This window comes from Microcaecilia unicolor, chromosome 3 (genome assembly GCF_901765095.1).
Source record: "Microcaecilia unicolor chromosome 3, aMicUni1.1, whole genome shotgun sequence".
Classification (NCBI taxonomy): domain Eukaryota; kingdom Metazoa; phylum Chordata; class Amphibia; order Gymnophiona; family Siphonopidae; genus Microcaecilia; species Microcaecilia unicolor.
In genome coordinates, this window is record NC_044033.1 from 420,938,010 (window position 1) to 421,010,098 (window position 72,089).

Genomic DNA, 72,089 nt, shown 5'->3' on the forward strand with positions numbered 1-72,089 from the left:
TAATCCCAATTTCGGTTAATCTGTTTAACAAAATTGTATGGTATAAAGGATCAAAAGCAAGCGATATGTCTAACATCACAAGTATATATGAAGTACCACACTCAAATACACAAAAGAGTTCTTCAAAACTGGACAAAAGCAGCCTTTCAATGCTATAAGTCATATTGATACCTACCTATCAAGTAACTCATCTCTCGCTTCAAACTCTTGTAACTGAAAGACTTCTTTTTCTAAAATCTTACTTGAAAATGGTAAAGAGGATATGGGTTTATAATTCTTAAGATCCTCTGCATGACCATCCTTTTTTTTTAGAATAGATCATATAACTAGCTTTATTTTAAAAGGAAGTACTGATCCAGTAGACAAGGTTTAATAGTTCAGGAGATGGACTTTGCTAGATCAAAACAGAAGTCAGACATGGATTAAGAGGGCTAGAATAATTGCATAATCTAGCAATGATTTATGTAACCATATTTTCAGATACCTAATCAAATTCATTCCATTTTGGTTCATGTTATATTGTTACAATTTTTCTCAGCATTTGTCTCATTAATCCTTTGATGGATTAAACGATTCCCTTCAATTGCTTGATTTAATCCCCAGTAGGTCACCATATCAGATGTGTATATCTACTTCTGTTTTTTATATAACAACAATTTTGACAGATTACTTCCCCAAGACAAATGGACACACTCCAAAATTGAAAAATGTGACTCAGTCAACTCATGGCATAAATCAATCCAATGTTGAACTAAATGAGAAGTCAGAGTTCTAGTTGTAATATGACTGAGATGTTACATTATCAGAGTCAAACCCCCCAACTCTCAAAGAAAATTCATCCATCTAAGGCTTTCTTGTATGATATAGTAATAGAAAATATTTTTTAAATGATTTACCTGTAGATTTGGAGGTCAGTCTTCAGACAGTGTACTTTGGGACAAGTCCAAAGAGAACCATTCCTGTGAGCAGGAACTAAGACAACATATCTATAAAACTTCAGGGTACTTAAAAGATATGATAAATAGCATGTGCATGAGTACAAAGATGTTATTTGCAATAAATTATACATACAAATATGTTTAAAATGCTGCAAGATTAATCTGCTCTGCTTTTATATAGAAGCATTTTCTGTTTCTCGTTCAGTCTCCAATTCAGTTTCAGATTAGAATGTGGAAATATGACATGCATCTCATATTTTTCACCCACAATCATGGAATGCTCTCTCCCAAGAGCTAAGAAAAGAAATAAACCATTCTATATTCAAGACCCTTTTAAAGACCAATCTTTTAATTTTGGGTGATACCTGATGCCTTGGGCCTACATGAGAACATCACCTCTTAGTGGAACACTCCTAAAGTGGTACATCTTTCTCACCCCCTCCACACACACACACTTCCTTAACCTCCCATCTTTCCTTCAACAGAATTATCCTTTCTATTCATATGTTTGTAAAAACTTTGTACTCCCTCTAATCATTTTGTACACCATTATTCTATTCTCTCCCAATACAAGCATCCCCCTGATCTGATCCCTCCCTTTGACAATCCACAAATCAAGCCCCATATCTAATCCTCTTGATCAAGGCCTCCCCAACCAAGACCTCCATCCAATCCCCCCAATTAAGGCCCCCCAGCCTAACCTTCTATCTGATCCACCAATCAAGGCCCTCTTTAATAAAACCCCCTACCCCAATAAGCACCCACAAACAGCAAATCCCAGCAACAACCCCCCCCCCCTCCCCAGTGCAACTCAACCACCCAACAGATACTCTCAGCAATATGTTGTGAGTCCCTCTACCCCATGACCACTCAGACTTAGCTGGGAGTTGCCCTGCTAGTCTAATGGGTCAGGATTGGAGCAGTCTTCCTCCTCTCCTGTCCCAAAGCTTCTCTGGGTTCAAAATGGTGCCAATGACCCTTAACAGTATTACTATTAGGGGTCAATCTTCCATATAAGGAGTGATTCTCTTCTATAGCATATTGACCCATATTGCAAGTTTACAGCTAGAGGTAATTGGAACCATTTTGAACCCAGAGCATTCTAGAATGGGAGCAGAGGAGAACCACTCCCACCTGGCCTCATAAACCACCAGGAGACCCCGAGGAGGAGTTGAGGGGACAGTGAGAGGGTCAGAATATGAAGTTGGGGTGCCTGTTTGGGAGCAGGGTTGCTCTGGGGGTTCTTATTGGGGGGGGGGGGTTCTGTAGTATGATTTCTGGTTTGAGGGCTTAATTTAGGATGGCCTTGATTGGGAGGACCAGAGGGGGGCTTGATTGGGGGTAATTGATTGGAGGGATCAGATAGGAGGCTTGTGTGTGGGAGACTAGATCGGGGAGGGGGGGTTTGGGTTACATCACCATGGCTTCTTCATGTCAGTTTCTTTTTGCATTGGTCTCACATTACATGCATTGGTACATAGTGCAGGTGCATCCATACTATTTGCAAGCGCATGTCTGTGTGATAGGTGTCTGTCCTGTGGAGTAAAGGTGTCATTTTTTAAATAAGGGTGTTATAATTTATGTGCCAAGAAAGTGCATAAATGATCAGAATGCAGGCATATATATGCATATGTATGCATATATATGCATAAATACCAATATTCCAGCTAAGGGACATTCTATAAAATGGTACCTAAATGTGAATGCAATGCATTTGATGGTGGGCATATCCGTGAGTGTAGTCAGTGGATTATGGGTGGGGCACACAGCTGCATGCATAAATTATAGAATACTATGGGGGATCATTTTCAAAGCACGTGGACTTACAAAGTTCCAAAGGTTACTATACAACTGTGTAACTCTTAGTGCTTTGAAACTATGCCTCTATATCATTCATGTGCATTTTTTAGCAATCAGAAGTAGCATTTACACTAGCTTTGTGATTGGTGTAAGTGTTGTGCCTAAATTATACACATAGATTGGCACTGCTATACTAGTAGTCTATAAAGGAAAGTAAGCATCTACTTTTCCCTTTATAGAATAGGCCCCAGATAGGTGCCTTTTTGATGCCTAAACTTAAGGTTCTCCTTTGTAAAACTGTCCTCTAAACACAAGAGTATGCCCTCAATATTTATTGCACAGGCATTGCACTTACTGCACACTAAAAGGTACTTTTACTAATGTGTGCTAGCATTTTTAGTGAGTGCTAAAATAAGCATATGCTAAATGCTAGAGATGCCCATATATTCCTATAGGTGTCTCTAGCAGGCCTTTGTAAAAGACCCCCTAAGTTTTGCAGTTAGGCTATGGTAAGTGCAAAAACTTACCATACCTTAGTACACAGGCCCCATAGTATCCATTACTCTAATCTCTAGTCTGCAACTCCAGCAGGCTGACTCCTCATGTCCTGCCTCTGCAATCACTCTACTACTTTCTACAGCACTGCCTTCATATATATTGGTTGGAACAGTGCCTTTTAGATCAGTGCTCTCTGCAAGCCAAAAATCCTGCTAATACTGCTTTGAAATTACATTTGTGCTCATGGAAGGATTCATGTCATACATTAACCACACATGGAGGTCGCAGGTGATTCTAACCATTCATTTTTCTTACTCTCTTCTAAAAACTTGATATTTAAAGCCACCAAAGAGCATAATATGCCTTTCAGCTATGTCTAGGCAAGAGCAATAGCCTTTGGTCCTTTGAAATACAGGCAATATGAAAATATACCTTTGGTGCTACGCATGGAGACTACACCAAATTAGAAATGTTTTTGATTTTATTAATTCTCGGCTATTGAGTCAGCTGTTTTATTATCTCAAACTGATTATTGCAATGTAATATATCTAAATTGCTCTAGATTAAATTTTTTTTTAAATGTCAAATGATTCAAATTGTGGCAGTACAGATAATGTAGGTCCCAAAAAACAGCAAGGCAAGCGATCTGGAAACTTCAACGTGGAAAACAAAACAGCAGATCAGTTCGAGATATTACAACTTTATTAATAGTACAATGTACATTCTGGTAGATGGTACTATTAATAAAGTTTTAATATCTCTCACTGATCTGCTGTTTTGTTTTCCACAGTACAGATAATGTATTCACTATCTAAATCTGATCATGTTCCGAGTTTTTATCTGAGTCTCCACTAGCTTCCGGTGGAGGCTAGGATAATATTTAAATGTAATGATTTCCTCTTGACGATCTTACAAGGAAATGTTCCATCTTATATGTGTTTGAATTTCTGTCTGTAATAAGATTATTGAGAGATAATAATCAGTGTGAATTTTCATCTCCTAGAAGGATAAAATCCTGTTTTGTGTACAAATCTAGCAAACACCACAGAAGGTGATCTCTCCACAGGAGAAACAAAGACGAACACATGAACGTGTCAGATTGTTTTTATTGATTTGAATAAAGACCTTGTTTAGGAAGATACCAACTGTGAGAGGACTCTTTTTGGATCCACTGTTTGTGTGTTTGTGTGTACAAATCTGCCTTTTCTTTTCAGGCAGTAAAACTTTGGAGAACCCTTCCAGATGATTTTTTTTTTATTTTGTTACATTTGTACCCTGCGCTTTCCCACTCATGGCAGGCTCAATGCGCAGGGGCAATGGAGGGTTAAGTGACTTGCCCAGAGTCACAAGGAGCTGCCTGTGCCTGAAGTGGGAATCAAAATCAGTTCCTCAGGACCAAAGTCCACCACCCTAACCACTAGGCCACTCCTCTACTCTATTCATTCACTCTAATTCTATTCAGAATTACAAACAATTTAGAAAGTTTTTAAAGACATTTTTATTTAAGAAATTTGTAACATGTTAAAGCTTGTATCTTCTTAATTGTAACTTTCTTGAATCCTGGATTGTATCTGGTTGATGTTGAAATTGTGATCTGCGTTCAACCAGTTGTCAGATATATGCAGAATACAAGAGTAAACATTAATGCTACATACCCAAATTCGAGAGCCGTTAGATATAGCACCTCAGTCGACCACTAGTCAACCCATTGACCTTCATGTATCTTGTATTCTGTGATCAATATAAGAATGAAGAGGAAAATAATTACTGGGTCCATGTTCCAACTCCAGTAAGTCTAGCACTTGCTGTCTCCTATTTTATGATATGTGATAGTGTGATTGTGAAGAAAAAAAATATGAATGGTGAAAGGTAGGAAACCAGTCTATGGAAGTCATGTGTGAATAGCATGAGGACACAGTCAATGGTATAGCACCAGCAAAAGGGTCTCTCTTTCTCATGAGCCCCTTCTAGGCTTCTATTCCAATGATGTCACATACAGTAAAAGAAAATGGCCTTGCATAGGTTGACCCTCATGAATTTTCATAGGAGAAAATTAAAGTAAAGAAAACATATTTCTCCTCTAATATGACATAATGCAAGCTATTTTGAAAAAAAAAGGAAAATATCTTGACTTAATCCTTCTCAGAGCTCCAGTACATATATGTGGAGTAGAAGATTCTTATTTCACTAGACTAACTGATTGGGGGAAAGAGTAGATATTGAGAGGAGTCTGATCATAGAACGTACAAGTGGAATCTCCCTCCTGATCACTCATATTTACTTGAGTCCTTGTGAATAACTTATGGAGTTGGACAACACACTGAATTGCAGCCAGTTATTTTCCCTTTACCCAATCAATATCCATCTGTTATTTGCTTCCTAGAAGCCAAATGCACAAGGAATGACTCTATCCTTTAAATATTTATTTTAACAAAGCAGATCTCTCTGATTCAGAGCACCGAACAGTCGCCACTTCGTTTTTCTTCTTTGTTTTGCAACACTGACTTGGTTTTTGTAAGGAATGCATCCAATACTCTTCCATAATGAAGATTTGTTTTCATGTTCACCATGGACATTATCATCAACGAGTACACTTTAATCCTGTCTTTGAAGGAAAAGGAACAGCTGTGCGGCTCAGAGAATTATATTTTCACATTTCTCCAAGTGTCCCAGAATGTGTGTTTGCCAGGTAATTTTACTCACATAACCTCACTGGCTTTTCAGACTTCATTTCTTTCTGTGATGTTTATTTTAGAATAGAAATACAATATTTTTATTATCTTGCAATGCATGAATGCCATAATGAAAAGAATACCAAAAGGAAGAATAGGGGAAGTTTAGAAGACAAAAGAGAAGCTCCTGGAATGAAATCATAATTTATTCTCAAGGGATGTTTTTTTTATTTTTTAATATTTTTTTAAGAGAAAGAATGTATCAAACATAAATGGCAAGAGGCGTACTCACTCGCAAATGAGCAGTAGAGACCCTCTCTGTCGCGCCCCCATCATCACGCGGGGGTGGGACAGAGAGAGAACCTGCGCACCTGCAAGTGAGGGAACCACCGTCGCCACTGCTCCCTCCCAGGGTTATCGCTACTGCTCCCCCCACCCACCCGGAGTCGCCGCCGCCACCCACCCTCCACCCGGCCCGGGTACCTGGCTTCACTATTCAAACCGCCGGAACGCAGCACACATCTCATCTGAGCTGCCGTTGGCCTTCCTTACCTGCCTGTGTCCCGCCCTCGCCGACGTTATGTCACACGAGGGCGGAACACATGCAGAGAAGAAGGAAGGCCGACGGCAGCTCAGATGAGCTGTGTGCTGCGTTCCGGCGGTTTGAATAGTGAAGCCAGGTACCCGGCCTGGGTGGAGGGGTGGCGGAGGGGACTCCGGGGGGGGGGTGGCGGAGGGGACTCCGGGGTGGGGCGGGGCGGTGGCGGCAATTCCGGGGGGGAGAGGGGTGGCGGTGACCTATCCGGGGGGGGGGGGCTTTCAACCCCTCCCCTTCCTTTACTAGCCCGTTTTTATGGGCTCAACGGCTAGTATGACAATAAATTATAGGTAGTGTACCATTTTTGCTGAATTGCTTTGGGATATAGGTAGAAGCCCTATTTGTGATCCGGATATACACAAACTGGCATTTAAATGTATATAATGCATAGAGGTCTAAATCCCAATTTTAGAAAACTGAAATATACACATACTGGTACTAATACTAATACAGTACTTATATTCCACTCATTACTATATTAGTCCCTGGTGATCAATAAAAATGGGGAAAATTGATTAATGACATAAGAAAAACTTCTTAAGCAAAAAACACCTTTAAATCTTTACAAAATGAAAGGTATTTAGTTGAAGTTCTCAAAACAAAACAAATAGAAAAAGGAAAGAACATCCAAATTGTGAATAAGTACATATTGCAAGGGGATTCTGATCTGAGTTTATTTTGGGTGGGACTACCGTGGGGATGAAATATACGCATGTATTTCCTATTTCTGAAAGGAAATGCATGCTTATTCCCCCAAAATCAACATTGGGATTTACACTTGCTCCCTTGGACATCTAAGTTATATGAAGAGACACGTGTTATGCAGGCACTCCCTTAATCCCAGAGTTTTAGTCCCCATTTCCAAAAGCAATATGACCGCCAGCATGGTGAAAAGGTAAAGTGAAAGAGGCTATTAGAGTAAAACAACATCCTTCAAAGAATGGAAAAAAAGACCAAAATTAAGAAAATAAAAAGCAACATATGCACTGGCAAGTTAGATGCAAAGCATGAATAAAGGCTATGGGTCCCTTTACTACAGTGCGCTGAAAATGGCCTGTGCTGTTATAGATGCATGTATTGGATGCACACAGGTCCATTTTTCAGCACGCTTGCAAAAACAGCCTTTTTTGGATAAAAATGGGCGTGTTGCAAAATGAAAATTGGTGCATGTCCATTTTGGGCCTGAGATCTTACTGCCACCCATTCACTTAGCAGTAAGGTCTCACGCATTAACTGGGCAATAATCATCAGCATACATAAAATGACGGTTACCGTCCGGTTAGCGCCGCACACTACAAAATAAAATAATTTTCTGATGCGTGTACTGGATGCCTGTAAAAAATTAATTTACCACCCAGGCATGTTGGGCTCACGTAGGTGTCTACATGGCTTAGTAAAGGGGCCCCTAAAAGAGAATATGAGGAGAAACTTTCCACAGAGACAAAAACTCATAGTAACAACTTTTTCAGGTACATCGGAAGCAGAAAGCCTGTGGGAGAATCTGTGGAACCTTAGATTATGAAGGAGCAAAAGGGGTACTCAGGGATGATAAGGCCATAGCATAGAGACTGAATGAATTCCTTTCTTTGGTCTTTATGGAAGAAGATGTAAGATATCTACCTGTACCAGAAATGGTTTTCTAAAGTGATGATGTGGAGGAACTGAAAAATATATCTTGGTGAACCTGGAAGAAGTACTAAGCCAAATCAACAAACTCTAAAGAGTAGTAAATCACCTGGACTGGATGGCATGCACCCTAGCATGCACCTGGACCAGATGGCATTCGCTGAAACAAGTCAAACATAAAATTGCTAATCTGCTGTTAGTGATTGGTAACCTGTCATTAAAACAGTCTATAGTACCTGAAGAATGGAGGCTGCCTATGTAAGAAGGGCTCGAGGGGAGATCAAGGAAACTACACATCGATATGCCAGTCGTCTGTTCCAGGCAATATATTGGAAATTACTATAAAGAATAAAATTAAGGAACACATATATAAACATGGTTTAATAGGACAAAGTCAGCATGGTTTCAGGCAAGGGAAGTCTTGCCTCACCAATCTGATTAATTTCTATGAAGGAATGAATAAACATGTAGGTAAAGGTGAGCCAACTGATGTAGTGTATCTAGATTTTCAAAAATCCTTTGACAAAGTTCCCCATGAGAGACGACTGAGAAAACTGAAGAGTCATGGGATAGGAGGCAATTTTCTATTGTGGATTATGAATTGGTTATTAGGCAGAAAACAGAGGGTAGGTTTAATTGGTTGTTTTTCTCAAAGAAGAAGGATGAATAGTGGAGTGCACCAGGGATTAATACTAGGACAGTACTATTTAACATATTTATAAATGACCTGGAAATCAAAACAATAAGTGAGGTGATTACATTTGCAAATGACACAAAACTATTCAAGGTTGTTAAAACACATGTAGACTGAAAAATTGCAGCAAAACCTTAGGAAACTGGAAGACTGGACATCCAAATGGCAGATGGAATTTAATGTGGACAAAAACAAAGTGATGCACATTGGGAAGAATAATCCGAATCATAGTTACCTGATGCTAGGGTCCACCTTGGGGGTCAGCACCCAAGAAAAAGATCTAGGCGTCATTGTAGACAATATGCTGAAATCTTATGCCCATTGTGTAGTGGCGACCAAAAAAAGCAAATAGGATGATAGGAATTTTTAGGAAAGGGATGGGAAATAAGACCCAGAATATTATAATGTTTCTGTATCTCTCCATGGTGCGACCTCACCTTGTATACTGTGTTCAATTGTGGTCCTCGTATCTCAAAAAATATATAGAGGAATTATAAAAGGTTCAAAGAAGAGTGAACAAAATGATAAGGGGGATGGAATCCTTCCCATATGAGGAAAAGCTAAAGTGTTTAGGGCTCTTCAGCTTGGAAATCTGGGATCCAAATGGTGAAACTCAACACCCAAGATCACAAGAAGCTTTACAAACTACATCCAAATCAGAAAAAGATCTGAAGACCTATCTTTTTAGAAAATTCTATGGCTAATCACATGGCACCGAAGGCCTACACTACTTTGTAGCTATAACACACCAACTGTAACACAGTCTAATTGACAATTGTAATATCACATACATCACTGTAATTTCCACAATTGTAAATTGTAAGCCACTTTGAACTGAAAATTGCTTTTAGGGGTTCTTTTACAAACGCACGCTGAAAAATGTGTTGTGGTAGTGTAGGCGTGGGTTTGCGCCAGTCCATTTTTCAGTGCACCTGTAGAAAAGGCCTCATTTTTTGCCAAAAATGGACATGCAGCAAAATCAAAATTGCCACGCGTCCATTTTGGGTCTGAGATATTACTACCACCATAGACCGAGCGGTAAAGAATCTGGGTGGTAATGACCTACGCTCATCAAATGCCACTTTACGCACAACAAATGCCACTTGGCGCACATACGTTACACACATACAAAAATAAAAAATATTTTTCAGATGCATGTATCGGACGCACACCAAAAATGAAATTACCGCAACAGCCATGCGGTAGTCGGGCGGTAACTTCATTTTGGTGCATATTGGGTGCATGTAGACACTTATGCGGCTTAGTAAAAGGGGCCCTTAGATAATAGTGGGATACAAGAACAAATAAATAAATAAATAAAGAGACGACTGAGGGAGATATGATTGAGGGGGAAATGATTGAGGTCTACAAAATCTTGAGTGGTGTAGAACAAGTAGAAGTGAACCGATTTTTTACTCTTTCAAAAAGTATAAAGACTAAGGGATACTCAATGAAGTTACAAGTAATATTTTTAAAACAAATAGGAGGAAATATTTTTTTCACTTAATGAATAGTTAGGCTCTGGAACTCATTACCAGAGGATGTGGTATCAGCGGTTAGCGAATCTGGTTTCTAAAAGAGGTTTGGACAAGTTCCTGGAGGAAAAGTCCATAGTCTGCAATTGAGATAGACATGGGGAAGCCACTGCTTACTCTGGGATAGGTAGCATGGAATGTTGATACTATTTGGGTTTCTGTGAGGTACTTATGACCTGAAAAGCGGATACTGGGTTAGATGGATCATTGGTCTGACCCAGTATGGCTATTCTTACGTCATTATATTCTTATATCTGTGACAGTTTGAAGAAATATAGATGTCTAGGCTTCTAAAGCGACAGGCATACACATGTATGTGCCAGCATATATACCTGTATGTGCTGACATAACATAGTAACATAGTAGATGACGGCAGAAAAAGACATGCACAGTCCATCCAGTCTGCCCAACAAGATAAACTCATATGTACTACTTTTTGTGTATACCCTACTTTGATTTGTACCTGTCCTCTTCAGGGCACAGACCATATAAGTCTGGCCAGCACTATCCCCGCCTCCCAACCACCAGTCCCACCTTCCACCACAGGCTCTGGCACAGACTGTATAAGTCTGCCCAGTACTATCCTCGCCTCCCAACCACCAGCCTCACCTCCCACCACTGGCTCTGGCACAGACCGTATAAGTCTGCCCAGCACTATCCCATCTGTGTATTGCCATGTTGCCCTGTGATATTTAACATGTTGCTTGTTGTACCAAAAAAATGAAGAGTCTGAAGAAACTGTTCAAATAATCAATAATGACTCTCTCAAGTATCTGGAATATGTAGTTTAAATAGTTATCAATACCTACAAGTGGAGTACAATCTATCTGGAGGGGTAAAAGCCTCAGAATCCTACTTCTACCCTTGTTTATATCCTAGGTGGCAGGACGTATTAGGGTCAGTTCACTTCCTAGGCATAAAAAACTCTCCAATATTAATTGTTAAAACTATAATTGTTTTCAATTTTTATTGATCCCAAATCAAAACATGACTTAATTAGAAGAAAAAACTTAGCTTCCATTTAAAAGTGCTCTTAAACTTCCAGCTGTCAATCCCACCTAGTGTTGCCAGAGTTTCATCAAAAAAGCTGTCTCAAGGTGTACTGGATCATTCAGAGTTTTCATGCACTAATTTCGCTGCATCACTGGGTCATAAACACATTTTGTTCTTTATAACAGTCTCTACTATTTTGCCCAGCACTGACATCAGGCTCACTGGTCTATAATTTCCCGGATCACCTCTGGAACCTTTTTAAAAAATCGGCATTGCATTGGTCACCATCCAATCTTCCAGTACCATGCTTGATTTTAAAGATGAATTACACATTACTAACAATAGTTCTGCAAGTTGATTTTTCAATTCTGTCAGTACTCTGGGATGAATACTATCCGGTGCAGTGTTCGGGGCAGGTGAAAAAAAAATTATATATATATATATATATATGCATTGGTTAGTGTCATTTATAGACCACAATATGAGGAAAATCAAGGCTTATAACAGATAGTCCAGCTCCTGTGCAGGGTGAATATCTTTTGTCAGACCACTGTAAATATCATTTCAGAAGTTTGCAAACACTTTAAAAGCAGATACATATTTCTTTTTATAGCAGCACAAATTCAGTAAAACTGAAAATTTGGATGCAATTCTGATTCACAAGCCCCAAACCAGCAATGACGATTTCAACCTAGTGGGAACAGCTGCTTGATTGTCTACTGTATTAAAAATAAAGGGCCTTTTTCTCCTTACTACAAATATTCTTTAATATTTTTAAAAACATGAAAGAGATATGAAAGAGGTTAAACTGGAGTATGCCTTTAAGCTTTGTATCCATTATCTCCTTACCAGCAAACTAGTTTTCAGATCAATAATGTTTAATCCACATGTAGCAATCATTTATAACAGACAATATTTGTATGGGATCTAAATTCAGTTGGTAAAAGAAAATAACTTTCATACCATGTAATGTAATTAGTAGATAACTAACTTCAAGATTACTACTACTACTCATAATAATAATAAGATTTCCCTGCACTAGCATGTGTTATGATTCCATGAAAATACATTTCAACACATACCAATTAAAAGAAATAGTACTGACTGATTAATCTCTGTTTATAACAGTATGGTGTTAGTATAAACAGCAAAGGGGCCATACTTACCCTTTTAAATGGTTCCAAATGTTCCTACCATATAAAACTGTAACCAAACAGAATTCAACCAAAACAAAATGTCATGTTAATGTAATCTACAATGTGATTAGGGCAGGACAAATTATTTTCATTGAGAAACACTATATGGGCTATTTTTGTTTTGCTAAATAAAATATTAAAGTATTAGATTTGCAATTTTATTTTGCAAAAATACACATACGAGTAGAGCTACAAAGCCCCTTTTATAAAGCTGTGCAGCCCATTCAAAGTGAGGCTTTGCCGGTATTACCGCAGCGACATCCGCTAGCGCAGCTTTATAAAAGGGTGCCTAAACTAGCTCATAATATTTCAAAACAAAAATGTTATTATTGTGACAATTAATAGGTGAGTTATGCAAAGGGTTGTGGTCAGAGCTTCAGCGGTTGTAGATGTTGGGGACTGCCAGCCCCTCTAAGGTAGTGTTTCCCAAGCCTGGTTCTGGATGCACGCCAGCCAGTCAGGTTTTCAGGATATCCACAATGAATATTTATGAGAGAGATGTGCATGCACTGCCTCCAATGAATGCAAATCTCTTGCATGAATATTCATTGTGGATATCCTGAAAACTTGACTGGCTGGGATGTCTCCAGGACCAGGTTTGGGAAATGCAGCTCTAAGGGCAAGCAATGGGGGAGGGAAGGAGAGGGGTCCGTTGGCAGGATATTAACTTCCTTATCTTACTTTACAGGTTGGACAAATTATATAAAATTATAAACTTTAAAAATATATGTGTGACAATTTGGTCAGGGGGGTTTAAAAATACACACAAAAAATGAACTAATAACAAAAATGTACTATATGTAAAATGGTGATGCAATAATGTATTTCGAAAGCAAAAACACCATATATATATTATATAAATAAAAACATATATGCACACATAGATTTGAGCAATAATAACAAAAGAATGTAAAACGCACATATGTATTGATTGGGGGAAAACTGAATTGTCACACATATTTTTAAAGTTTATAAGTTTATATAATTTGTAAATTCATTGTTTTAACTTATTTGTGCGCACTATATTTTGTCTTTTCTATTTTTATATATAAATGTATGTTTTTATAGACTCCTGATGCAGGCCTGACGGCCGAAACACGACGTTGTGTCGAGTCTTCAAATTATTAATAAAGTTGTTTACTAACGAACATCCTCCAGTTTCTGGTATCCTTGGTCGCTCTCCCACTTTTTTACACTATTGTTTTTAACGTGGGGCGTTTTAGTTCTCCGCTTTTTTGGCGGATTTCTTCTCACACTTACTGCGAGTACCAGTGGGAGCAGTGAGAGCAGCCAGAGAGGAGCAGTGGTTGTCTCAGCCTGAGGGGAGAAGTAGCAGCAGAGCCTGGGAACAGCCCTGGTGGAGCAACCTGTAGAAGAAAAGTCTCTAAGTCTAGTAGGCTTTTTAAAACTTTCAAAATGCCTCTGGTTGTGGGGGGGGGGGGGATCATGAGAGAGATCACCATGGAGAGGGGGTAGGGGAATCATGAGACTGTTGCGTGGGTTGTGGGAGGGGGTGTCATGAAAAACTACTGTGTGGGATATAGGATGTATGGAGGGGGACATGAGAGAGACTACTGCATGTTTTGTTTTGTTTTTGTTTGTAACTGGGAACATGGAGGACGAAAGTGCACTAACCATTAGCCCATTCCTCTACTCTGTCTCTTCACCTCCTTCTCACTCACTTTCTGTGGATCTAGCATTTTTCTCTCTCACTATGACCCCCCTCCCTCCCACTCACCTTCTATGACTCCATCATGTATTTGTCTCTTTGCCTTTCTCCCTCCATCCAAACCACAAACTCTTGGCGGGTCTGGCATTTCTTTCTAACCCCCTTCCCCAGTCCAGCAAACTTGCAGGCCACCTCCCATCCCTCAGGCTTTCCTTTACACTAGTTTTCAGTTTCAATCATGAGCTAAATCTCGTAGCATTCATTGCCTGCAAGAGCTTTTGCTATATCTCGGCGCACAGAGTTCATGAATTGTTTGTTTTTGCTATTTTATGATGACGACAAATACTTTGAGTGGATGCTTTTATTTAATACAAGAGACTCCTGATGCAGGTCTAGTTGTCTGAAACACAGTTGTGTTGAGTCTAGATTTAATAAACAGTTTTAATCATCTGGAGCGTTGTCCACTGATTTTTGAGTCATCTTCTCTGTTCTTCCATATATTAAATACCTAAGCAGCATAAATACACAGAAGGTGAGTCTCTTTCAATTGAAAGAAAGCTCTGCAACGACGAGGCATAGGATGAGGTTGAAAGAGGATAGACTCAGAAGTAACCGAGGAAATACTTCTTCACAGAAAGGGTGGTGAATTCATGGAACGGCCTCCCAATGGAAGTGGTGGAGACAAAAACAATATCTGAATTCAAGAGAGTTTGGGACAAGTGCATAGGATCTCTAAGGGAGTGATAGGGAGAGTAGATAGCATGGAAGGGCAGACTGAATAGTCCATATCATCTTTATCTGCCTACATTTTTCTATGTTTCTATAGGCTTGGCATATGCACTGATTGTGAGCCCCCATGGGACAGATGACTATAGAGATGATACATGACATTGGTGACCATTCTTTTGTAACCCACATCTTAGCAGATAATTGGTCATTTTCAGTGTTTATCCCCACTGAAAATGCCCAGTTAGCGTCAAAAATAAAACTGGATATGTTGGGGGCATGATTGGTTAAGTCCTGATATTCAGAACTAAACCAACCAGTCTTAGAAGCCAAATAAGGCTGCATAAAAAGGCTTATCTTTGCCTGTTAAGCTAATGCTGGTTAAGAGTGACTATCAAATTAACCAATCATGCGCTAGCTGGTGTTGGAAAAACCCAGATATTCAATACTGGACATCGGAAATGACCCAGCAATGACTATCAGGGTTGAATATTGGCAGAGGGTAGTCAAAGTGCTGCCCACTGCCAGCTGAATACCGAGGGTATAGTGCCTTAATAACTGATACTTTCTATGGCGTAGTCCATTTTCAGTTTGATTCTGAGATGTAATGTATTTGGGATAGGAGGTAGTGTTCTATTGTAGATTAAAAACTGGTTAAAAGATAGAAAACAGAGAGTAGAGTTAAATGGTCAGCCTTTGTACTTACTGTTAAAATGCAGTAAGTGCGTAAATTTACCAAACTTTAGTAGAAGGGGCCCTAAATAAATTATCTGGTTCAGTCCTTACTCAGGAGGTTGTTGAAGAGATACCCATATCAGAATAATATTTATATTTATGTTTATGTATATCTTACCCTTTATCCAAGGCAACATATATAAAATACAATAGGATGATTAGGAGGAACTGTTAGTCATCATAATGAGCCCAGATGTAATAGGGCAAATTGGCAAACTAAACTGTGGCAAATTACCTGGTCTGGATACACAATATTGAAATAATTCAAACAAAAAATAACGACATCCAGTTACAAATTATGGGACCCTCTATGGGCGCTAGAATGGTACCAGCATATGCCAAGCTTATGTCAGAACTGGTGGAGATATTCCTAAATAGTTAGCACAACAAAACTTTCAAACATTACTGGGACATAAATATATTCATAATTTGGGATGAAGGAGAAGAGAACCTTAAACATTTCTATGACTCCTTTACATAAGTACATAAGTATTGCCATACTGGGAAAGACCAAAGGTCCATCAAGCCCAGCATCCTGTTTCCAACAGTGGCCAATCCAGGTCACAAATACCTGGCAAGATCCCAAAAAAGTACAAAACATTCTATACTGCTTATCCCAGAAATAGTGGATTTTCCCCAAGTCCATTTAATAATGGTCTATGGACTTTTCCTTTAGGAAGCCATCCAAACCTTTTTAAAACTCCGCTAAGCTAACCGCCTTTACCACATTCTCTGGCAACAAATTCCAGAGTTTAATTACACGTTGAGTGAAGGAAATTTTTCTCCGATTCATTTTAAATTTACATTGTAGCTTCATCACATGCCCCCTAGACCTAATATTTTTGGAAAGCGTAAACAAACGATTCACATCTACCTGTTCCACTCCACTCATTATTTTATAGACCTCTATCATATCTCCCCTCAGCTGCCTTTTCTCCAAGCTGAAGAGCCCTAGCTGCTTTAGCATTTCCTCATAGGGAAGTCGTCCCATCCCCTTTATCATTTTTGTCACTCTTATCTGCGCCTTTTCTAATTCCACTATATCTTTTTTGAGATACGGCGACCAGAATTGAACACAATATTCGAGGTGTGGTCGCACATGGTGCAATACAAAGGCATTATAACATCCTCATTTTTGTTTTCCATTCCTTTCCTATTAATACCTAACATCCTATTTGCTTTCTTAGCCGCAGCAGCACACTGAGCAGAAGGTTTCAACGTATCATCAACGACGACACCTAGATCCCTTTCTTGGTCTGTGACTCATAACGTGGAACCTTGCATGACGTAGCTATAATTCGTGTTCCTTTTTACCACATGCATCACTTTGCACTGGCTCACATTAAATGTCATCTGCCATTTAGACGCCCAGTCTCCCAGTGTCGTAAGGTCCTCTTGTAATTTTTCACAAGCCTCCAGCAATTTAACAAATTTGCATAACGTTGTGTTATCAGCAAATTTAATTAACTCACTAGTTAGTTCCATCTCCAGATCATTTATAAATATGTTAAAGAAGTAGCAGTCCCAGCACAGACCCCTGGGGAACTCCACTGTCTACCCTTCTCCATTGAGAATATTGACCACGTAAACACTACTCTCTGTTTTCTATCTTTTAACTAGTTCTTAATTCACAATATAACACTATCTCCTATCCCATGACTCTCCAGTTTCCTCTGGAGTCTTTCATGATGCACTTTGTCAAATGCCTTTTGAAAATCCAGATACACAATACCAACTGGCTTACCTTTATCCACATGTTTGTTCACTCCTTCAAAGAAATATAGTAGATTGGTGAGGCAAGATTTCCCTTCACTAAATTCATGTTGGCTTTGTCTCATTAATTCATACTTTTGAACATACTCTGTAATTTTGATCTTCTTAATAGTCTCTACCATTTTGCCTGGCACCAATATCAGGTTCATCGGTCTATAATTTCCTGGATGCTTGATTTTAAAGATTAATTACATATTACTAACATTTTTCTATTCTATCAGTACTCTGGAATGAATACCATCCTGTCTGGGTGATTTGCTACTCTTCAATTTGTCAAATTGTGCCATTATTTCTTCCAGGTTTACAGAGATTTCCTTCAGTTTCTCTGACTCATCAGCTTTAAATACCATTTCTGGCACTAGTATCTCTCCCAAATTTTTCTTGGTGAAGACCAAAACAAAGAATTTATTTAACCTCTCTGCTATGGCTTTGTCTTCCATGAGTGCCCCTTTTACCCCTCGGTCATCTAGTGGTCCAACTGGTTCTTTTGTCGGCTTTTTGCTTTTAATATACCTAAAAAAGGTTTTACTGTATGTTTTTTTTGTCTCCAACACAATCTTTTTTTTCAGTCTCTCTTTGCCTTCCTTATTAGCACTTCACATTTGACAAGCCATTCCTTAGGCTATTGGATCCTTCTTCCATTTTCTGAAGGATTTTCTTTTAGCTCCAATAGCTTCCTTCACCTCACTTTTTAACCATGCCAACTGTTGTTTGGCCTTCTTTCATCCTTTTTTAATACATGGAATATAACTGGCCTGGGCTTCCAGGATGGTATTTTTGAACAGCATCCATGCGTGATCTAAATTTTTGACATTTGCAGCTGCTCCTCTAATTTTGTTTTCATCATTCTTCTCATTTTATCATAGTCTTCTTGAAAGTTAAATGCTAATGTATTGGATTTCCTGTGTGCACTTATTCCAGAGCTGATATGAAATCTGATCATATTATGATCACTGCTATCAAACGGTACCAGATTTTGCTCTTCACTAAGGACTAGGTCTAGAATTTTCCCTCCTCTTGTCGGCTTCTGTATTCGCTGCTCCATAATGCAGTCCTTGATTTCGTCAAGGAATTTTACCTCTCTAGCATGTCCTGATGTTACATTTACCCAGTCAATATCAGGGTAATTGAAATCACACATTATTATTGTATTCCCCAGTTTCCTCCCAATAACATTTCTACATCAGTCTGTTCATCCTGGCTAGGTGGATGGTAGTACAATCCTATTACTATCCTTTTCCTCTTAATTTCAATCCATGGAGATCCCAAGATGTGTTTTGTGTCCTGCAAAATTTTTAGTCTGTTTTATTCAAGACCCTCCTTAGCCACCTCTACACTAATTCAATCCACCCTATCACTATGATATAATTTGTACCCTGATATGATAGTGTACTACTGGTTATCCTTCTTCAACCAGGTCTCAGAGATGCCTATTATATTAATTTTTTATTTAGTGCAATATATTCTAACTCTCCCATCTTATTTCTTAGGCTTTGGGCATTTGCATATAGACATTTCAAATTGTTTGTTGTTCCTATTTATATCTTGCTCAGCAGCTAGTGATAATTTGCAATCCTGAAAATCTGTCTGCTTTTTATTTAAAGACACCTGAGGCTTATTTTCAAAGCACTTAGACTTACAAAGTTCTATAGGTTACTATAGAACTTTGCAAGTCCAATTGCCTTGAAAATGAGCCTTCACTGGTCTACTATGGTCTCTATTGCAACCTCTCTATTGGGATGCTCTATCGTCCCTGTTTTGGTGATATCTTTGAAAGATACCTTGTTCCGAACCATGAACTTTTGAATAACTGTTGGCCTTACCCCAGTTTCTAGTTTAAATCTGCTCTGTCTCTTTTTTAAATGCTGATGCCAGCAGCCTGGTCCCACCTGGTTTTGATTTATTTATTACCTGCAGGACAGGAAATTTTGTGTTTCACATGACGCGACATGCATGGTGTAAATAAATCAGACGAATTGAATTGCATCACTGGAATCCCTCTTAGGTGTATTGTTTAATATTTTCTTGTTCCCGTGATGTAGTTTCCTAATAGGTCTTGATAGTAGTTTTCATATCTATGCAGATGATACTCAATTTCTGTTGCAAATTGATAAGATAGCTGCTGCTTTTTATAGATTGTGCTTTTACTTGAATGTGATTAGTCAATGGCTTAAGGGCAATCACCCAAAGCTTAGTATATCAAAGACTCAAATGTTGAACTTATCTGATTATTCTTCCACTGATGTTCCACAATTTTTCACTATTGAAAATGTAAAAATACCAATTGTTGATAAGATGTGTAATTTAGGAATGATACTTGATTCAGGTACAACAATGAAACATCAAGTAGTCAAGACAATTGGCTTTGTGTTTTCAAGCTTGTGAGATGTTTCTGAGATTTTTTTTAATCCGTCCAACTTTTGGTTAGTCATTCAATTTGTTCTTTTTCTCTGTTTAGACTATTATAATAGCCTATTAATAGGGTTACCTAAACATTACCTTAAAGCTTTAAAATCTGCTCAAAATGCTGCTGCAAAGATTTTAACAGGAATTTCTTAGTATACTCACATCACCCCTATTCTGAAATCTCTTCATTGTCTGCCAGTTGAGCAAAGAATTAAATTTAATGTACTTTGCTTCATTTTCAAAACACTAAACTATGCAATTTCTCCAATAATTGCTGATAACTTAGGGGATCTCTTACTAAGTCGCGGTAGCATTCTTAGCTCATGGTAGAAATCAACTGGCGGTAAATGCCGAGATGCCCATAGGAATATAATGGGTGTCTTCGCATTTACTTTCAGCTAATTTCTACTGCGAGCTAAAAACGCTACTGTAGCTTAGTAAAATCACTTTAATAGATGCTCTATACACTTCCAATTTAATAGTATGAAAGGAAGGAATTTCCAGCAAACTACTATCAGCAAAGCGGAAGGCTCTTGCAGGCTGCTAGATCCACAAGGGGCTCTTTTATTATTATTATTTATAGAATTTATAGCCCACATTTTCCCACCCGCGGGCAGGCCCAATGTGGCTTACATCAGTTTAAAAAGGCATACATCAATCTGGCAGAAACAATCAAGTACATGGAAGTAGGAGTGTTCAGTCAGTAATTACAGAGAAGGGGAAGGGGTAAGAAAGTGGAGGATGTGTGGGATATAAATGCTATAAATAATAAAAATAATAATAAAAGAGCCCCTTATGGATCTATCAGCATGCAAGAGCCTTCTGCTTTGCTGATAGCAGTTTGCTGGAAGTTCCTTCCTTTCATACTATTAAATTGGAAGTGTATAGAGCATCTATTAAAGTGATTGGTCCTAAGTTATGGAATGCTTTACCAATGAACATCCATACAATGACAACCTTGAAATCATTTAAGAAAGAACTTAAAACCATCTTGTTTATGCAATCGTATGGTATGGTGGAACGATGCTCAGATTTGTGGAGCAACTGCTGATTGGGGAGAGAGAATAAGCTTACAGCTTTTGTTTTAATATGTTATTTTTATTTTAGTTCAGATGTTTTTAATTTTATTGAAAGTTGTTTGTGAAAGTATTATAGGTAAATTATGTTTATGCATGTTTTATTATAACCCGACAAGGATTTTAGAGTCAGCAGGATATAAATCTGGAAAATAAATAAATGACTGTACGCTAACTGATTAGTGCATGAGCGCTCATCACCTGTTACTGTTACATGGATCTTATATTCCGCAAATACCATATACTGGTTCATTGCAAATAACAATAAAAAAGAAGACTGGAAATTACAAAAACTACAATAAATAGTTTAACAGCATAATATAACTCTATAAAATCCATAAAATTAGAGGCCTAATTATCAACAGCTACATATTTAGACAAAAGAAAGTTTTCAATGATTTTCAAAATAACCCATAGTGAGTAAGTGTACAGATTTCTAATGGTGAAGAATTCCATATCAATGCCGCTTGATATTGAATAGAAGAATCAAAAACTCTTTTTATCTGACTCACAGAAGGAAAGCATAGCATAAACTGGTTTCGAGTTCTACTTGCAACAGGATCATGTAACAGAATAGCCAAATTACAAAGGTATAGTGGTGACATTCCATATATGACCTTAAAAATCATTGTGCACAATTTAAATTTCGCTCTAGCCACCTCCAAAATGGATTGTGGAAAGTGCTCATGTGCTAAGGGGTCCTTTTAAAAAGCTGTGGTAAAAAGCGGCCTGCGGTAGTATGGATGCGTGAAATTGGCGCACACTGGGACATTTACCACGGCTGGGAAAAAGGGCTTTTTTAAATGGGGGCAGTAAATGGCTGTGTGGTAAAATCAAAAGTAGCACACAGCTATTCACTGCCTGAGCCCTTACCGCCACCCATTGACCTAGCGGTACTCGCTACTCTTGCGATAATCAGGCAGCATGTACCAATGTGGTCACACTGCCAATTACAGCCGGGAATGTCCCGTGGTAGAAAATAGAAAATTATTTTCTACGTGGGAAACAGCATGCTCCAACTTCAGAATTAACGCTGGGCACTCGTGCTACCAGGGCCGGTCTTAAGGCGAGGCGACCGAGGCGGCCGCATAGGGCCTTGCACTCAGGGGGGCCCCGCGTGGCGTGCCTGAGGTCGCCCCGCCCCAACCGCCCGAGCTCCAGTCCTCCCTCCCTCCCTCCCTCCGAACAGTGCGCGATGGTGGCGTGGTGGGGGCAGATGTCAGCGGGTGGGGGGTACTGCGCTCCCGCTGCTCCCACCCTGTCCTGCGCATCACTGTACTGTTCAAACAAGTTTCTCTTCCGTACCGTGGACTCTTAGAACCAAATTATTTAAAACCAGAGTCAAACACTCAACATCTAACGTTACTACTGTAACCAAGCAACTACCACCTAGTCATTCCCTTTTCAGACGTTTCCTTGCTAAGTTTAATTGGCGCAGATGTCGTCAATCACAAACTCGCAGCCAATGAGTTGTGGTATCGGGTGAACATCGGAGGCAGGGTCGGGCTGAGTTTGTGTTTGCGGTATGCTGCTGGCCTCTCGAGAGAGCATGGGATTAGAGTTGGGTCTCTTCTTCCGCACTTTGGTACGTGTTGGCGGCTTGCCGTAGGGGAGCAGGGCGGGGTCGGGTAGTACTGTCCTTAAACGGCAGTTATTTCTGGATAGTGTATAGAGAACAGCGTACACAACAGTGTGGTTCTCATCAGTGGGTATTAGAAGTTATAGCTAGGCTGTTGTCTGCTCTCTGTACCACCCCTACTTCGTTTTTATTAAGAAGGTGAGCTCGAAATCTCGCAGTATACTGGATTAAAAATAGCCGAAAGTCTTTCTACAGAAATCTAAACCCAAACATGTATCTGGTATAGAAGCCAGTTCTGTTGGTGCAGTGGGTATTGAGCGAGTGCCTTCATTGTGTGTAGGGACGGGAGAAGTAATTTGTATTCTGTTTGGTACCTCCAGTCGTTTTGAAATGTTGGCACCTAAGATACTTGCCATGTTGAGCATGTGATGCAAGTATCCTATCCCCTTTAACAAGCACAGTCTTCTACTAAAAAGTAGTGACTTGGTTTATAGTGTGGCACCCACCCTTACATAATTGTCAGCCTGATGACCCTGAGATTCCTTGATTATGCTTTTCCTGTATGTTTTCAACTAGTAAAATATTCATTGATATTAAATGTATTAAGTTTTAGGAGAAAGATGATGGATTTGCAGTGCAAAGTTTGATTTTGAAATGCTCTCCAAAAGATAGCTACTTGATTGAAAAGGGTTGTAAGCTTTGTGCATCGTGTTCCAGTGAATTGATGTTCTAGTGCTCACTGTAGTGTTTTAAGATGTTTTCCTTTTCTTTGTGTGATTCGTAGAAATGACTGCTTATGGTATGGTAGAATTGCTCTATAGGTCCTGAGTGTTTTGTATTCTCGGCATACCTAGTACTGGATTTTGGAGGGGGGTGTTAAAAAATGACCGGGAGGGAGGGGAACCTTGGAGCTGGGAGGGAGGGAGGCCTTGGAGCTGGGGGCCCTAAGGGAGAAGCCCTGGAGCTGGGGGCCTTGGAGCTCAGAGGGAGGGGTGGCCGGCCCTGGAGCTAGGGTGGGGGTGGAGCTAGGATGGGGCGGAGTTAGGATGGGGCAGGACTAGGGTGGGGCCCCATCAAATTGGTCTGCATAGGGCCCCGCTCTTGCTAAGACCGGCCCTGCGTGCTACCCTGGGGGTAGTGCCGAATTGGCGCATGTTACTCACGCATTAGCCCTACTGCTTCTTCCTAATAGGACCCCTAAGTGTTGTTAATGGCTGTACAGTAATGGCAACATTAGTATGTGGCTATTAATTGAGAAAACAGAAAATCTACCATTTTCTGGCAGCGAGAAAAATGGCCTTTGCATGCAGGAAAAACCTATGCCAGGGTGTGCTGACCATCTTTCCCCCCAGCTTAATAAGAGGACTCCTAAACTTCATAGATGCATTATTCTAAAGCAGTTTTAAAGCTGTTTACCTAGGCCTTTGGCTTTGGACATGTATTTCAGTCTGGGCCCTGTTTACTAAGCCACGCTATTGGTGCGACACTTTTTAGCATGTGCTAACGATAGAGATACCCATTATATTCCTATGGGTGTCTCTAGCATTAGCATACACTAATTTTTAGCACACGCTAAAAAGTGCGTGCACCTACAGTGTGGCATAGTAAACAACACCCTAAGGACCCTGTTTACTAAGCTGCATTATAGGTGCATTAGCGTTTTAAACACGCATTAACCATGTGCATGCGTTAACCATGCACGCACCTACAATATCCCTATTGGCACCTACACAGCGCACGCGCTAATTGTAGGTGTGTTAAAAATGCTAATGCCTTAGTAAACAGGGCCTTAAGGGGTCCTTTTACTAAGGTGAGCTGAAAAATGGCTTGCGGTAGTGTAGATGTGGGTTTTGGGTGCGTGTCAATACATTTTTCAGCTCGCCTGTAAAAAAAGACCTTTTTAAAATTTTTGCAGAAAACGAATGTGCAGCAAAATCAAAATTGCCACGTGTCCATTTTGGGTCTGCGACCTTACCGCCAGCCATTGACCTAGCGGTAAAGTCTCACATGGTAACCGGGCAGTAATGACCTACGTATGCCAAATGCCGCATCAGAAAATACAAAAATCTTTTTGGCCGCGCGTATTGGACACATGGCAAAAATGAAATTACTGCAAGAGCCACATGGTAGCCATGCGGTAACTCCATTTTGGCATGCATTGGACACACGTAGACACTTACGTGGCTTAGTAAAAGGGTATACCACATATATCAGTGGAGTACTAACGGGAAATTGAAGTCAATTGCATACACATTTAAGATCTTGGATTTATTTCATGCTCAGTGGAGCATAATACATAAAACTGAGTCAGTAAGAATGCCAGTGAAACTATAAGCAAAAAATTAATATTATCTTTGTGAATTTATTTATACTTCTATCTATCTAATCTTTATGTCTATATGTTGACATATAGATGCAGATATATAGGAAAATGTCAACATAAAAGGACTATTCTAGCCCAGTTTTCCCATTTGTATGTCTGCTGCCTTTATCATACTTTTATTAATCTTGTTGTCGTAGATATATAACCAGGGGTTCACATATTTTTTCACATAAGGATAGACATTGTTGAATCTTTCTGTTGAATAAATACTCAAAATGTACCCTTTTGTCCAAGTTATTTATTAAAATTCTCTCTCTCACACACACATTAGGGTTTAGATTAGTATTTAACCATGATCCAAGTACTACAGTATATATATATATATATATATATATATATATATATATATATATATATATATATATATATATATATTTCTCGGATCACGGCAGGGGCGTAGCTAGACTACAGATTTTGGGTGGGCCTAGACAAGAAGTGGATGGGCACCAAGTGCTTATCCCCCCCCCCCCCCCCACCAAGCACCACCAAAAAAATATCTCAGCTGGTGGGAAAATGCTTCTTTCCACCTTGGCAGTCTGCAGCAGGCATGCTCTGAAAACTGAGAATGCACAGGTGCCGGTATCGTGGAGAGTAGTGTTTTTGTTACCATCAGGGGGAAGTCTTCAGCTGGCTGAGCTTGGGATCCCCACCAGCTACCACTAAACGTGTGCTACTGTTGGGTGGGCCTGAGCCCTAAGTAGGTGGGCCCCAGCCCATCCAGGCCCACCTGTGGCTACGCCACTGGATCATGGTGCTGAGAAAATGTTTGTGAACCACCTAGGATGGTCTACTTAGTACATTTTAGACTCAAAATATGGTTAGATCCTAATTTAAACCCTGATACGAGAGAAACATAAACCATTGAATAAGTAACTCAGATTCCTTGTCTACATCTGTGCCTTGGTCCAATCATTTCTTGATAACCTGCACATTAACAGTTTTTCCGCAGAGTCATACCACTGTTTTATCTCAGGCAATACACTTGAGGAGAGCTACTCAGTTTTTCACCTTCAACCCTGTCCTCTGCTCTCTGCCCTCTCGTTTTCACCTTCATCCCAGATAACTTTACCTCACTCCCACTTGATTCACAGATTCAATGCTGGGATGTTTCAATCACAGCTGTTCTGAATACCTTTTCTCCCATTTCTGAACATCACGTTCCTCAGCATTCCTCAGCTCTCTGGTATCACCAGGACCTGCACTTTCTTAAGCGTCGCCTCTGTAGAATTGAAAGCTTATGGACTAAATTGCACTCATCCTATGCCATCATACAGTACAAGCTTGAATTCTGCACATATAATTTCCATCTCAAGAAAGCCAAGAAAGAATCAGCTTATCTTGTCCTCTCAGAACCTCATGAAACAACTATTCCAGATCATGTCTCAGCACATAAATCAATCTGGCTCTGGAAGGCTGCTTCTATGCCATCAGCTAATGTTTTAGTTCAGTTTTTTTCTAACTAAATTAACTGCCTTACACAATTTCCTTCTGTCCCTTAAACTTGGTATTAATGTACCCTCAAACACAACTGTAGCTCAAGATCTGCAACACAATTCTCTCTCCTCTACTTGGTCAGCATTTTTACTTCCTTCTCTTACTGAATTAATTAAAGCCTTATCTATAAAACCCACCTTTTCTTCACTTGAAGGTTTACTTCCCCTGGCTCTCTGTTTAGCTTATAATAGTCTTTCTATCAGTTTTGTCCCTTCCACATGCTATTGTTCGACCTTTGATTTAAAAAAAAAAAAAGCACTTTAAATGTCACCATTCCTTCTAATTATTACCATTTCCAATCTTTATTTTTTGTTAAAACTTACTGAGAAAATAATTCATTCCCAGCGGCTTTACTTGTTGAACAAACCAGGGTACTCCATCCATGCCAAGCAGGCTTTCAAAGTCACCACAGTGCTGAAACAGAGATATATATTTTTGAGTGATTTTCACTCAAGCCTTGGCAATGGTAAAATTATCTTTGTAGTCTCATCAGACCTCTTGGTGGCCTCTGATCTGGTTGAGCATTCATTATTGCTTGTCTGTCTCAGCTCCATTGGCCTTCCAGATACAGTGTTATTTTCATCGTTCCTATCAGATAGTTCATTCTCAGTTCTTACAGGTTTATGTTCTTCTCTCAGTTTTCCTCTTTCTTGTGGAGTTCCCCATGGTTCCGTCCTATCTCCCTTTCTTTTTAACATCTTTATCAACCCACTAGCTGAGCTTGTTCAATCATTTAACATTACAGCCTTTTTCTATGCAGATGATATTTTCCTTATATTCCCAACATCTCTCCTGAAGATCGATCTTTGACCACTTCAGGATTGCCTATATGCTCTTTCTTCTTGGTTAACTTCTCATAACTGAATGCAGAAAAAAACAGTGGTCTGTTAGGTTACTGGTTTATTATTTCAACCAAACGTTAAGCCAATACTTTTTGGTCTCCCTCTCCCCAGCATTCTTGTTCAAATATTTAGGCATTTGTTTCAACTCTACACTATCCTTTAAAAGTCAGATTTCCAACATAGTCAAATCTAGCTTTATGACTATACATACTCTTTGGTATTTAAATGACTTTCTAGATTTCTCTGCATTTCATACAGCTGTCATATAGTATTGTTTTCTCACTGTAACTCTGTTTATGCTGGTCTACTAGTTTCTCAAATGAAATGTCTCCAAATTATTCAGAACACAGCTGCCAGATTACTTTTTAGAGCTAGAAAATCTTGCCATATCACCCCACTCCACATCTCAACTCCACTGGCTTCCAATTCATTACAGAATTCACTTTGAAATCGTATTTTTGTCATAGGAAGACTTTTATTTTGGACAGCCTTCATATCTGGGCTCCTAAACTATTCCTTACATACCCTCCCGACTACTTCTTTCACTCGACTCTAACCATTTATTCCTCCCAAGTTCCAAAATGGCTAATTATGTGCCAGTCATTAAAGCGCCTTCTTCCTTTCAACACAATTATGGAACAACCTCCCTCCTTACATCTATAATGAGTTGTCCTTACATAAATTTAAAACACATTTGTTTACTTTAGCTTTTATTTCTACATCTTAATGTATATTCTGCCTTAGGATTGATTGACATGGATGGCCAGTTTCCACCACACAGAATTACATATATTGATGCAATAAAACTGATTCATAATGTGTTTTAGTTAGTAAGCATTTTGATATTGTTGCCACATGGTGTGCACTCCTGTACTCTTTGTGGTGTGATAGTAATGGCAGGTGGGGAAATTGTAGGGGAGGCAGAGAGGAGAGGGGTTCAGGCAGTGGCGTAGCGAGGGTGGCTGCCACCCGGGCCGGTTTGCCACTGCGCACCCCTCCCCCGGGTGCAGCATGACACCCCCCTCGGCGCATCAAGCCCCCCCGATTGCATTCTTGCCTGCCGTGTGCACGCCGCTGGGAGGGTGTCGGTTCCACTGGTTCCCTGCTCCCTCTGCCCCGGAACAGGAAGTAACCTGTTCTGGGGCAGAGGAAGCAGGGGACCAGTGGAGCTGACACCCCCCCCCCCCAGCGACGTGCACCCGGGACGTACCGCCCCCACCACCCCGCCCTTGCTACACCACTGGGTTCAGGGAGAGGAGGCTCTCCTCTTTCTGGCCTGGGCTCTAGCATGGCTGACATCAATCCTGACCCTTGCTGTACAGCTGGTGGGGATCCCCAAGCATCCCCAGTTGTGGAATTCATCCAAAGACGGCCAGAACTCCCTTCTCCCAAGCTCTACAGTCTACGACAGCATACTTGAACCACCGTCAACTAAATGTGCATGGGGTGCGGAATCAGTGGCTTAGGGACGATGCTGCTGCCTGTCAAGCTTAGTAAAAGGGAATTCTGTCCACCTTCAGAGAAAGTGTACTTTATATTTTAAGGCGGGGGTAGGGTGGGGCAGACAACATTTTGTGCCTACCCACTTTGGGCTCAGGCTCACCCAAAATTGGCTGTCTGGCTATGCCACTGCGTTTTAGAACCTGGTACTGTCTTTTCACAGACAAAGTCGTTGGTCTTTGAGTCCTAGGAGTTAATGCCACTATGATATAGTAAGATTCTGAGGATGTTTCTGTAGAAGTTAGTGCACAATATTTTGCTCTGTGTTAACCATTTCTGTGTTGGCCCCAAATCTGCCTGAAGCTGCAGAAAGCATAGTTTGCAGGTGGACTTTGGGGACCTATCCCCAGTTTCTGGCCTGGACCTCTTTTCCTGGCTCCAGCATGTCTAACACTGGTCTTCCAGTTTCTTTTGAATCACCAGTAATAAAAAGTAAACACTGATAGCAGTTTGGATTTTTTTTTAAAATCCATTCATATTTAAGTTTTCTTCTCGGGTAGCATATTAGCTCTATTCTTCTGATTTTCTCTTAAATATTTGCTGGCTAAAGGAGAAAGCTGCCTTAAATTAAGCCACATCATGTTTTAAAAGTTTGGTATCAAGTTAACATTAACTATGTAATGCTTCTAAATGCCTTGGTTGGTTTACACACTTTTGTAGCAATTTCAAAAATATTTACTTGATAGTTTAGACTGAATGAAAACAGTTGGATTAATGGTTTGGATGATGGAGGTTTTTTTTTTCCAATCAGCAACATGGAATTTATAGAGTTACGCTGAGTGCTCTAAGACAACAAGTAATTTTAAAATAAAGTACAGTATATATGTACATGCAAGTACGGTAGTCTAAATTTGTTATATCCCCAACCTATTTGAAGCGGAATTCTGATGCTCGTGATTTTAAGACATAAAACTTAACTAGGCATGTAATACAGGGGAAAATATTAGCAACTTTTCCTGGTATGTTAGTTATGTGTGTTCTGGCTCCGTAAAGCAGCAGACTGTTGGTGTTCAGTCAAGTAAAATATGCAACACGTATTCCCAGATTGCACTATTGATATGACCCATGAAAGGCCTCAGTTCCATCTCTCGTTTGTATTGTACGTGTTTTTATCATTCTTTCTCAGAGCAGCTGTACAGGTCTCACGGAGACCATTAGCATGCTTTTGCTTATTTAATTCACTAACTGCTAAAGTGCATGCTACTTTGTGTGGCAGTAGTACAACTTGAAACAGAGAAAGATTTGGTTTCATGTACTTGAACTCAAGTGTCACAAATATTTCAGTGATGAATCAATCCTGAAAAGGAGGCTTGGTAAGGTAGAGAGTGTTTACAGAAGAGGTTTCATCACTAATAGTAAAACATGTCTTATTGTTAGTTCACGGGGTGCTGGTATTTTGCTCTTTGAAAGGGATTTTCTTTTTTTAACAAACCAGCAACTTCAAGCCTACTGGCAAAATGTACAATGATAACATGATGATCTGAAAACATAGTCCGGATTGTTGGAGATCTTATAAAGATATACTCTGTTTTCTCTTTGAAGAGGATACATGATATTTAGGAAGAATTTTTTTAATTCCTCATCTTTACTTCCGCATTGTTCAACAAACTGCATTAAAAGAACATTATCATTGTGAAAGCGTAATAAAAACAAGTGAACTCATAACAAAGGTAACCTTGAATATCAAGATACAAGAGGGTACGTTTAGGTACATTTAAAAAGCAAATATGGTCGGCACTCTATTATGCTTATTGTCAGGTGTGAAAGCTAGCCCTATTGGAATTAAATCTGGGGGAATAGAAATTAACCATCCATGTTCATTAAGGTTATTGGCAAACTAGGAGAAAATAGCCCTGGTCCTGTAGCTCAGCCCTGCCTGAGGAAAGACAGAGATGCAAAGATTGGTGGGGGAAAGGGAAAAAACCCAATCTTTTGGTTATACTAACACTGCTTCTGAAGTAAATAAAAGCATCTGAGAAAAGCTGTGATGAGTGATGTGTCAGTGTTGAGCATAAGAGAGAGCCTTGAGGTTCTAGGAATTTAGATGTTACAGCTGAGGCAGACCTGAAACCCAACCATGGGGAAGACGTGGAGGGGCATAATCGAACGGGGCGCCCAAGTTTTCCTGAGGGTGTCCTCGCAGGACGTCCCCGCGAAGGGGCGGGGAAACCCATATTATCGAAACAAGATGGGCGGCCATCTTTCGTTTCGATAATACGGTCTGGGATGCCCAAATCTCAACATTTAGGTCATCCTTAGAGATGGTCGTCCCCGGTTTTTGGCAATAATGGAAACCGAGGACGCCCATCTCAGAAACAACCTAATCCAAGCCATTTGGTCGTGGGAGGAGCCAGAATTTGCAGTGCACTGGTTCCCCCTCACATGCCAGGACACCAACCGGGCACCCTAGGGAGCACTGCAGTGGACTTCAGAAATTGCTCCCAGGTGCATAGCTCCCTTACCTTGGGTGCTGAGCCCCCCCCTCCAAACTCACTCCCCACAACTGTACAACACTACCATAGCCCGAAGGGGTGAAGGGGGGCACCTACATGAGGGTACAGTGGGTTTCTGGTGGGTTTTGAAGGGCTCACATTTACCACCACAAGTGTAACAGGTAGGGAGGTGGGCCTGGGTCCGCCTGCCTGAAGTGCACTGCACCCACTAAAACTGCTCCAGGGACCTGCATACTGCTGTCAGGGAGCTGGGTATGACATTTGAGGCTGGCATAGAGGCTGGCAAAAAATAATTTTAAAGTTTTTTTTAGGGTGGGAGGGGGTTAGTGACCACTGGGGAGTAAGGGGAGGTCATCCCCGATTTCCTCCTGTGGTCATCTATTAGGTTCGGGCACCTTTTTGAGGCTTAGTCCCAAGAAAAAATGGACCAAGTAAAGTCAGCCAAGCGCTAGTCAGGGATGCCCATCTTTTTTCCATTATCGTCCGAGGACGCCCATGTGTTAAGCATGCCCCAGTCCCGCCTTCGCTATGCTTCCGACACACCCCCGGGAACTTTGGTCATCCCCATGATGGAAAGCAGTTGAGAGTGCCCAAAATCGGCTTTCGATTATGCCGAATTGGGCGACCCTGGGAGAAGGATGCCCATCTCCCGATTTGTGTCGAAAGATGGGCGCCCTTCTCTTTCGAAAATGAGCCCAATAGGTGACAAGGACCAGAATTTGGAGTGGATACCTGTTTATCCCTGTTATAACTTGAGACACTAGTCACCTCATAAGTGGTTGCAGTGGTTCATCCCACCTGACAGAAGCACTAGGCCATAGAACCTACAGCAAAATTATAGGAAAGTATAGAAAAAGAGGAGTGGAGGAGTAGCCTAATGGTTAGTGCAGCGGGCTTTGATCCTGGCAACCTGGGTTTAATGCCCACTGCAGCTCCTTGTGACCTTGGGCAAGACATTTAACCCTCCATTGCCCCAGGTACAAAAAACTTAGATTGTGAGCCCCCTAGGGACAGAAAAAGTACCTGTATATAATGTGTATAGTGCTGTGTATAGCAGCGCTATAGAAATGATTAATATTAGTAGTAATAGTAGAAATGAAAAAGGAAGTGTTGTGGGTTAGAGCTGGGGTAAGGTGGCTGAGAATAAAAATGAAATGGGTAGATATTCAGCCCATGGAGCAGTTGTTAAGCCACAGGCACCTGCTGATATTCAGAGACTAAAATGAAATGGGTAGATATTCAGCCCATGGCAGTCAGCAGTTGTTAAGCCACAGGCACCTGCTGTTATTCAGAAACTGGTGCCTGGTTAGCTCAATGGATAAAGTTAGGACACCCTCTTTGCGGTCTTAACTTTATCCACTTCCGTACCCGTTTAGCAGACTGAATATTGCTGCTAACTGGTTAGTTCCTGCTCCTTCTCCAGACCACCCCAACAGTAATTGGACAGTCCCTGGATGGGCACAGGCAATATTCAGCTGCGCCAACAGACGTGCTTCTTAATAATGCTGAATCACCAGCTCAGTCGGGTTTAACCAGGCAGAAGTCTTTCACAATAGTCATAGCAGCTGCAGAGAGAGAGGCACTTGACAGCAGTGTCTGATGTGTGCCCACTGCCACACCAGCATAAGAAATGTGTAACTGAACCTATACACCTATAATAGTTGCTGTTCTATCTATAATTTATTTCTCCAAGGCTAATTCCTTTGGGTCTTGGGATGAACAACCTTGCCTGTCATAGAGACACTATGGGCCTCGTTTTCAAAAGAGAAAAAAACTTTCAAAAAGTGTCATAGAGCAACATTTGAACAGATTTATTTATTTATTTATTTATTCATTCATTTATTTATTACATTTATATCCCGCGCTTTCCCACCCAAGGCAGGCTCAATGCGGCTTACACTGTAAAAGGAGTACAGAATATTGTTAGAGACGGTAAAGTTAAGTATACCAGAATAATAGATGAGATGAGTAGGTAGAAATAGGCAATAGAAAGGGAGTAAGGAGGGAGATGTAGTCTGGGTCAATGTCATTATCATGTGGGTATGTGTTAGGTAGATTCTCAAAACATCCAAACTGGAATTGTTGAAACCTATTTTCCAGACATTTATCTATGCATTTTGCCAGGAGTGCATCCAAATCACAAGAGGTGTGTTTTGGGGAGCATTGTAGAGGCAGGATTAGGGTGGGCTCAGGGCGTCCCTAACACTTGGACATTTTACAGAGGAAAAAGAGAGATATGTGGGGAGAACGTATGTGGAAGATATTGAACACTGCTGTCACTATTGAAAAGATGGGGAATGGAATGAAGTGCACTGTGATCACTATTTGTTGAAATATATTGACATACTTTCACTAACAATGCCTATATGAGTACATCCTTTGCCATCTGGCTCAGCTGCTAGCGATAGGATGGTTTCTCCTGTGTGCTCGATATCTTCCTCCTGTACCTCTGCTCTCTCTACAAGAGATTGACTGTGTGTTAGTGTGAAGTTATAGAGCATGCAGCATGCCATTAATATTTGCTATACTTTGTCTAGCTTATAAAGCAGTATCCCCCCCCCCCCCATCAGTCCAGGAACCAGAAGTGGCTTTTGAGGTCAAAGGTCCTCTCAATGATTGCCCTGGTTTGGTGGTGGGACTTACTATAGCATTCCTAAACATCTGTGTAGGGTGCCATTATGGGGGTCATGAATCACTTTCTTTGAATGATTATCTCCTATATTAGATATTCAATGTCAATGCCTAAATAACTAATTGGGCAAGTTGGAATGCATAACATGCAGTACTAACTATGCCTGATTAGTTATCTACATACCGACACTGATTATCAGCTGTACCTGGATAACTTCTAGTGACCTGCAAAGATACAGATATTCAATGCTGGTAACTGGATTAAGCCCAGTATGGAATATCCTGGTGCATTTCAGCCCACAATGGTCAATGTTTTAAAATATGTTTCATATTGCTTCAATCTACGTTTTGAGATCCTGCCAGATATTTGTGACCTAGATTGGCCACTAATAAGATACTGGATGCCATGGACCTTTTATTTTATTCTACAAGTAAATCACAGTTCAGATTGTACAAAGCAGTAATACTTTAAGCATATGCAGACACACTTGATGTGCCCTCTGTCAGACTAAGACTTTAATTCTCAAGCTATTCTCTATCACTCTGAAACCAGACTAAGACTTAATCTCATCACCTTCCTTTAGATCACCTTGCCTCTCGGAAAGGGTAGCACAATTATACCATGGTCCTAATCCAAGTATACCATACTTATTTATTTACATCACTTGATATACCACACTTATGAAAAAGATGCCAATTTTTGTTCTGCTTTCATGGATGAAAGGCGGGGGGGGGGGGGGGGGGGAAGGTGGGAGTAGGACCACAGAAAGCAAATGCTAATGGGAATGGATGTGTGGTAGACCAGGACAGATTCTCAAAAGATTGTGTTTGTGAGAAGCTAGCTAAACTAATAAATAAACAAAGCAATGGAGTCTGATGGGATACATCCAAGCATACTCAAGGAACTCTGAAAAGTTCTGGCAGCTCCATTGTTTGACCTTTACAATGCTTCCTTAGAGTCTGGAGTGGTCCAGGGGGGGGGGGGGGGGCTGGAGAAGGGCAGATATGGTCCCTCTGCACAAGAACGGAAGTAAGGAGGAGGTTAGGAATTACCGGCCTGTTAGTCTGACCTCAGTGGTGAGTAAACTCATGGAAACACTTCTAAAGCAGAGGATTGTGAGGTTTCTAGAATCAACTGGACTGGAGGACCCAAAGCATCAAGGTTTCGCTAGAGGCAGGTCTTGTCAGACAAATCTGATTAATTTCCTTGACTGTGTGACCAAACAGTTGGACATAGAAGAGGCGCTAGATGTGATGTACTTGGATTTTAGCAAAACCCGTGACACAGTTCTGCATAGCAAAGCCTTTGACACGGTTCTACATAGGCAACTGATAAATAAACCGAGTGCCCTCGGTATGGGCCCTAAAGTGACTGACCAAGTTAAAAACTGGTTAAGTGAAACGAGACAGAAAGTAGTGGTAAATGGATTTTGCTCCAAGGAAAAGGATGTTATCGGTGGTGTACTGCAGGGATCAGTCCTTGGGCCTGCTCTTTTTAACATCTTTGTGAGTGATTGCGGAAGGACTGTCTGCTAAGGTTTGTCTCTTTGCAGATGATACCAAACTTTGTAATAGAGTAGACACCCCAGAGGATATCAATAGCATGAGGGGGGATCTAGTGAAGCTTGGAGAATGGTCCAGAAATTGGCAACTAAGATCTAATGCTCAAAAATGCAGGGTCATGCGCTTGGGTTGCAAAAATTCAAGGTAACTGTATAGTATAGGGGGGTGAAGTACTTCTGTAAACAAAAGAAAAGTGGGACTTGGGGGTAATCGTATCTGATGATCTTAAGGTGGCCAAACAAATAGAAAAAGTGACAGTCAAAACCAGAAGGATGCTTGGGTGCAAAGGGAGAGGAATGATCAGCAGGAAAAAAGAAATGATATTGCCCTCGTATAAGTCTCTGGTGAGGCCCCATTTAGAATACTGTGCGTAGTTCTGGAGACTACACCTTCAAATATATAAACGGGATAGATACAGTTCAGAAGGTGGCTACAAAATTGGTTATTGGTCTCTGTCATAAGGCATATAGGGACAGATTTGTAGACATCAGCAAGTATACTCTGGAAGAAAGGCAGGGGAGAGGGGATATGAAAGGGACATATAAATATCTCCAAGAGGTAAGCCTTTTTTGAATGAAGGAAAACTCTATAATTAAAGGGCATAAGATGAAGTTAAGAGGTTATTGGCTCAGGAGTAATCTACTGAAATGCTTTTTCACAGAAAGGGGTGGTGGATGCGTAAAATATCGTAACATAGTAGATGATGACAGATAAAGACTTGTACAGTCTATCCAGTCTGTCCATCAAGATAAACTCATTTCATATGGTATGTGATACTTCATACGTATACCTGGTCTTGATTTGTCCTTGCCATTTTCAAGGCATAGACCTTAGAAGTCTGCCCAGCACCATTCTTGTTCTCAAACTTCTGAAGCTGAATCTGTCCAGCCACGATCAGTGTACAGACCATAAAAGTTTGACCAGTACTAGCTTTGCTTCCCAATTACCAGTGTTGCTTCCTAATCTCCACTAAGCTCCATTCCTTCTAGACAGGATTCCTTTGTGTTTATCCCACACATTTTTTAATTCCATTATCGTTTTCATCTCCACCTCTCTCCCCCCCCCCCCCCCCGCATGAGGGCATTCCAGGTATCTACCACCCTCTCAGTGAAAAAAAATACTTCCTGACATTTTTCCTAAGTCTGCCCCCTTTCAACCTCAAGTCATGTACTCTAGTTCTAGTGCCTTTTCATTTCTGAAAAAGGTTTGTTTGTGGATTAATATTTATAAAATATTTGATCATCTGCTCAGATCTCTCCTGTTTCTCCTTTCCTCCAGGATATACATGTTCAGGTCAGTAAGTCTTACCTTTACGTCTTGCAATGCAAATCACATAACATTTTCATCGCTTTTCTTTGAACCACTTCAAGTCTTTTTACATCCTTAGTAAGATACGGCATCCAAAACTGAACACAATACTCCAGGTGGGGCCTCACCAACGACTTGTAGAGGGGCATCAACACCTCCTTTCTTCTACTGGTTATACCCCTCTCTATGCAGCCTAGCATCCTTCTGGCCATGGCCACAACCTTGTTGCACTGTTTCGTCACCTTCCGACCCTCGAACATCATCACCCCAAGGTCCTTCTCTTGATCCAAGCTTACTAATCTCTCCTCTTCTATCTGGTAAATCTCTTTTGGATTTCTGCAACCCAAATCCATCACTCTGCACTTCTTGGCATTAAGTTTTAACTCAAATAAAACAAGTACTCCACTGCTATTTTCTAATTACATTTATTATTCCACATCTGAATCATCCCAACAATATGAGGCTACCGTGCAACTCACTTACACACACCATTCACATCTTCAACCACTCTATCCAAGTATAATTATGTGTGATACATCTATTCTGCAATATACATTATATGAAATGAATACAATGTTGTTAATATTTTAACTTATGCAAAAAAGATATTTCTCGCACATTTATGGAACACATTTATGTCATCATATCAGATCTGGAAGAATCTTTGTAATATAGAATTTGTGACACTCTATGCCAGCCTCAAATGCCATACCCAGCTCCATCACAGCAGTATGCAGGTCCCTGGAGCAGTTGTTAGTGGGTGCAGTGGACGTCAGCCAGGTGGACCCAGGGCCATCGCCCCCCACCTGTCACACTTGTGGTGGTAAATGGGAGCGCTCCAAACCGCCCCCAAAACCCATTGTACCCACATGTAGGAGCCCCCCTTCAGCCATAAGTGCTATGGTAATGGTGTAGAGTTGTGGGCAGTGGGTTTTGGGGGGGCTCAGCACCCAAGGGAAGGGAGCTATGGACTTGGGAGGTATTTTAATTTTTTTTAATTGTTACAAGTGCCCCCTAGGGTGCCCGGTTGGTGTCCTGGCATGTGAGGGGGACCAGTGCACTACGAATCCTGGCCCCTCCCACGACCAAATGCCTTGGATTTGTTTGTTTTTGAGCTGGGTGCCTTTGGTTTCCATTATTGCTGAAAAATGAAACCGCCCAGCTCAAATCCGCACAAATCCGATGCATTTGCCCGACACAAACCGTATTATCGAAAAAAAGATGGACGCCCATTTTTTTCGAAAATACGGTCTGTCCTGCCCCGTCACTTATCCGTTCTCAGAGATAGACACCCATGGAGATGGGTGTTCGCATTCGATTATGCCCCTCCATGTATCCTGTATATAAAACTTCTACTATTGACCCAACACGGGCCGTGTTTCAGCACTAAGCGCCTGCGTCAGGGATTGTTTGATTCAGATTATCTAAGAAAGGAACACCCGCTGAAAACAGAGTTCAGATGGAACTCAACTTTAATCCAAGCAAAACAATGGAGATGGAACTCAACTGTAATCCAAGCAATTGAAGAAGCTATGATTCTGAGTATAGAAAGTAGGCACATTGTGCATTGTTTTGCTTGGATTATAGTTGAACAACTCCTGATGCAGGCACTTAGTGCCGAAACATGGCCCGTGTCGTGTCAATGGTACAAGTTTTATATACAGAGTACATGGTGTGCAAATTAAAGGTTTTGTCCTGTTTGTGAAGGCTCCTAGTGCTTCTATCTTTGTTAATATAGAACTTGATCATTTATATTTTCCAATTTTGATAATTACCTTTCAGTTGGGAATTTGGGAAAATAAATCCCTGAATCTCCACTGGCAGGGGAAGAAAGCAGGGACAATGATTACTGCCCATACATTCTAGTATGATATCCTCATAGGAACATATTCTGGTCCCCTTAACATTCTATTAGTTTTCAGTTTCTAGCTTTTACTGATGTGAAAGCATTTGATGTAAACATGTTTGCATTTTCCCTATTTTTGACCCTCCATTCCTTTTTCAGGAAATGTTCAAGAAAACTCAGCTAGCAGAGAAAAATATTTTGAAGTCATTTTCTTTAATTTAAATAGCTCAAATAACTTCTTACTTTGAATACACCTAAAAAAGCTTTTGCTTCCAAGGAAAGCTTCTTTTCAAAATCTCTTTGTCTTGACAGTTTTAAAGTAGCTACATTTGCTTCAAACTACTGTCTACTATTCTCTTAAAATTATTTCACTAGACATTGCTCAAGGTCAACAAAGTCAGTGTAAGACCACCCTGCTTGGGGGTTTCCTCTCAACACAACAGTGTGCTGACTCCCTCAGCTGAAAAATGTCATCCGCCACCTTTCATATTTATGGTGACTTATAAACAGGAAGCACAGTCTTGTCCACAACTTTGTAACTTTTTCATATTTTAAATCCTTTCTGGAAAAAAAAATTAGCAGGACATTTAGAACAGCCGCCTTTCACTTATGTGCCAAAATAAATATTACTAAACAAGTAAGGCACACAGAACAAATCAAGATCTGAATGCTAATTTGTCTACTAAAAAGCAGTACTCCACTAATAGGAGATTAATGGCATATTTAATGTTTGAATTTGGAGGTTTTGTTGGCAAATTACTATTAAATGATATAGGAATAGTGGTATTAAAAAAAGGAGCATTTATGTTACACCCAGGATTAAATTTGTAAACATGAAAGATAATGTATTTACTTCAAAAAAAATGTTTTGCTTTGCTACTGAGAGGGAAATAAAAATTAAAGGGTTGATATTCAAAAGTGATTTAATCAGCCAAGAAACAGCTCCTGGCTGGTTTATTCACTTATGTGGGGCTATCTGCTGCTATTTAGTGGCATTTAACTGGTTAATGCTGCTGGATATCACCACAGACTGCTAAACTCAAAGCTGGCTGTTTTGTGGGTAGTCCATGGGCAGAGTTAGCACTTATGCAGTTAAGAAGTGCCTATGTTTAATGTTTAAATCAGACAACATAAAAGTCAGTCCTATCTTTGAGCTCCTTTCACCAAACCATGGTAGTGACTCCTGTGTGGCAAATGAGACAAAGCCCATAGAAACTGAATGGGCTTTGTCGCATTTGCTGCTCTGGGAATCACTACCATGGCGTGGTAAAAGGAGCCCTTTAGCAGTGTTGCTGAGTATTGCACTTAACCACATAAGACATAGCCAGACACATAAACTTGAAAATTCAATGCTGTTGCCCAACATGGCCTGGCATTGAATATCCAGGAATAATGCTGTCTAAAAAAAAAAAAAAAATGCTCACTGCTGGCTAAAAAAATGCTCACCACTGCTGGCTGAATATTGAACCCTAATTAAATAATTTCATAAAACAGAACACTTAAAAAAAATAAGAGAGCAAGTCACGGCTTAATCTGATGTAATTTCACTGCCCTCTCTTCACTCATGCAAATTGCATTTGTATGGAAGGCTGACCTCTATTGGTAGTACCACAAGACTACTGCCAGGGTCAGTGGGCACCATTTTACACCAGATCCAGATGAGGTGGGAGTAGAAGGGGACTGTTCATACCCTGCCTACTAGACCACCAGGATGGCCCCTGGGTAAGCTCTGGGGGTTCTTTGGGGGGTCGAGTAGGTGGGAGGAGCATTGGGGAGTTTCACTGTTGGGTGGGGGGAGCAGAAGGTGGGGTGCTGAGGTGAGGGGAGATAGGAATGTTAGAGTAAGGAGTATCAGAATCAGGGGGAGATGGGACATTCGTTAGCCCACTTAGGATGGAGGTGTGAGTGAGGAGCTCCCATGAACCAGAAGTTTTTAGTACACAAAACACCATTTTTCAACATATTCACCTAATTACTGTGTCTCAGTATGCTACAATCAAAGCTTGGAAATTCACCTTGAATTTATCAGCAAAATGGCCAAAACCCGATCCTCCTCTGCCAACAAAGTCAGGCACGAGCCCCCACTGAGGTGAGCAGCATGGCTGAATTAGCATACCAATTAAGGGGAAGGGAAGTGAAATGGGACTTGATATACCGCTTTTCTGTGGTTTTTGCAACTACATTCAAAGCGGTTTACATAGTATATACAGGTACTTATTTCAACCTGGGGCAATGGAGGGTTAAGTGACTTGCTTAGAGTCACAAGGACAAGCAGGTATCCATGGTATTATCCAAAAGTATGACAGATAAAGGAGAGCAAGTCAGAACTTACCTTACTTCATGGATTGCTGCTTTGGATTCTTGTCTTGGGATCTTGAGAAGAAATATATACTCATCAATGAAGCAGCCTCCAATCAAAGGATGAACTGGAAGGCCCTGCATGCAATGTATGCTGGATGATCATGGTAATTGTAACTGCTGTAACTTATGGATATTGGGCCTCTATGAAGGAACATTAGGTACTGATCCAATTCATTTTTTAGAGTAATGTGTACCTGCTACTCTGAATATTCAGTTTAACCATCCTTTCAGAATTGAAAGAGCTCAAGTCCCTTTGTGCCCATCGTTGGGGACTTCCAAGCCAAATCTATTAGTCCTTAAAGTACTGAGATACCCTCAGGTAGTGGTTATTCTTGAAAAAGTGAGATCCTTGCAGAAGATTACATGTAAAAGCCAAAATATTTATATTGCTACTGATTATATCAAGATTACAGCAGAAAAGTGCAAACGGTTTTGGCATTACATCAACATTTCAAAGCCATCAATGGGTTACTGGATCTCGAGAAAATGAAGATTATCCTTAATAACAGAACTAAAACTTATCTGGAACCTAGCAATTTGGAAAAGTATATACCTGAGCAAGAAGCTTTGATACAAATGACCTCCTGATTGATGAATAAGTGGCTATGCAATACACTGCTCACTTCTATGTTAGGGTGATTTGTCATTCTTTGCACTTATAATGTTGCTGTATAACAAATTTTTGTCCTTAACTTTATATTTTGATGTTAAGTATATTCCTGATATGCTGGTTTGTGATGCTCATCATGATACTTCTTCCTGTGGGTTCTATCCCTCTTATGGGTGACTTTTTAACCCCCCTCATGGTTAGGATTATAGCTAGTTTCTATAGGGTTAGGGTGGGATGGGTGTTTATGTGGGTGGTTGGTTGGGTGGGATTGTTTGTCTGGATACACTTGTGGTTTTATGATTGCTTTCTGTTTTTCTTAAATAACATGGGAGACAAGCATTTTTCTCATTTGTAGTGAAGAAACTGTTAAAACCCTTGAACAACAATATTATGAGAAGTCTAATAACTCTTTGCATTTTCAACTTCAGGAATTGAAATTTCAGTATAATACACTTGTTTCGGAAAGAGCAGGTTTACTGCTTTTAAAAGAAAATACTATGTACTAAAAACATTGTAATTATATAGAGAATAAGCATAAAGTTGATAAAATACGTTATTAAGGCTGGTGAAACCTTCTATACAGATCCAAACTCAATTGAAGATCAGTTTTGTATTTTTTATGAACAGCTCTATACATCAGGCACTAGCTAGCCCTACTACTGACCAATTGCAAGCATCTTTGAATCACTTATTACCTCCACAATTGACACAAACTGAACTTCAGAACTGAAACTGCCTCATTTGCAGTTCAGAGATGTATAATGCCATCAAAGGCCTTAGATCCCACTAAGCTCCAGTACATGATGGTTTCACCACAGAGTTTTACCAAGCTTCTCAGGGATTTCTATCACCTAAATTATATCAATCCTTTGACACACACACTCTAGTGCGGAAACATTCATGGAAGCAGTAATTGTGTTTTTTTCAAAACCAGGCTGTGACCCGTTGCTTAACAAAAAATTACAGACCTATTTTGCTGATTAATTATGACTGTAAAATCTACTCAAAAATATTAGCTGATAGATTGGCTAAATTGACGCTACATCTTATCCATCCTTCACAATGTGTCTTAACTACTTTAAAACTTTTGTGGTGTTAAGCGGTATATCAAATGAATAAATCAAATCTAACATGGGCTTTTCCTGTGCACTAACTCCCGGATTCTATATAGCGCGCCTAGAGATCCATACCAAAATCTAGGCATATTCTATAACAACATGCATAAGTTAATTGGCTTAACAAGCCCAGCATTTAACAAGCAATAATGAACACTAATTGACAATAATTAGAATTTATTTATTTATTTATTGCATTTGTATCCCACATTTTCCCACCTATTTGCAGGCTCAATGTGGCTTACATAGTTTTGTTATGACATTGTAATTCCAGGGTATCAGATACAATTAGTGATGTGCAGAGATTAAGTCAGGGAAGAAAGAAGGAAGTGATAGGGTTAAGTATAGAAGGTGGACTTTCATAGCTGGGTGGGTTGGTGAAGTGGATTAGTGAGGTTATAGGTTCTCTTTGTAGGCCTTGTTGAAGAAGTATGTCTTCAGAGATTTGCAAAAGTTGGTTATTTCATCGATTGATTTCAGGTCTGTAGGTAGTGCATTCCATAACTGCGTGCTCATGTATGAGAAGGTAGTGGCATGCATCAGCTTGTATTTTAGTCCTTTACAGCTGGAGAAGTGCAGATTGAGAAATTTGCGGGATGATCTTGTGGCGTTTCTGGGAGGTAGGTCCACAAGGTTTAGCATGTAGATTGGGGCATCTGCGTGAATGATTTTGTGTACAGTCATGCAGATCTTGAACGCAATGCATTCCTTAAGTGGGAGCCAGTGAAGTTTCTCTCTTAGGGGTTGTGCACTTTCATATTTAGTTTTTCCAAATATAAGTCTGGCAGCAGTATTCTGGGCTGTTTGGAGTTTTTTGATGGTCTATTCTTTGCATCCAGCGTACAGTGCGTTGCAGTAGTCCAGATGGCTTATTACCATTGATTGTACCAGGGTACGGGAGATGTATTTCGGGAAGAAGGGTTTTAATCGTTTGAGTTTCCACATGGCGTGGAACATCTTTTTCGTCGTATTCTTCACATGGGTATCGAGAGAGAGGTTTCGATCAATGGTAACTCCAAGAATTTTCAAGTTTTGTGAGACAGGGAGAGCGCAGTATAGTGTGATTATGGTGGAGAAGTTTTTTGTGTTGTGTTGTGAGGTGAGTACAAGACATTGTGTTTTTTCTGCGTTAAGTTTTAGTTGGAATGCATCAGCCCAATTGTGTACGATTTGGAGGCTTTGGTTGATCTCGTTGGTGATTTCATTTAGATCATGTTTAAACAGGATATAAATTGTGACATCGTCTGCATATATGTAGAGGTTGAGGTTTTGATTGGCTAGAAGTTTGGCTAAAGGCATCATCATTAAGTTAAATAAGGATGGTGAGAGGGGGGGATCCTTGGGGAACTCCACCTTCAGGTATCCATGGGGGTGATCTGTCCGCATTCATAGTTACTTGGTAGGATCTTGTGGTCAGAAATCCTTTGAACCATTTGAGAACTGTGCCTCCTACTCCGAAGTATTCTAGTATATGTAGTAGTATTTATGCACACAACTCAGTGAGCATATTCTATAATGAATGGCACATAAATTCTAATGTGTGGAGTTCAAAAGGGGCATGGCTATGGGCAGGGAAATTGACATTTTGTGGGCATTCCAAATTTACGCACACAGTTATAGAATATGGTCCAGTGTACTTAAATTTACATGTAGAGATTTAGGCCACATTTTCATTGACCTAAATGGATGCACGTTGTTTAGGCACTAGAATTTTCACCTAAGCATATTCTATATACCACGTCTAAATATATAGTCGCTGCTTATAGAATACACTTAGGCAGAAATCATTACTGCATGGATTTTTTAGGCGCCATATATAGAATCTGACCATAAGCCCAGATGTAATGCGACACTTCTCAGGGCATTTGTTTTTTTAATTTGCAGGTCATGTGTCTGAGTTAATAGACTTACCACCCAGAAACGCCAAAAGATCATCCCGAACTTTCCTCAACCTCCACTTTCCCAATTGCAAGGGCTTGAAATTCAAGACGCTACACTCGTCAACCTTTTCTCACATGAGTACGCAGTTTTGGAATACACTGCCGCGCAACTTAAGAACGATCCACGAGCAAGCTTCCTTCCGCAGATTATTGAAGACCCATCTTTTTGAAAAAATTTACGGAAAGAGCCAAAACACATAAAGTCCACACTTACTGTTCATTAATGCATCATACATCCACTTCTGAACTCTCATCCCCCATAATCTCACATCACTCATACCTTTACTCACAGAAATATGTATACCATATGTTTTTTATGCCTTAATATTGCCCTCTAAGCTCCCATTGTCTCCTTCCAATGTTTCAATGTATGTGTTCCATTGTTACATTCCTTAACGACACCTCGATTGTCTCGCATAACTCTGCACAATGTAATCCATAACCAATTTGTAACAAATTGTATTTCCATTATTCATTTCATATTGTAAGCCACACTGAGCCCGCAAAAAGGTGGGAAAATGTGGGATACAAATGCAATAAAAAAAAAAATATTGTCATTAGCGCATGGCACCTGCATAACATTAATGTGGGAAAAGTCTTTAACAAGTAATTACAATGCCTCAGTTAAACCTCATTGGCTATAATAATGCCTCTGCGCAAAGCTTTGCGTAGTAACATTAATGTGGGAGCACTTGCTACCTCCTATTTTGGAGATGCTAAATAAATAAAAACAGAAATACTCACTCTCTGCCCATGACACACCCCCTCAGAATTTGTTTTTAATTGTAACGTAAGGTTTACAACATTAAGATAGACAAAATAGTGCAAAAAGCTTTAACACATTTTACAGTAACCTGTTCTTTCATGCTAATGATGTATTAAGTGCTTGGCACCCTTTAGTAGAAGAGTCCCTTAGATTGTAAATCTTTTTAGGTAGTGGAATTCCTTCACTACCTGCTTGGATTTGAAAAGACAAATAATCAAGAATGAATCTGAAAATCCAGCAATATTGTAAAAAGTAGCTCATATTAGTTGGATGGTGTAATGTGACAAAAACAAAAATCCAGGGTGAGTACAACAAGGAGAGCATAAATATGTGATCAGGAAGGACAACACAGAGGAGCATGTCACTAACTACTTATGCAAGTAGCTTTATATGTAAACCAAACTAGAAGTAGAAAATGCTATTGTAGATTTAGCTTGTGCCTTTTTGAGTTGTAGTTCAAAGTGAGGTACAGTAGGTACTTTTCCTGTCCCTGGAGGGCTTACATTGTAACTTTGTCCCTGCAGCAACAGTATATCCTTGAACCTACCCCCATCTCAAACTTCCCTCCCCTTACTCTGGACTCAGCCCGGGGTTCTCTGGTAGACTAATGGCATGGAACAAGAGCAGTCCTCCCCCTCTCCTGACCCATTTGGCTCTGGGCTTCAAAATGACATTAATGGTAGCAATCAGTAATCTTGTGGTAATACAATCAAGGGTCATATTTTCATATAAAGTCAATCGCTCCTTATATGGAAGCATGACCCTAAGTGGCATTACCACATGATTATTGCTAGGAGTTATTGGCACCATTTTGAAACCCAGATAAAAAAGGGAAGAATTAGAGAGAGACACCTCCTGTTCTGTACTACTAAACTACCAGGGAACCCCTGAGTGACTCCCAGAAAGGTGAGTTTGAGCCTGCTGTTAGGGGTGGGGGGTCTGCTGTAGGGTAGGAAAATTCTGTACAGGGTTCTATTATTGGTAGGGCTGATGTTGAATGATTGTGGCACCAAGGGGTGTTGGGAGATGGTTCACCCATCATTGTGAAAGTTGTAGCTTGATCTACTACCCCCATACCTGTGGTTTTCTCTACTTTGGGTCAGTGCCTTTGCTATTGGTCTTCCAGTAGCACAGCTGCACTTAATGCCACCTCTTGAGTTGGCATGAAGTGCAGCTATGCTATCAGCTGGTCATAATGGCTAGCATTTGGTGCCAGCCCTCATGTTAGCTGTCTAAGCTCCAGCCCTGACATGGACATGACTTACCCCTACCTGTGTTTATGAGATTCTTGATATAAGGATAAGGATAAAGGGTAATGCATTTGATATACAGTCTTTTCTGTGGTATAACTTAAGTGGTTTACATATTTATTTATTTTCAGTATTTATATACTGAATAGATCTAAACAGTTTGCAGTTTTGTTTTTCAGGTACTGGTACTGCCCCTAATAGGCTTAAAATCTAGTATTGTATTGTACCTGGGGTAATGGAGGGCTAAGTGACTTGACTGGGGTCACATAGAGCTGCAGAGGGAATATACCTGGCTTTCCAGGATCTCAACCCACTACTGACTGCTAGGCAATAGTGGGAATTGAACCCAGTTCCCAAGGTCCACAACCCACTGCACTAACCATTACACCACTCCTCCACTGCATACAGGTACAGTAGGTATTTTCTTTCTTTGTTTTCCTACTGGGCTCACAATCTAAGTTATGTGTCTGGGGCAATGGGGAGTTAAGTGACTCGCTCAAGGCCACAAGCAGGCACAGTGGGAATCTAACCCCATTCCCCCAGTTCCCAGCATACTCTGTTAACCATTAAGCTGTTTTTATTTTTAGCATGTTAGCCATTAGTACATGACACACACCTGCACGCAAGTTTGGCAATGCAGTGCATCTGTAAAGGCAAAATAGAGCTTAATAAGAGGTTATAAGTACATTTATTCAGAAACTCAACATGGCCATGTTTTGCCCTCAGGTTGCGTCAAAGGTAAACCATCACATAAACCTATCCATTTCAATAAGGCCCAAGGTGTGGTAAGTGCATAGCACATATGGCAAACAAATGCCCGGAATCTGCCTTGCATTTAGTGCACAAGGTAGATATTATATAGGTCCATGCCCCAAGCATTGCAGATAGTGCTACCTACTGAGGTATGGAGCACAGGTTCTGGCACAAAAATCCAAATAAGGATGCCACCACACTGAATATCTCATCCTGGCATGATCATGTCTCCCCACTAGCAGCCAACCTCTAGCATATACCCACCAAGATCAACTCCCCACCCCCAACAATCCAAGCCCATTCACCCCTAACCCCCTGGACCTCTTCTATTCACCCAGTTGTATCCATTCTAGTCTAGTAGAATGGGGCTGAAGCCGTCTGCCTCTACTCCAACTCCTTCTTGCTCTGGGGTTCAAAATAGTGGATATGGTCTCTAGCAATCTAACAGATTCCTTGGCAGGTTCTCTGGTTTTGATATATTTCAAAAAGTTTTAACTAAGTTTTGATTCCTTGGCAAAGTTCTTTAAAACATCTTTTCTTACACTCTTTGGTCTCATTACTGCTGCACATTTAGCTTGCCAGCATTTATTCTCCTTCCTCCTATCCTCATTTAGGTTTGCTTTCCATTTATCAAAAGATACTTTTTTTATCCTTTAATAACCTCTTTTACCTCATTTAACCATGTTGGCAGCTATTTGGCCTTTCTTTGTTCTTTTTTAATATGTGCAATTTATTTTTTCAGAGCTTACAGAATGGTATTTTTAAGCAATCTCCTGCTGTTAACCCATTTGACTGTTCTTTTTAAACCACATTTTTCATTTTATATTAGTCTTCTTTTAAGAAGGATAATTTTAAAAGGCATTTATTGGGAAAGGCAGTATACTTGTTGTGGACATGTTTCTTTTATTAATAAAACTGCTCTTAAACTTGCATGTGTAGAGCCTATATCAAGGTATTTCCATAACAGGACACCCACTAAAGGCACTGATTATGGCACCTACTACATTTCAAGACTACTGTATAAAGAAAAGTAGCTGCCTATTTTTCCTTATAGAATACTAGAGCAAATGGCCAAAAAACATACTGCAAAGTGAAATCACTTACACCAGCTGTAAATGCCTCTGCTGAGGTGTGCTAGAACATGCATATATTATAGCATTCAATCATTTACCTGAGTACTTGTACACCCCACCCATGCTCCACCCAAACTTTACCCTTGTGCATGCTGAGCACCAAAGTGTGCGTCAACATAGTGCATACTTTTTAGTAGTCCCTCAGGTAGTCTGAATTACCTTGAAACCACTATCCCTGCCTACAGAGGAGGTGAGAAGGGAGGGGTGGCGCTGAAGGGACAGGAACCAGGAAGTATAAAGGGCAGAGCCAGAGTGGGGATAAGGAGGTCCAAGGAAGGAAGAGTTGAAGCCCCATCAAACGCCTTTACTGCATACTTCTAGCTACTGTGACCTGGCTGGGATAAGCCAATGTTATTTGAAGACTAGTGAGTCTTGTTCTGAGGTCTGGCTGCATCCAGACCTGGAAATCCAGAGAGAGAGAGAGAGAGAGAGAGAGAGAGAGAGAGAGAGAGAGAGACTTATAAACTGTGTTTGGGATGTGGCAGTCACAGGTCATACACTGTTTGGGCCCATGCCAAGACTTTTCTCCCTTTAAGTAAAGATACTTTACCTTAGTTCCTGGGCCTGTGAAGTAACAGGCCTCAGATTTAAGTTAAAACACTTATTTCATGTTTACAACTTTGTCCAGCTATGTTATTGTGAAGACCCACTCTCACCCCTCCCCCCCATTCTATAACAGGTCAACTAATGTTATGCATCAATCTTTCATGTAAGTTATAGAATACTATAGCACATACTCACATGACTGTTACAGTTCTATGCATAGAAGTATTCTATAATCTTAGTGCATTACTTGCTTAGCACATAAATGCAAGGGGGCATTCACAGGGGGAGGCATATGTCGGCACATAAGCATGCCCAACATTTATGTATATAACTTACCAAATACTGTAAGATACATGCTAAATTGTTGTATTTAGGTGCATGCATTTATACCTGCTAGTGACGTGGAGGGGCATTTTCGAAAGAAATGTCTAAGTCAGAATTTGGACGTTTTACAAAGATGTCCAGATCCCAAAGCGGGGAGAAGGTCATTTAAAAAAAAGATGGACGTCCATCTTTTGTGTTCGAAAATATTGTGGACGTCCTTGGATTTGGACATTTTGCGATTTGGATCTCTTTGATTTTCAGCCAAGTCTTAGGAATGCCCAAGTCCCACCTTGAACATACCTCTGATACGCCCCCTTGAGATTTGGACGTCCTTTCGATGGACTTCTGAGAAAGACGTCCAAAATGCAGTTTCGATTATACCGATTTGGACGTTTCTGTGAGATGGAAGTCCAAATGCCGATTTATGTCACATTTGGATGTTCATCTCTTTTGAAAATGAGCCTGAGAGTATCTTAATAAATATTGGGAGATAAAGGCCTGAATGGTCTGTCCAGTCTGCCCAACAAGGTGGCCAGAGACATGGTGTAAGTGGGTGCACCTAAATGTTGGTGGAAAAATGGCAACTTTCACTAGAATTCTATAATGGAATCTGGGTACCCAGATGTCATGATAGAATTATGCCCAAATTCTATATATAGCACCTAGAATTGCAGGCATTAAATTGGATGCATGCTCAATTTAACATGCATACTTAATTGAGTTATGAGTCAATCAGGACTGAGAATTGGTGATAACAACCAATTATCAGCACTTGATCCTAATCCTAGTCTATTCAGACACTTTTATACCGCTTATAACCATAACTTCAAAGCAATTTACAATCAAGAAGATATCTTAATGAGACATGAATTACAATCCCTGTCCATCAAAGGTAGTGCAGCAGGCAAGTATGGGCCTTATAGAAGGCGCCACAAAAAAGTATCCAACATCCCGTTTCTAGGCTAGAAAAGAGTAACTGGCTAGATCCATGTCAATCTGGATTCAGACCTGGTTATGGAACAGAAATGGTCCTCGTATCCATCCAGGAGCTTAGTCAAGATTGGGAGGCGGGGCTGGTGGTTGGGAGGCGGGGATAGTGCTGGGCAGACTTATATGGTCTGTGCCAGAGCCGGTGGTGGGAGGTGGGGATAGTGCTGGGCAGACTTATACGGTCTGTGCCAGAGCCGGTGGTTGGGAGGCGGGGCTGGTGGTTGGGAGGTAAGGATAGTGCTGGGCAGACTTATACGGTCTGTGCCTGTGCCAGAGCCGGTGGTTGGGAGGTGGGGCTGGTGGTTGGGAGGCGGGGATAGTGCTGGGCAGACTTATATGGTCTGTGCTCTGTAGAACACAGGTACAAATCAAAGTAGGGTATACACAAAATTAGCACATATGAGTTATCTTGTTGGGCAGACTGGATGGACCGTGCAGGTCTTTTTCTGCCGTCATCTACTATGTTTCTATGTACTATGTTAGATGATCTTCACAGAAACCGAGACAAGGGATTCGCCTCGATGTTAGTACTGCTAGATTTCTCAGCAGCTTTTGACACTGTGGATCATGATATCTTGCTAGTACGACTGACAGAAACAGGTGTCAATGAAACAGTACTCGCCTGGTTCAGATCCTATCTATCAGACAGGCAACAATCCATAATGTTTGGCAACAATTCATCACCACCATGGACACTGACCTGCAGGGTACCACAAGGATCGATACTGTCACCTATTCTGTTCAATATCTACCTCAAGCCACTAGCTGAGCTGATTCGGTCAATGGAGACTCAGTTCTACATCTGTGCAGATGATGTGCAGCTACTCATACCCATTGAATCTGACTTACCTACAGCCTTGAATAAACTGATTACCTGTCTAACATCAATTCAAGAATGGGCTAAGCTCAACAAACTTTGCCTGAAGCCAAGTAAAACCAAGCTTCTCTGGATCCCTAACACAAGTGTATGCATACCTGACATCGAAATCCCTTTTGGGAAGTATGAACTCCCCCTCAAATCTCAAGTCAGGAACCTTGGAATACAGCTAGATTCAACAGTACTCTGATTCCCCAAATCAATGCAACCTTCAAGATCTTCTACTATTTGTGACAGCTACGCTGTCTTTCTCCTTACATCGAGAAGGTAAATCTTATCCCAGTTGTGCATGCCATGGTAACATCAAGACTGGATTACTGCAATGCATTATACAATGGTCTGACTACAAAGGGCCTGCACCAGCTCCAGTTGATTCAGAATGCAGCAGCAAGACTTATAGAAGGATACAAGTGACGTGACCATATCACACCATTTTTGCAAAAACGTCATTGGCTACCAGTACAATACAGGGCTAAATTTAAAACTCTATGTCTGATCTTCAAGGCCCTGAAAGGAAATGGCCCTGAGTATCTAAAGAATAGGATGATCCTCTACACACCACCAAGGACACTAAGGTCCTCCCAAAAGACATTACACGATGTGATACCCGCAAGCGAGCCTTCTCTGGAGTAGCCCCCACACTCTGGAATGCATTGCCTGATAGACTTCACTTAACACAAGACTATCGCTACTTCAGGAAGCAGGTGAAAGCTTGGCTCTTCAACCAAGCCTTTAATGGAAGAAGTAACTAACTTGTTAGTCTCACTCACACACACAAGAAGTGACTTGGGCTGCACATACTGCAGCGGGACATGTTTATCCACTCCTCCATGTGCAACTTTCTTCAAATCAGTTACCTTACTTTCTAATTCTTCCTACTTTCTTACCCATCTATATGTTACAACTTTGCCTTACCCTTCACTACCAATTATAATGTTCTATTATGTATTGTATTGACATTGCTAGTATACCATGCCATACTTTGTATTATTTTTGAATATTTTTACTGCTGTAATCGCCTATTGCTCATGTTTGATCTATTCTTACTGTACACCGCCTTGAGTGAACTTCTTCAAAAAGGCGGTAAATAAATCCTAATAAATAAAATAAATAAATAAATTTTAAAAGTATCAAGAAGTATACAATAAATCAGAATAAATGTGATTTTAAATCTTTACAAAGGAGATGTACTGTGCACTATGTGGAAATAAGGTTCCCTATTTCAGAAAGAGGGCACACTATTTTCCCAAATGTTTTCATGCCCACTAGTTTATGCATGGATAATGCTTTTCACACATGTGGTGGTGCACACTATTATCACCAGATAACAAGAAATTTGTGTTTTCTTTTCTGCTCCTTTGTATTTAGCAATGACATAAAACATAGTGTGCTGTTGATATTTTCCTTGTCATTCTAAATGACAGCCCATACCTACTACTCATGAATTTTATGATGGCTTCTGTCTAGGGATATAGATTTCATTTCATTAAAGATGGACAATTTTTTCATGGATACATTTTGTTTTCCAATATCATTTTATGCATTTAAGTTATATATTTATTTGCAGAATGAAATGAAATGAAATAAAGTGAAAAAAAGAATGAAAAATAAATAATGAAATGAACTAAAATGAGAACAAAATTGTGGGGCCTGTCCATCACTACTGCTGTTTAATGTTGGATGAGAAAATTGTAATGTGATCATTTCAAAACTTCTCTAGAGTTGGGAGTGGTACCGGGGAACTGGAGAAGAGCAGATGTGGTCCCTCTCCACAACAGCAGAAATAAAGTGGAAGTTGGGAACTATAGATCTGTTAGTCTGACCTCTGTGGTTAATAAATTAATGGACACTCAACAGAGAATAGTGAGGTTTCTGGAATCCAATTCCCTAGGCAGTATGATTGTACTAGATGCAGGTCTTGTCTGACAAGTCTAATTAATTTCTTTGACTAGGTAACCAGAAAGTTGGACTGTGGAAGCATTAGATGTGGTATATTTTGATTTTAGCAAAGCTTTGACACAGTTCCACATAGATGACTTACAAATAAACTGTCTTTGGTATGGGCTCTAAAGGGCTAGATTCTATATATGGTTCCTGATAATTTCACATGGAAAAAAAAATACGCCTAGGCATATTCTCTAAAGTATGCTAAATTTTATAGAATAGACTTAAATTTCCATGCGGTATATAGAATATACTGAGCAGCTCACCATGCAACCAAATTTTGTTGTGTCCATTTATGCCACGTTTTACTTGGTGCAAATCAGGACACCTAAATTAGGCACAGATCAGGTATATCCTATATAATAAAATGCACCTCCAACGTTCTGAAGCCGAGAAAGTGAAGCCTTCAAGCCTTGAAGCATTCCTGCAACGTTCCGGAACTACGGCTTCAGAACGTTGGAGGTGTGTTTTATTATATAGGATGTGCTCAGTGCTTTTCTGTAGCACATGGGGGGAATTTAATATATGCTGATTAAAGTGGAGGAGTGGCTGGAGGGGAGGCAGGGGAGATAGGACAATCGCTGGGTGGCTGGAGGGGGGGCAGGGGAGAGAGGAGACTCACTGGGTGGCTGGAGGGGGGCAGGGAACAGAGGAGACTCGCTGGGTGGCTGGAGGGGGACAGGGGACAGAGGAGACTCACTGGGTGGCTGGAGGGGGGTAGGGGACAGAGGAGACTTGGTGGGTGGCTGGAGGGGGGCAGGGGAGAGAAGAGCATCGGTGGGTGGCTGGAGGGGGGAACAGAGGAGACACACTCGCACCCAGCAGTCTCACTCTCTCTCTGTCACACATACACACTCGCACATTCACTCTCTCTCTCACACACACACACAGTCAATCTCACACATACTCTCTCAAACATACACACTCCGAGGAAAACCTTGCTAGCGCCCTTTTCATTTGTGTCAGAAACGGTCCTGTTTTACTAGTTCTATAATAATGCACATAGATTTTAGAAATGCCAACAAACCGCCTATGGCCACACACCCCTTTCCAACTATGCATCTTAGAATTATGTGCACCACGTTATGGAATACACTTAACAAGTTGAATGTGTAAATCTCAATTAATGCCAATTACTGCTGATAATTGCTTGTTAGCATCCAGTTAACAGTGCTGATTAGCTAGTTAACCAATTAAGTTATGTGCATTGTTATAGAATATGCTTCAGTTTCCACGTGGATTTTCAGGTGCCATATATAGAATCCGGGGGAAAGTGACTGAATGAACTTTGCATTTCACTCTTGTCCTCATCTAGTGGGGAATCGGGAAATGAGCCTTTGCCTGCTCTTAAGTTTGACCGGGTTGAGTGGAAGACAACAGATGGTAGTGGAAAATGGAGCTCGCCCTGCGGAAAGAGACATTACCAATGGTGTGGTGCAAGGATCAGTTATTGGCCCTGTTCTTTTTGACATTTTATTAAGCAATATTTTGGAAGGACTGTCTGGTAAGGTTTGCCTCTTTGTGGAGAATATCAAAATCTGCATTAGGGTAGACACATCTGATGGTGTACATAACATAAGGAGGGACCTCGTAAAGCTTGAAGAAAAAAAATTAGAGTGCTCTAACCATGTAAATGCTTATTTCTATGGGCATCTACATAGTAGTGCACCTTTGTAAAAGGGACCCTTAATGATAAAAAAAATACAGGGTCATGCATTTGGGCTACAATTCAGACAGTGAAGTATTTCTGTGCAAGAAAGAGGAGAGGGACTTGGGTGTGATCATATGTAATGATCTTAAGGTAGCCAAACAGGTAGAAAAGGCAAGCAGAAAACCCACATGGATGCTTGAGTACATAGGGAGAGGACTGGCCAGCAGGAAAACAGGAGATAATGCCTTTCTATAAGTCTCTGGAGAAACCTCTTAGAATACTGTGTACAGTTCTTCAGATTACAACTTCAAGAGGATATAAAAAAGATGGAGTCAGTCCAGAGAGTGGCTACTAAAATGGGTAGTGGTCTTCATCATAAACATAAGGGGACATACTTAAAGAACTTAATGTATGTACTTTGGAAGAAAGGTGGGAGATATGATAGAGACACTTCAATGCACAAGAATATATTTCAATTGAATGGAAGCTCTGGAATAAGGGGCAGGTGGGAGGGGGTCAGTGACTACTGGAATAGTAAGGGTGGGTCATGGCATAATCCCCCCAGTGGTCATTTGAAGATGCATATTTTCAAAGCACTTAGCCTCCCAAAGTTCCATAGAAACCTATGGAACTTAGCCTCCCAAAGTGCTTTGAAAATAAGCCTGTTGGTCATTTAGGGCAGCTTTAACATCTGTTAGCCCTGGATGTTTTTGCTTTGTTCTATTATAGCAGAAAAATGTCTACATTCTGGGAACTCTGAAATCCTGCCCCCAATATGTTCCCTTGTGATTTGGATGCACTGCATATGAACTGCATGGAAACCCATCTTTAAAATGGGTTTCAAATATAGCAATTTGGACATTTTGGCAAATAAAATGTCCATCTGTCGCTTTGTGCTGTTTTTTGGGGACATTTTTCTGTTTTGAAAATGATCCCCTTAAAATATTAGCATTGCAATAAAAGTTTGGGTTATTATTGCAATAGAGAATTGCTTCTTTTGCTGTTTGGTTGATTTCCACAGATCTGTTGTTTGCTGCTGTCATCATTTGCATGTAAAATTTGACTGAATCAGGACCACTATTGCCAAGTCCTTCAGTGTACTGAAAACCAGATCTAGCATAGTTTCCCTGACGCTGATGACTCCCAAATCTACCTTTCTACCCCTGATATCTCACCTTGCATCCAAACCTAAGTTTCAGCGTGCTTGTCTGACATTGCTGTCTGGATGTCTCAACGCCACCTGAAACTAAATATGACCAAAACCGAGCTTCTCATTTTCCCCCCCAAACCCACCTCCCCGCTCCCCCCGTTTTCTATTTCTGTTGATGGCTCTCTCATTCTCCCTGTCTCCTCAGCTCGAAACCTTGGGGTCATCTTTGACTCTTCTCTCTCCTTCTCTGCTCATATCCAGCAGACCGCCAAGACCTGTCGTTTCTTTCTTTACAACATCCGTAAAATCCGCCCCTTTCTTTCCGAGCACTCTACCAAAACCCTCATCCACACCCTTGTCACCTCTCGTTTAGACTACTGCAATCTGCTTCTTGCTGGCCTCCCACTTAGTCACCTCTCCCCTCTCCAGTCGGTTCAAAACTCTGCTGCCCGTCTCATCTTCCGCCAGGGTCGCTTTATTCATACTACCCCTCTCCTCAAGACCCTTCACTGGCTCCCTATCTGTTTTCGCATCCTGTTCAAACTGCTTCTACTAACCTATAAATGTATTCACTCTGCTGCTCCCCAGTATCTCTCCACACTCGTCCTTCCCTACACCCCTTCCCGTGCACTCCGCTCCATGGATAAATCCTTCTTATCTGTTCCCTTCTCCACTACTGCCAACTCCAGACTTCGCGCCTTCTGTCTCGCTGCACCCTACGCCTGGAATAAACTTCCTGAGCCCCTACGTCTTGCCCCATCCTTGGCCACCTTTAAATCTAGACTGAAAGCCCACCTCTTTAACATTGCTTTTGACTCGTAACCACTCGCCTCCACCTACCCTCCTCTCTTCCTTCCCGTTCACATTAATTGATTTGATTTGCTTACTTTATTTATTTTTTGTCTATTAGATTGTAAGCTCTTTGAGCAGGAACTGTCTTTCTTCTATGTTTGTGCAGCGCTGCGTATGCCTTGTAGCGCTATAGAAATGCTAAATAGTAGTAGTAGTAGTAGTAGTAGAAGCAGTCATGTATGACATCCAGAAATTTTACTTTCCTAGCATACTCTTCTACTATTACTCCTTCTTACCATATGTATAGCACTATTAGAAGTATGCAGCACTATACAGATACATAAATGACACAGTCCCTTCTCAATAGAGTTCATCAACTTATCAAGACATATAAACAAGAAGAGACATTTACCTAATCAACACTAGGGGAACTGAAATTTCCTATTATTTTTGTGTTGCCATTTCTATTAACCTTGTCAATCTCTGTTAACATTTTAATCTTTTTTTCATAACAATAAATTTTTATTTAAAAGATTTTGTTGTTTCTTATGCAGATTACAAAAGAAAAAACCTTCAAACTTGCAAAAGGATGAACATAAAACCATAACAATTGTACAACCACAAATACTAAATATCCCACCCCTAATACCTCCCTCCCCCCTTTCCCACCCCTAGATAACCATTAAGAAATCTTGATTAAATTCTCAAAGTGGGTCCATAGATCTGAGGTGGGGTGATAATGGCCCAGTCTCCAATCTGCAACTGGATCGACTCACCTCCATCACAAATATTGTAAAAGTTTTTGCTGAGAAACCATCCAGTCCTGGAGCCTTCCCTCCCTTAAGTCTCTTCATAGCCAGTATAAATTCCTCCAATCGAAAAGGAGCTTCCATTTGATCATGTTCCTCACTAGACAATTCAGGTAAATGAATCCCATGCAAAACTTCTTGAGTCATTGAAACCTCTATCCCCTCCCCTGTGATTGATAGAACTGGACAAACTGTGCCCTAATATCCCTATCTCAATAATACAAGACATCTCCAGGGCCTTTAATTTTCATGATTGTGTTTAATTGTTGTTGGTGACAGAGGTGATTAGCTAGCATTCAGCCAGATTTATTGCCAAATTGAAAACGTTTTTGTGGAGCAAGTCTTCTCATATACTCCACATGTTTTACCTGTAGCTTGCTAAGCTCCATGCAACATTGCCGCAACTGTAGGAAAACAGTATCAGATCCACCAGCCTGGTGGAGACTCTCCAGGTGAACCAAGCGCGATCTCACCTCTAGTTCTCTCCACTCTCTCTCTTTTCTTTCGCCCCCCCCCCTTTATTAGATGGCCATGGATTACCGCCTTAAGAGCATCCCACAGAATTCCATCTGACACAACCCCAGTATCATTAGAAGTAAGATCATCACAAATTAGTTCCCCAATCTTGTTGCATACCTTCTTATCACCCAGCATATATTCATTCAGTTTCCAAAAAGGTTAACATCTCTCATCCTCCAGGCCTTCCAAAGTTACACCCACAGGTGTATGGTCATAAATAGAAATACTTTCTATTATAGATCCAGAAACCCTTCCCCACAACTGATGACTACACCACACCATATCTATTTGTGTATAAGTGGACTGAGCATGAGAATAAAATGAGAAGGACCTTTGACCTGGATGCTGTAGTCTCCAAATATCCAATAAGTCTAAACTGGTGGTCAACTGTTTCAATTTTTTGCAATGAGCTAGACTAGAACCACCTCATCCCTTAGAGTGATCCAAATCAGTAAGTGAAAGATTGAAGTCTTCCCCTAATATTACCGACCCTCTTCAAAATTGCAACAGGGTATCACGTACTGACCCAAAAACTTCCCCTTGACCAGTGTTAGGTGCATAGAGATTAATGAAAGTAACTTCTTGTCCAAAGAGAAATCTCTGAACTGCTAGGCATCTACCCTGCTCATGCACAAGTGACTAGGGTGAGAACGTCCTGAATGTGCAGTGATTGTTTTATGGAAATATAAAAGAGCAGATCGTTAGGAGGCAAAATATAATTTATTAATAAAAACCAAAACTATCTGTTATTTCATATTTCAGTCTTGGAGTTTACAGATAGTCTGCCTTTTTGCTTTCTTGGACCCTGTGATTGTTTTATGGGCCTGGGACCAGAGCTAGAACTGGGGGACACCCGGGCTACATATACAACAGAACGTTTAATCCACTTGACTTTTATGCCTTTCTTTACACATGGAAGACAGCTCTTTAAAGGAGTGCCTATAAATATTTAGGCATTTAGAGGGTCCTATTTGGAGCCTATTCTACAGAGAAACGTAGGTATCCAGCATAGCTGGATATATATGCACATATGTGTTTTGGCACGAGCACTCACACCTTCCGTAGAACTGGTGTAAATGCTTGAGCTTAGATTTGGAAGATTTGCATGTAGTATTGTGTAAGTTACATGTGCAAATGGGCACACCACCTTACTCCACCTAGATTCTGCCTGTGTTAACAAGCATCTGCAAAGATATGCATATACTTACAGAATCCTCAATACTTTTAGCACCCAAATTATTTCAGAAAGGAAGGGGTAACATATTTAGAATCTGAGTTTGATTGGCTGTGTAAGCCCAGCCCCTGAACTTGATTGGTGCTCCCTTGAACAGCTATGGGAGTATAAATAAAGAAAAAAAACGCTGCGGCCATCTTTAAATCACGACGAAGAGAACTTGTGTGGTATGAAGTATTACTATTGGACTGAAAGCATTTAAATGTTTTTCTTTTTTTCTTGTTTAAAACTTCTAATAACTCTGTCTTCAGGAGACGAACCTTGATACAATCCCCCGCGAAACATGAGTTCATGTCGGCAGGATAAGTCTCCTTAATGATTTTGGATTACTCCAATGGAACACTGTTGTAAAAATGAAAATCATGTGGAGTTAAGTACTTTTCTGTATCTCCATTTAGGAATTTAGCCATTTAGGAAATTGATTATAATATATAAAAATGTACACAAAAAATATATATACTAAATTGCAAAAGTTGGATCGATGACGATTACATGCCCACCCAGATCAATGGTTTGGCTAAAGGATAATGCCAATGTGGTGGTAGCATGTGGCTCTGACTGATCCAATAACAATTTTCTTCTACTACAGATTGTGAAAATAAATGATATGATAGGGAGCTGGGTGCTTTGTTATTGATATACTTACAGAATAGCATATAGCTGGATTATTCTTATTTATACAAGTGTGTTCATATATGTGCACAACAGACTAGAAGGCTGGTATTTACATGTAGACTTGCCATCTAACCCTAGGTAGCTTCTTATAGAATTATCGTGCTATCTCACTACAAGCTTGATCTTCCTGGTCATTTTGATAGACCTAATATGCTGGTATCACAGTGTCCCATTGATTTTCATCTGGGCACTTGATGTCACTATACCAGGGGTTGTCAACCCAGTCCTCAGGAGACATCCAGTCAGTCAAGTTTTCAGGATACGTACTGTGAATATGTATGAGATAAATTTGCATACAATTGAGGAGGTGCATGCAAATCTATGTTGTGCATATTCATTGTGGGTACCCTGAAAACCTAAGTGGCTGGGTGTTTTCAGAGGACTGGGTTGAGAACCCCTGCACTATATCATTATGGCTAAGAGGCCTTCTGACAACTGCCTTCACAAATTTTCCATCCCTTTTGACTCAAGATTCAGAAGCAAAGCTTAGGAATCAAATCAGCCTGACAGAATATTAATTAATTTTAAGAATTGTTTTGCAACATTTAACAATGACATATTGCTTGATAATTTTCCTATGAATTACTTCTTTGCAATACTATGATGATATATAATCACCCTTTTATGTATTTATGAAAAAGAAAGTTTAATTTATCAAACAGCATAGGAAGTGGAGATAAAATATTTAGAAGTAAGATTCAGCTGTTCCCTTTTTTTTTTTAAAGGTATGCTCACTGAGCCAAATTCTCAACAATGTACAATTGTGCTAGACCTAATTTAGAGAACATACTTCTTTAAGACTCTTTAGGATTAGTGACTTCAGTTATTGGGACAATGTTACTATTGTCCTGGGCTTCAACTTGTTTTATCTTGGAGGAAGTATATTCCTAGATAGTGATCTTCCTAAGATATGGCCAAGAATAAAAACAGTGACTGCTAGTGAATATGGGATACTGCTTTCTTCTTCTTCTTTTATTGAAAACACTACGTAGAAAAATATGTGCAAACAGTAACAGGTCAGCCACTAAACCCATAAAAAAAATAGACAGATAAAGTTTAGTAATCCTTCTCCTCCTATTAATTCAATATATTTTCTCTTGTTAAGTTGTTAACTGGCAAAATTCATCTAATTAAGGAAGTGTAATTTGTGCATTTTTTGTGTGCAGTTTTAATTTAACCAGACAGCACTGAATGTCAGAGCTGTCTAACTAGATATTTGGATTAATTTGGTTGTTATAGAAGGCTATCCTCAAGCTAATGGTATCTCTATATGGTTATGTTTGGCTGAGAATATTCAATAAGTAAAGCTACATCTACTCTTAGTCATGCTTTGGTGTTAAACAAAGTTGATTATTGTAATGCACTTTTGATTGATCTGCCTTTACGTCAAATATATCGGTGTGATGGTGAGGGCCAAGTGTCTGTGCACCTGTCACTGTCAACCCGATAATGTGGGCCGAGTGTCCATAACCTGTCACCACCCGCCTGATGGTGTGGGCTGAGTATCTGTGAACCTGTCAGTCCTGTCCACACAGAGATTTCCGGTTTTCTCATAATCAATTAGGTTCTTGCCTCTATGAGGTTATTGAAGGGTCTCGGCCCAGCGGGCCTTTGTCTTTCCAGGGTTCAGTTCAAAACAGCAGTGTTCCTCGATGTTCAAACAGTTCAACTTAGATAGATAGATAGATAGATAGATAGATAGATAGATAGATAGATAGATAGATAGATAGATAGACAGATTTGAAGTCTCGCGAGGCCGCCCTTGTAAGTCTCAGCAGCCATTTTAAAGACGATGAGGCAGCGGAGGGTCAGCGCCGGCAGCAGGCAGGAAACACTGGTGATTTTCCTGCCTGTACCCCAAAGAATCTATTAGACCACTAGGTTGGCTGCCTGCCTTTAGGTATGTGTTGCGACCCTGTGACTTGGGGGAGCGGGGGAACGGGGAGGAGGCCTGGAGTAGGTGGGATGGTGTGGGGACTGTAAGAATCCTCAAAAAACTATTTTCAAATATGCCGGCTTGTGCATACATATGTGTACAGAGGAAGTATAATAACAGAATAACTTTTCACCCGAGGAGCAAGGAGGAGGTCTTGAATAAATGAGGTGAGTTGGAGTGGAGACCGTGGACTGGATACTGTAAAAAAAAGTTGAATTTTCAAACATGCCGGCTTATGCATACACACACAGAGGAACTATAATAAGGGAATAACTTTTCATAGGTAGAGTACTAATTTTTATATATATTAATCGGTGTGACATTTGGAGGGGCTGGTTATAGGGACACTCTAACCCTGTTATATTGGTGCAGGGATTTTGTTTTCTCCTGATAAAGGCTCTAAAACAGATATCATGTTATGAGAATCAGGTGCTCAACGTTCAGAGTTTCTATTTACTTATTTATGGAATTTTATCCCACATTAAACATGAATTAGATTGGAACCTGGGGGCATTTTGTTTTCATGGAGAGAGTAATGTATTGCCCCCCCCCCCCCCCCACACACACACTCATACCCAGGCTCCCTCCCCAGGTATAGCTAGCTCTGCAATTTTTGGGGGGTGGCGCAGAGACGGGGGGGGGGGGGCACGCAGAGACGGGGGGGGGGGGGGGGGGGTACAGAGGTGGACTGGGGAGAAAGCTTGTTGTTAAAAATTTAGCAGCACACCACTGGAAAACCCCAAAGTATTTACAAATGTACAGCTCCAGCTGTCCTTTTCCCATCCCTTTGGGCTAATAATAATCCAAGGCTGTTCTTTATATCTGTGATCACAATCCTTCTTCTTTAGGCACGGACACTTCAGACTGTCCTCCTTCCAGTGATGCACTTCTCAGAGCTGCACCCTGGGCTTGAATAGGCCTCCCCTGCTCTGGTCCTTGCTCCCAGGCTGGGTTCCCTTTACCTAACCAGAGCACAACATTTTTTCTCAGCTGCTACTGTTAGGTCAACAACTGCTCCTTTATTCAGCTTTGGTTTATTCTGCCTGTCCAGGACTGTCCCTACATAAGTATTGCCATACTTGGACAGACCAAAGGTCCATCAAGCTCAGCATCCTGTTTCCAACAGTGGCCAACCCAGATCACAAATACCTGACAAGGTCCCCCAAAAGGTACAAAACATTTTATGCTGCTTATCCCAGAAATATTTTCCCCAAGTCCAATTTAATAATGGTCTAGGGACTTTTCCTTTAGGAAGCCAACCAAACCTTTTTAAAACTGTGCTAAGCTAACCACCTTTACCACATTTTCTCGCAAAAAATTCTTCACACGTTGAGTGAAGAAACATTTTCTCTGATTCATTTTAAATTTACTACTTTGTACTTCAGCGAATGTAATAGTTACCATAATGTGCCCATGTGCATTATGCTATGTGGGACAGACTTCCCGTGGCTTAAAAACTCGGTTAATAGAACACAGACATTGTATCCAAGCGGAAAAAACATATGAACCTATGGTATCGCACTGTTTACAATATCACCATCAGTTTTCGGAAATGAGATATATTGTATTGGAACAAATGAGAGTTACAGAAAGAAGAGGTGACATCAGACGACTTTTGAGACAAAGAGAACAACGATGGATATTTGAGTTACAGACTGTCATACCTAGGGGTTTAAATGTAGCGATTGAATGGAAAGCTTTTCTCTGACGGCTATGCTATGTGATTGGAAGATCTATGAGTGACGTCAGATGCTGAGTATATAAGCATTTTGTGAGAGTGAAGAAGCCGTCCGCCATTTTTGAACCAGAGCAAATTGGAGACGGCGAGACGTGAAGAGCTTGGACTGTCTTTAATTATGGAAATACTAGTAAACAAAGGCCCATTTCTGAGCGCAAAGAAACTGGCGCTAGCAAGGGTTTCATGACTGCATGGCTCATCGGGGTTTTACCTGGTTCGTGGCATGCACCGCTGCTGTTTCCGTTGTAGCTCTGTGTGGGTGGCGGTTTTCGTGCCCCGCCCTCGATGTCATCGCGTTTTGACGTGAGGGCGGAGCAGAGCTACAGTGTGGAAATCCGGAGTTTGTGGCCTGAGTAGATCGTTGGAGGTGAGAATCTGCTCCGCCCTCAATGTCATAACGTTTGACACGAGGGCGGGGCCCAGAGACTGTGATTTTCGTGGCTTCAGAGCTTCGAACATACGAACCTTGGCTTCAGTGACGTCAGCAGACAATAGAACGTTGAGGGTGAGTTTTATATATATAGATTCCCCTGAAGCAGCTATACTGTAGCAAAACAGGGTGACCCTGTCGGGACTTTATGGAAGTGAGGAGTACATTATATGCGAGGCTGGATTCATAATATAAAGTTGGACAATTCTTCAGCCGAGATAAGTACTCTTGCCAAGCTTTGGGAAATGTGTTATTTATGTCTCCTTTACAAGTGTTTGTAGAGTACATGGTTAAGCCAGTGTAAAAATTGTTCTGTGGAGTGTTTTTTGAAGACACATGACTGATACGGTTCCCTCATTATACAAAAGCCATGTCCTTTGACAAAGAGGTGTTTCCGAGGGATCTGATGTCTTTTTTTTCTCCACATTTTTAAATTATTTTTTTCACCTTGGGGACGCCACTGTTGCTTTCAAACACGTTGTACACAAGGTAGGAAGGTGTGTTTTTGCTTGATAATAGATTCTACCTATTCCGTTGGATTACGGTAATTGAAATCACCCATTATTTTTGTGTTGCCCAGTTTGTTTGCTTCCCTAATTTCCTTTAACATTTCTACATCTGTCTGTTCATCCTGGCCAGACGGATGGTAGTGCACCCCTCTCACTATTCTTTTCTCCTTTACACATAGAATTTCAATCCATAATGATTCCAAGATGTGTTTTGTTTCCTGCAGAATTTTCAATCTATTTGATTCAAGGCTCTCCTTAACATACAATGCTACCCCTCCACCTATTTGATCCACTCTATCACTACGATATAATTTGTACCCTAGTATGACAGTGTCCCACTGGTTATCCTCTTTCCACCAGGTCTCAGAGATGCCTATTATATCTAATTTTTCATTTAGTGCAATATATTCTAACTCTCCCATATTATATCTTAGGCTTCTGGCATTCACATATAAACATTTCAAACTATGTTTGTTGTTCTTATTTACATTATGCTCCGTACTTGACAGTATTAATTTGCAATCTTTTGTCTGATTTTTTTATTTTTATTTAAGAACACCCGATCTACTACAGTCTCTTCTGCAATCTCACTATCAGGCCTCTGTGACTGGCGTCAGCGGTTAGTATATACATGACAATTCAAATACCAAATAGTTGCTGCTATTAACTTTTCCTTAAGCTGCCTGGATGCCCAATCAATCATGTGAACTTTAGGTTGTTTCTTATTTGTGCCTGTTAATTTGTTTAGCTACATGACAATTTTTGCACAGGAAGGAACACACGTCCTATTGTAACTGGCCATATCTAGAAACTGTTGCACTTCTGTTACTGTTTGCAGGACTTTCCATTTCTTTACTGTTTCACCTCTGTCTTGGTCTATGACATAGGAGTCGGCTCTGTGGGTGCTGTGGGTGCTTGAGCACCCTCAATATTGACAGAATTCCTTGTACGTGTCCAGGGAGGGGTTATTTCCATTGGGCTTAACTCTCCCAATAATTCTGAAAAGCTGGCTTCTATGGTCTATGGACACTCCTTTTTTTTTTTCAATACTATGGTGCTTATTTTCAACACATATGGACATCTCAAAAGGCTGATATGGATGTTCATGTGCTGGAAACATCCAAGTATCGATTCTGCAAAGGCAGAAAAGAGACATGCAACATTACAGTACATCCAAATAGCAAGGGGGTGTGTTGTGGGCATGCTTTGGGAAGGATTAGGGAGAGCCTGAAATCTGGATGCCCAAGAGCGATTACAGAAGAGGAAGAAGGATATCCTTATTTAGACGTTTCAGACATGCCCATGGTACAAAAATGTGCCCTGATTGAGCAAATGTCCACTGGAGGTATTAAGGCATGACACCTTCTTAATCCACCAGTGGCTGCTGTACCCCTCCCTCACCCTGAAAGTGAAACAAAGGGGGATACCAGACTGTATGACAGCTTCAGGTATAGGCATTCTTTTTTCTTATTTTTAGTTCAATATGTTTTATTGAAGTTTTTATTTATTTATTTATTCATTTATTTATTCCAAACTTTCTATACCACTTAAATTGACGGCAGGGCTAAGTGGTTTACAAACTAAAAAAAATACAATAGAAACAGGAAAGAGAACAAATCATTTACACAAAGATAGATCAAAGCAAAAGTACACCTTTCGGGTAACTTGGCACCGATTGTGTGCCATCCAAAAGCACTTATTGGGATGTAATTGTGTATGCCTGCTCAATAAAGATTTAAACTTTTTCAGGGAAAATTCACTGTGAAACAATAGTGGCATAGAGTTTCCACAAATGTGGGGCTACAATGAAAAAGGCAGTATGTCGGGTGGACTCCATTTGCGCTCAACATGGTAGCAGAAACATACGATGGTTGTTATGTGATCTCAGAACACACGATGGTGAATAGAGAATAGTCAATATGGACAGGGAGAATGGGGTGCCTTGCTGAAATGCCCGAAAAGCTAATAAAAAAAGATTTTGAATTATATACAGAATTTAGGGCCCTTTTTGCCAAGCTGTGGCAAAAGGGGGCCTGCCCTGACATCTGTGTGTTTTTGATGTCTGTCAAGGCCCCCTTTTAGTGCAGCTATAAAAGAGTAGTCTTTCTTTTCTTTAGGAAATGGCCATGTGGCAATTAAACCACTTCCCGCACAGCCATTTTTTTTTTTGGGGGGGGGGGGGGCCTTACCACCACCCATTGAGGTGGCAGTAAGGACTCCCTCTCTAACCCGGTGGTAACTGGGCAGCGTGCGGTGGTGGGAAGTACCGCTGGGCTGTTGCGGTAGCCTGGCAGTACTTCCTGTTTAGCAAGCAGTAAGCCCGCATTGGGCTTACTGCCATATTGTAAAAGGGGCCCTTTATTGGCAACCAATGATGATTCTATAACATAGGCGTAACATGAGTTGACTTCAAGAAAGAAACAACAGAAACTAGAATAAAAACACAGAAAAACATTCCAAATGCAAGACTTGGATATAGCAATATGTGAAGAGGAAAACTGTTAAGAGTTGCAAACTGAAAAATTGCTCAATGGCTTGCCAAAGTGTTCAGTTTTGTGTAGGACTTAGTTTTAAGAACATCATGTAGTTTGTACTTTCAATATTGGCAAATATAATTCTACCAGAAAGTAGCATTTAAAGACTATGGGTCTGATATTCAGTACGAGTTAACCAGCTGGGAATGGCATCTTAGTGGATAACCAATCATTTTCAGCAGTATTTAAGAGTTATTGCCGCTAAAAATGCCCAGTTAGTGCCGAAAATAAAGCTGGCAATGTTGGGGGTGTTCTAGGGGCATGACTGGTTACAGTGGTGTACCAAGGGCGGGGTGGTGGGGGCGGTTCGCCCCGTGTGCACGCTGCAGGAGGGGTGCAGGAAGCAGCCACATGGCTGTTGGCTCTACTGGTTCCCTGCTTTCTCTGCTGTTACTTCCTGTTCCAGGGCAGAGAGAGCAAGGAACCTGCAGAGCCGAGTCACGTGGCTGCTCCCAGCAGCAGCGATCTGCCCCGGATGGCAGCAAACCAAGGAACGCCACTGACTGGTTAAGTTCTGATATTCACCCAGTTGAAAAAATTAATCAGTTTCATTTGGTATAATCTTCCTGTGGATTCTAGAAATGTCACCATTGTTTCCTTCTGCAGCATCTCCATTACATTCCCTACTACTGAGGTAAGGCTCACCAGCCTGTAATATCCCACCTCATCTTTGTTATCACTTTTGTGAAGAAGAAGCACATCCACTTGTCTCCAATATCATGGATCTATTTTAGTACCTGGAAGCACTGGCTCCACACTCCAAGGCTACATGTTAGAGCTAGTATCCCTCAGATATGGCCAGATCGCCCCTCAGACTGAAAGCTCCTATTGGGTTCCTCCGCAAATCAAGCCCTACCTTTGTGCTGCCTCAACCCCCCCCCCCCCCCCACCAACCTGAATGACCCCTCTAGTGCAACCCCTCAACTTGAAGCATCCCCCAAGCAAAGACCTCCAAAACACTCATCTGTCCCCCAGGCCCCCCCTCTCCTGAAGGCCTCCAAAGGAGTGATCCCCACTCAACATCATCCCCAAACCACAGCTTTAACCAGACAGGAAATTTTTGGTGGACCTACGGGCAGAATGGGTTAAAACAAAATGTTCTCTCTGCCTTTTCCCCTCCCCCCTCCTGCTCTCCACCCCCTTCTCATGTTTACTTCACCCCCCCCCCCAAATAAAGTATAAATACTGAGCTCCAAGGATCCTCATGCCCTCCCAGCAGAAAACCTATTCCAGTCCTCCAAACACACCCAGAGGCCCAGAATAGCATGCTGCCAAGTTGTGCAGTTGGCTCAGTAGTAGCAACATTCCTGAACCCAAGCCGATACCTATCATGCTCACTTCACACACACATGAGATTTGCTGGCATCCAATGCTGGCACGTCATGCATGCTCAGTTTTTGCATTAAATATCACTACCATGTGGATAAGTTTAGTTGCCACCCTTGATCCTACCCATCACTGTACAGATAATTCTGAGGTGGTCTGATGCATTTTCACCTGATACTATGTATATAGCATTTTAAGATCTATAGGCCACCAATAAACATATATATATATTAATTTGAAAATTGACTCCAAAACTTTCTTTGGGACTGGATGAGGCTGCTGAAAGGAATACGCACGTTAGCCCTCTCCTCAAGTCGCTTCACTGGCTCCCTATCTGCTTCCGCATACGGTTCAAACTTCTCCTTTTGACCTACAAGTGCATCCACTCTGCAGCTTCTCAGTACCTTTCCACTCTCATCTCTCCCTACACTCCTCCCCGTGAACTCCGTTCGCTGGGTAAATGTCTCCTGTCGTCCCCCTTCTCCCCCACTGCTAACTCCCGGCTCCGTTCCTTCTATCTCGCTGATCCCTATGCCTGGAATAGACTCCCTGAGCCCAGGGGCGTATCTGAACTGCGGCGGTAGGGGGGGCCAGGGCCAGAGTGAGGGGGCACATTATAGCCCCCCCCCGCCGCCGCCGCCACCATTGCCGATCCCCCTCCCCCCAGCCGCTGCCATTGCCAACCCTCCCCCTCCGTTGCTCGCCTACCTTCGCTGGCGGGGGACCCCAACCCTCGCCAGCCGAGGTCCGCGTCCTCCTGCCCCTGCTGGCTGCCTTTAAAGAATTCCGTCAGCTGGCGGGAGACCCCCAACCCCCGCCAGCCAAGCCGAGGTCCTTTCATTTTTCCACCGAAGCTGGCGCCGACGAAAGTTTCTTTTGAGTCTGACGTCGCTGCACGTTGTACGTGCAGGACGTCAGACTCAGAAACAGCTTCATTCTGTTTCTGAGTCTGACGTCCTGCACGTACAACGTGCAGCGACGTCAGATTCAAAATAAACTTTCATCGGCGCCAGCTTCGGTGGAAAAATGAAAGGACCTCGGCTTGGCTGGCGGGGGTTGGGGGTCCCCCGCCAGCTGACGGAATTCTTTAAAGGCAGCCAGCAGGGGCAGGAGGACGCGGACCTCGGCTGGCGAGGGTTCGGGTCCCCCGCCAGCGAAGGTAGGCGAGCAATGGAGGGGGAGGGTTGGCAGCGGTAGGGGGGTCCAGGGCGAAATCTGCGGGGGCCCAGGCCCCTGAGGCCCCACGCAGATACGCCCCTGCCTGAGCCAGTATGTCAGGCTCAGTCTCTGGCTGTCTTCAAGTCTAGGCTTAAAGCCCACCTCTTTGCTACTGCTTTCGACTCCTAACCATGACTCTCTTATTCAACACCCTCACTTATCACCCCTACCACTGCAATTTCTCCACCCCTAGCTGTCTGTTCGTCTGTCCAATTTAGATTGTAAGCTCTGTTGAGCAGGGACTGTCTTTTCATGTTAATTTGTACAGCGCTGCGTAAGTCTAGTAGCGCTATAGAAATGTTTAATAGTAGTAGTAGTAGTAGTAGAATAGTATAGCAAAGCCACAAAACTAGATCAACAGGCTTAGGCTATCCCACTGACCATAATTTGAGGACCCCTGTTGAAGAATATAAAACTCAAATAAGGCAGATTCAGGAGTAAGATTAGAACATATTTCTTAATAAAAATGTGATTGAATGCATGGAACAATCTCTAAGTGATGGCAGTTAATGCTAAAACTGCATAATCCAAGGCAGCATGAATCGAGCACCAAAGATCCTTGGCAGCAAATAAGCAAGTGTAAATTCAGATATCAATTAAAGTTTTAGATAATTCAACCGAAGGGGATGTTGGCAGATTAGGTGAACTGTTGTATTCTTTACTTGCCATTTTATTCTTTGGGTGTTTTTTTTTTTTTTTTTTTGACCATGGGTGTGTGTGTTCCTGTAATATATAAACCTACAAGATGTTATACACGATTTTTAGAAAGTAGGTAATAATATTATAGGCTTAAGAACATTGAAACATTTTTAGTCTATTACATAACTTTATCTGTATGTGTATTACATGTCCATAGAGATATGAAGGAGGACAATGCTTTTAATCTAACGAGACAATGTGACTTTTTATTTTCTCTCTCTCAGATTTATTTACCCTGTTCTCATTCTCATAGCTTGTATAAAGTTCAGCTACATCATTTTGGATTTCTCTACTGTAATCAAGAAATTTTATCTGCTTGATAACTGACAAACTGGCGCCTAATGACTAACCAGGTAGGAATGCTTGGTGTACAAACAAACTCGGTTACACTGAACTGTAGTAGAGAATTTCTTGATATGCTTAACTTTTTTATAATTTGAAATTTCTTCCAAAGTTTTTCAATGGAGCAGAACCTTTGCTGTTATGAATATGTTTCCTGTTTAAAAGGGGGTAATTTTATAAAGGCATTTTTACATGTATATACAAGTATATGCACATAAAAAGCTGTATATTAATTACCTGAGTATACAAGTACACATGGGACTAAATTCCATAAATGGTGCCTAAAACATTGGTGCCAAAAAAGGTGCTTAGTACTATTTTCAGTGCTTTCTTTTGAGGGGGTACTGAGTACCGGCACCTTTTCCATTTTCTGCTAAAATTGACCCCTGGTCCCCAAGTTTTAATGAAAAAGCTCAGTCTCTACAAACCAATTCTGACTTGTTATAGATTCTGTGACTGGTTGCAGGGGGCCTAGCTATTGTGGGGTAGGTCTCTCAGTGATCACCCCACCCATGAAGGGTGACCTGGCATTTGAGTACCGGCAACTTTTTCGCTAGAAAAACGCACTGACTATTTTATATACGGTGTTTAAAGTTAGACACTGTTTATAAAATAGTGCTTAGCACTGGGAACTGCAACTATATTTAGGCCTGACCATTTACATCAACAAAACCTTGGTGTAAATCGCCAGGCCTAATTTAGATGTGGTTCCCCATTATTCTTTAACAATGCCCATAAATTGTGGGAATGCTCCTGATCCGCCCATGACCCTCCCATGGCCGTGCCCCCTTTTTGGACCAGCACATAAAATTTACACGCGGATCCCATGCCTAAAATTACATGCATAAATTTTAATTAAATCCAATTAGCACCAGCAATTGCTTGGTAAGAAGCCAATTATCAGCACTAATTGGCTTGTTATTCAATTACGTTTGTGTGTGCAATTTTTAGTGACTTTATAGAATGTGGGGGGTGATGACAAGAATACACATACCTGTATGCAGCTCTGGTGTAGGCATGCCTGGGGCAGATTTTGGGCAGAGCATTGACGTAAGTCAAGGTGTACAAAGGGTGTTTATAAAATATGCATGTTTTGTCATATACCCACTTTCATTATAGCTACCATTTAAGAAGCTTTTCAGAGGCTCTTTTGCAGACATAGATGGGGTCCTTTTACTGAAATGAATAAAAAATGGGCTTAGCACTATGTAGATGCAACAAAACACAGAAGAGCGGTATATTGAGTCCCTTTCTCTCTCTTTTTCCCTTAATGTGGAGCTTTTCTGAGCAATAAGTCCATTTTTAACATTGCTATAAAACAGGGCTTTTTTTTTTGCAAATTTTGGAACGTCCACAAAACGCCCATTTCCTTTAGTAAAAGGGC

The 72,089-nt window shown here is 40.9% G+C and overlaps 1 long non-coding RNA gene and 1 other non-coding gene across 2 annotated transcripts; both read right to left on the minus strand.

Moving 5' to 3' along the window:
• Positions 1-18,035: 18,035 nt before the first annotated feature.
• On the minus strand, positions 18,036-28,860 carry LOC115465282. The gene is made up of 3 exons (XR_003941383.1): positions 28,765-28,860; positions 19,094-19,099; positions 18,036-18,047 (listed from the first exon to the last, which is right to left on the minus strand). It is a non-coding gene; the product is annotated as an uncharacterized LOC115465282 (long non-coding RNA).
• A 16,226-nt stretch (positions 28,861-45,086) lies between these two features.
• On the minus strand, positions 45,087-45,224 carry LOC115467404. Its single transcript, XR_003941699.1, has one exon. It is a non-coding gene; the product is annotated as a U4 spliceosomal RNA (small nuclear RNA).
• Between the last annotated feature and the right edge of the window lie 26,865 nt (positions 45,225-72,089).